This window comes from Rattus norvegicus, chromosome 9 (assembly GCF_036323735.1).
Source record: "Rattus norvegicus strain BN/NHsdMcwi chromosome 9, GRCr8, whole genome shotgun sequence".
NCBI classification, from domain to species: Eukaryota; Metazoa; Chordata; class Mammalia; order Rodentia; family Muridae; genus Rattus; species Rattus norvegicus.
The window spans coordinates 30,704,241-30,765,188 of NC_086027.1; the positions used below are offsets into that span (position 1 = coordinate 30,704,241).

General features: G+C 45.2%; 1 protein-coding gene, 1 long non-coding RNA gene, 1 other non-coding gene and 1 pseudogene across 3 annotated transcripts; 1 reads left to right on the top strand and 3 right to left on the bottom strand.

Annotated features, from left to right (window-relative positions):
- Positions 1 to 11,361: 11,361 nt before the first annotated feature.
- On the bottom strand, positions 11,362 to 29,506 carry Mcm3 (minichromosome maintenance complex component 3). Its single transcript, NM_001191805.2, has 17 exons — positions 29,338 to 29,506; positions 27,242 to 27,354; positions 26,639 to 26,847; positions 26,063 to 26,193; positions 23,619 to 23,857; positions 23,318 to 23,426; positions 21,829 to 21,982; positions 21,418 to 21,549; positions 20,769 to 20,977; positions 18,955 to 19,129; positions 18,496 to 18,622; positions 17,348 to 17,498; positions 14,890 to 15,030; positions 14,027 to 14,133; positions 13,507 to 13,583; positions 13,080 to 13,170; positions 11,362 to 11,959 (listed from the first exon to the last, which is right to left on the bottom strand). Exons 1-17 carry the CDS (start codon positions 29,413 to 29,415, stop codon positions 11,761 to 11,763), a joined length of 2,442 nt encoding a protein of 813 aa, NP_001178734.2. The 5' UTR covers positions 29,416 to 29,506; the 3' UTR covers positions 11,362 to 11,760.
- Positions 29,414 to 34,036, top strand: Cct7-ps4 (chaperonin containing TCP1 subunit 7, pseudogene 4; annotated as a pseudogene).
- A 15,794-nt stretch (positions 34,037 to 49,830) lies between these two features.
- LOC134480351 (uncharacterized) lies at positions 49,831 to 50,728 on the bottom strand. The gene is made up of 2 exons (XR_010054736.1): positions 50,447 to 50,728; positions 49,831 to 50,117 (listed from the first exon to the last, which is right to left on the bottom strand). It is a non-coding gene; the product is annotated as an uncharacterized LOC134480351 (long non-coding RNA).
- Positions 50,729 to 54,339: 3,611 nt separating this feature from the next.
- On the bottom strand, positions 54,340 to 54,473 carry LOC120094940 (small nucleolar RNA SNORA17). Its single transcript, XR_005489616.1, has one exon. It is a non-coding gene; the product is annotated as a small nucleolar RNA SNORA17 (small nucleolar RNA).
- Between the last annotated feature and the right edge of the window lie 6,475 nt (positions 54,474 to 60,948).

A 60,948-nucleotide genomic window follows, 5' to 3' on the forward strand; every position in this document is an offset into this window, starting at 1 on the left:
CACATGACACGGGTGCTAAATAAGTAGATGAATAAATGTGGCCAAATGTTAAAGGATATTATGATTAATTGTCCTGCAGTCAGTCAAGGAAGTGGGAGTGTGTCTGAGGACACAGTCCTGTGGGGAACAGGATATGGCTCAGTAGTTAAGAGCATTGACTGCTCCTCTACAGGTCCTGAGTTCAATTCCCAGCAACATGGTGGCTCACAACCATCTATAATGGGATTGGATGCCCTCTTCTGGTGTGTATAGACAGATACAGTGTACTCACACAAATTTAAATATATATATATATATATATATATATATATATCTTTAAAAAAAAAAGAGTCCTGCTCTTTCAGTTCACCCTTCCCATCTTTCTGTGGAAATAACAGGGTCATCTCCAAATGCTAGGAATTTTAACTGCCCTAGCTCTGTTTCCATAAAATGGGACTGGACAAGAGGAGGAAGTTCAGGAGGAGGTTCAAAATGAATCATGTCCCCTGGGGCATATATCACTTTCACCCTGCTTGGGTATGACTCAGGACAGTAGTCCCCGGAGCTCCTACTTTGGGTAGAAGAGCTGTTGAGGACAGGACGAAAGGGGTTTCCCGTGTCATGCCGTTGGTTTGTCTTTGCAGAGGTGAGGACTTGAGAGCTGGATGAAAGAGAAAGGATTAAGGAGGCATCTGAGGAGGAGACGTGGTACGCCTTCCCCTCTCTGTCTTCCAGGCTCACAAAACACAGAGCTGGGGCTCATCCCTCTCTTCCCGTGACACAGTGGGAGAGGAAAGCAGATAAAAAATAACTATGCTGGTGTCAATTATGAAGGTTGTATTGTAACCTAATGATCCTGCTGTTATCCTGCATCACACAGCACCGTACAGAGCCTGGTATCTGAGTTAGGTGAGCCTTACCACCCTCTCCATTATAGACATCAAAGGTGGTCCAGGATTCTAGAAATATTCTGGTCCAACCCTCATAGGCACCCAGAGACTATATACATGGCTTTCTTATAGCCATTCCTGAAGACTTGTGGCCTCTTAACTTACTCTAATCTATTTCTTTCTCTGTCTCCCATTCCTTCTGTCTCTCTCTACCTTCTCCTTCCCCATCCTTTTGTATGGAGGGAGAGGGTTGTTTTGTTTTTGAGACAGGATCTCACGTAGCACCGCCAAGAGCTCTGAGTAAGCAACGCTATCCCTGACCTCTTCAGGCTTCTGCTTCTACCACCTAAGTGTTGGGCGTGCAGGCTTGTTGATAGTAATCTACAGAGAAAGGGATCCGTCTCCAGAACTCTTCCAGGGTCCTTTTTCTCTGTGCCAGCAGCATCAGCTCTTTAACAAAATTATTATATTCATGATATGGCATGGTGTGTATGATATATATGGTATGTATGGTATGCATAGAATGTATGGTATGGTAAGATGTGGCATGGCTCGTTATGGTATGGTATGTACAGTATGTATGGTATATACGGTATGGTATATATGGTATGGTGTGTATGGTTTGTATGGTATATGTTGTAAAATTATAGTAAAGCTTTCTTTTACCCCGCACTAGGTGCCTTCACTGTAGTACCCCATGACATCTGTTAGATATCGTCATCTCAGTCAGCAAAGCGTCTCATCCACTTTGCTCCATCCCATATCACCGATGGCTACTCTCTGAGTTTGGCAACAATCTCTCTAACTGTCTAGTTCCCGAAGCAGGTTGCCACCATGACAGACATATATATCCCAATTCTGTGGTGGCCCAATGTCTCCAGCCACCATACACTCTCTTGAATTCAATTAAGTCGCCATATGAAAGACACACAACACAATAACCTATGATCCAGTTGATAAGATATAATTGTCCACCTAGACATACAAAGCCCTGTACACATCCATCCCTTAAGAATATTCATAACAACCCGTAGATGTGCAGAGAGAAATCTTGACATCTGCCTCCATGTTCTCTCGGCTGCTCTCCTCTCTCTCCACTCCAGTCTCCCCCTCCTCTCTAAAACTTTTCTCCTGTCCACCCTTCCTTCTGGTCCAATGATAGGCCTCGTTCTATCTTGTACCTGCCTTCACCTGCATAATGACATCATCCTACAGGTATATATGGTATGGTGTGTATGGTGTGTATGGTATGTATGGTATGGTATAATGTTTAGAATGCTACTCATGTCTGAGACTGGGAGACATCTGACCACCTCCGCCTGCTCTCTGAGGATAATGGGGGTTGAATTCACTCCTTGCTTTTCAATAACTAGGATTCCCCATTTAGCTGTTGCACATTATTTTCTGGGCATTCCCCCTCTGGACTAACAAGATAGATACAGGATCAGGCCAGGCCAATTCAAGAACTGGTCCTACTCTGCTAAACGTCACATCTAGTTCTCAAAAATAAACAGTGGGAAAGACATGTCTTTTCTACACTTGCTATATGTTTAAGGTAGGACATAGTGTCAAATTACTGACATACATCTGAATTTCCGGTACCTACCACTGAAGGTACGGTATGAGAAATATGGGCTGTATATGTATATTGCAGATCTCAACCATGCAAATGTGATTGTTTGAAACTGATGGAGGAGGGGGTGGTATTTATAGTGTCAGCAAGGGTACAGGACAAAACATATCCTACAGAGATGTGGAAACATATACTGGAAATGCAGTAAAACATCACATTTTGTGTAAAATCATATCTTGTGTATCTCTAGGAAATTGTCCTAAGGAATAAGTGTGTGCACCACAACGTATAGCAAAGCTGTTCTTCATAGCATTCTTTACAGTCATGAAACATTAACAATGTGCAGCTATGTGGGCATGTAAAAATATCCAGCACAGCACATATATTTAATATATATCGGAGTTGATAGATTATGGGTGTTTTTTAGTGGTCCACTAATGAAAAAGATTATAGGTTAGAAATAAAAACAAAAGTTTGAGTGTCTCATAATTTGAAAGACTAGCAGTTTTTAATTTAATAGCCCACATTTTAAATTGCTTAAAATTTTAATAGCCCAAAGGCTAGTAACTACCAAGCCCACCACAGCATCAACTTTAAGATATGAAAGAACAGGTTTAATCACTGCCACAGGCTTTGTTGCCCTTGGGGACATTCTTTTTTGTTGTTTTTAAAGATTTATTTATTTATTTATTTATTTATTTATTTTTATTTATTTATTTATTCAATGTATGTAAGTACACAGTAGCTGTCTTCAGATACATCAGAAGAGGGCATCAGATTTCATTACAGATGGTTGTGAGCCACCCTGTGGTTGCTGGGAATTGAACTCAGGACTTCTGGGAGAGCAGTCATTGCTCTTAACCACTGAGCCATCTCTCCAGTCCCCTTGGGGACGTTCTTGAGATTACTCAAAGAACATCACCTAGCTGTGGAAGGTCTTGTTTCATATCTGAACACTGGTAGTCACCCCACCATACTAGATCTGTGCGGTCCTGTCCATGAGATTCATCCACGGATAAAGCTCTCACCCCTCCAGCCCACAGAGAACTCCAAACCCTTTGAAGGGAACATCACAGTTCCCTAGGCAGAGAACTGTAATTATTAATCATGTCAGCCTTGAGTGTGGATCAATTCCACCATGTACTAACTCTGGACCCAGAGCAAACTCTCTGAGGAAGGCACTTGCAGCCAAGTCTGATGACGCGAGTTCTATCACTGGAGCCCAAGGGAGAGAGAGAGCATGCAGACTCCATGGACTTGGGTTACAATGTGTGTGTGGAGGTCAGAAAAGAAGAATATGGAGTTGGTTCACTCCGTCTACCTTGGGTTCCAGGGATAGAACCCAAGTCATCAGACTTGGCAGCAAGTGGCTTAACCTAATGACCCATCTTGCCTGCCTCCAAGCTGGCATTGAATGTCACCAAAATAAATTATGCAAGGTGCATTGGGGTGCTCTTCCTGTTTGCCTTTCTAATTTTAAAACTAAGAGCCAGAGTTATCCTGTAAGCTCCTTTTTGAAGGACAGATACTTTCTGAGATGCTGGAGGCTATTGTTTATAGGACATAACGAGACACTAAACAAATTTGTTTGACCCAACTGCACCGGATGTGCTTGATCACAAGTAATCGAGAAGTACGTGGACAGGAAATGTGTCAGGATGTATGCTTGCTCCTGATTGGACCTGATGGGAAATACAGTGGCCTTGTGGTCTTGCCTCTTTTTTTTAAAGATGTATTTATTAATTGTATATGAGTACACTGTCGCTATCATCAGACACACCAGAAGAGGGCATCAGATCTGATTACAGATGGTTGTGAGCCACCACGTGGTTGCTGGGATTTGAACTCAGGACCTCTGGAAGAGCAGTCAGTGCTCTTAACCACTGAGCTGTCTCTCCAGCCTGGTCTTACCTTTTTTAACCTTCTGCAAAAACGTGAACTCGTCACCGAGAATGGATTGGGTCAGAATCGATCATTCTGGCCAATAGTAAAGCTTGCTTCAAATTTGGATCAGAAATTGTGGTAGTGGTCTTATTCTCAACGAGCGGGATTAGCAAAAACTACACATGCCAATTCAAACTTTGGTTTTGCTTGGGTGTATGTATGCTTTGATTATGGCTTTGATTTCCATACACCTCCACTTCAATTGCTAGCCCAGCAGTCACACATACAAAAGGGCATAGGCTGACCTTCTACTGCAAGGTTACATGGTGGCCCTTAAAGCAGGAAGGCTTGGTTTACTTACTACAAAGGAGACCTGATTGGGCAGCTGTTCTTGGAATGGTACAACTCAGCAGAGGCTAATATCTTCCTACAGGCTGTGGGAGAATACTCAGGCCTTAACAGTAAAAATATTCAGGGAAAGAATTTAGATTCTTAATTCCCTCCCCTGAGGAAAGACTGGCAAGAATGAGCCAGGACCCCATGCTGCTCAATAACAAACCTGCTAGAACCCAAGACTCTTCACTGAGCTGTAAACTAGTTTCTATTTCAGCAAGTTAAAATGGCATTAGAATTCATTTTGTGATGAAATCTTCCTAGGAATTACATAAAGGCCCTAGAGATCATGGCAAATATCCTCTATGCTATTCACAGAATATGGAGACATAGAATCCACTGCAGTTGGGAAGCTCACGGTCACATAAGTGTACGGTTGTGTCTGCAGTCAACCAATTCAACTGAAAATACTCCCCAATTATGTTTCTAATTGACTTATTGTTGTTCCCTAAGCAATACACTATAACAACAATTTGCACAGCATTTATTTTGAATTGGGTATAATTTAGAAATGACTTAAAGTGTGTAGCACAAAATAAGCAGAGGATCTGCAAATAAGACACCATTTTACATGAGGAACTTAGGTTTCCTCAGATTTTGGTATCACTCACGGTTACTTTAGAATGATGGTGTAACCAGGTGATAAAATAGTGTTGTGCAGCAGTTTCCTCAAGATTGAAGCATCCCCTCCCTCTGGCAAGGAAGCTCTCGAAACAGGAGGTAAACAACTCAGAAGGTTCAGGATGTGCCTGAAACTGGCAAGATTCACTGGGCCCTCTTCTTTCAAGAATAGACAACCCAAATTTGAAAAGAAGAGTCTCAGACCAGCCAAGCTGCCTGGAAGAAGCAAAAAAGTTGAGCTGGTCAAGAAGTTTCGACCAACTGAGTCACTTGGAAATGGCATCTTCCAACCTGGTGAGCTTCCTACAGGCTGTGCTTTTCTAAGCTGTCACCTATGCTGGGGTGGGCTTTAATGATGCACCTGTCATTGAGTCATTTCTGCTCCTTTAAGTAACCCCTCATCTACATTCCTGTATACAACACCAATAAAAGTCATTAGTTTACTAAGTTTTTGTGTTGTTATCTATTCTTTGGTTTGCTGTGGACTCCCAGCCCACAGTGAGTAGATCTGTGTGTTGTGTCTCCCCAGGAAAAGTCTTGTCACACAACAGGTTCCCACTCTGACCTAACTGATCATGTTGGTAAACCCAGGTCAACTCCAGTGGAATAGGAGCTAATCCATGCTGTGAGCAGCGCAGACACTGTACAGGCATTACCGGGGACTGAGGTGATCATCTAGTTCAAACACTACTTTTGTTAAGAAAACATGCAGTTTCCTCTATGGATGTGGCCGACCTTGCTCAGGGTACAAGTCAGTGCCTGAGAAAGGAACCTGAGCACATTAGTGCAGAGTTCCCTGGGGCGGCTTGTAGCTCTCTAGTGGTATTTCCTGTGTAGTCAGTATGAAACATAGGAAGCCCAGTAAGCCCTCTGGTTTCCCAGGGTGAGTTTTGGTGGAATCATACTTTGATCTGTCCTAACGACCTTATTAGGAAAGTTTTTAGGTTTCCTGGGAAAAACTCTTCCAATAGTTGAGGTGGCTCAGTGGGTAAATGTTTGCTACAGAATGAGAGAACCTGAGTTCCCATCTACAGCATCTATGTAGGCAAGCTGGAGAGAGGGCTCAGCAGTTAAGAGCACTCATGGCTGCTCTTCCAGAGGACGCAGGTTTAATTCTCAGTAACCACACAGCAGCTCACAGTTGTCTCTAACTCCAGTTCTAGGGGATCCAACACCTGCGCGGAAACACATGCAGGCAAAACACTGATGCACATAAAATCAATCTAAAAATAAAAAAACTGGGGTATAACCCCAGCCCAATGAGGAGGCAGAGCGAGACATTCTAGGTGCCTCACTGGTCCACCAGTCAAGCTGAAAATACCTAGTTCCGGGTTCAGTGAGATATCTCAATAATAACAACAACCACAATAATATCAACAAAAATAAGTGACAGTTATAACAATCATGTTGATGGTGGTATGGAGAGTGGTAAGATACTTGATGTTGACCTTTGTGGGTCTCCATATGCACACGTGCATGGGCAAATGTGCCCATATATATATACATGCATATACCCACAAGCACCGTGATCACATACACTTTAAAAAAATCTCCAAGTCCAGAGCCATTAGTCGAGCTAGTGTAGACTGAACAGACATCAGGAAAAATGAGTGGGAATTAGCCAGCCCATTCTCTGGTTTCCAGTCTTTTCTGATCCTTTTCCACATTTCCCTGACCTACCTCATAGGGCTGCTAACACAAAGAACCTGTAGTCCATCGGAGAGAGCTAAAGACCTTATTGCAAGTGAGGGCTCTGGAGCCAGGCCCACACTAATGGTAGGAAGGAACTACCGAGGGACAGGAAAGGGGGTACGAATCGAGGGGATATTGGGGATTGAACGCAAGGCACATCATACAGGAAAAATAAGCACTCTCCAGAGTTAGGCCTCCCGCCTCTAATAATTTGATTTTTGTTGAAATAGTGTTCTCTAAAACACTTAACCGAACCAGTCACTTTGTTAGTGGGTCCTGGACATTGTATCAGTATCATTTCTGTAGAGTTCTATGCCAGACTGACATGTGACCACTGCTCACATGGTCCACTTGGCTCATAAGTAGCTTATAAAGCAGTCTGTGTCACCATTTTACAGCTAATTAACAAGCAGCACAAGTTTTCCCTCTAGTTCTGTGCTAAGTGGCCTAGACTAACTCCTGTGGCTGGATCTTTGATCACACTGTGATCCCCAATATTGTGTTATTTACTCGAAAAGCTGTTTCACTTGGCTGGCTCAGTCTTACACACACCTTTAACCCTCTGGCTGGGGTACAGACCTACCCTTAGTACAGACCTTTAATCCCAAGCAATGAAGGCAGTTTTAGAAGGAAGCACCGATATTTGAAAGTGATGCCTAACTGAGTGGCAGCCAAAGTGACGAAGCAGAGAAAGATTTGACAGAATAGGATAGGGCCAACTCTCTCGAGAAGAGAGGCTACATAAGAGCAGTGCAGAGAAGAGGAGGGCAGTTGTACAGAGACCGGCTATAGAGAGAAAACAAGCTGGACGACAGGAAAGACAGAATGAGCCGGAGAATGAGAAGGAGCGAGAAGGTAACAGATTGCCAGGGAGTTTGAGGTGAAGCAGAGGCCAGGAGAGAAGCTCGATTGAATCAGTCATCTTGGAGAGGAGTTTGGGGCCAGAACAGCTGAGTTAAACCAGCCAATCAGAGTTCAGAAGGAACTAAGAAGGAGTGAACTTGGTCAGCAGCTTGTCTCAGAGGCTCAAGACATTGTATGCCTAGATTAGACTGTGAGACCAGACAACTCCACCTAGGGTTCAGACTCCACCTTAGAGGACCAGACCTAAGGTTAAACTCGAGTTAACCAGCAAGCCTGCACCTAACGCCAGTTTCCAGGTTACTCTCTATCAAGCCCGCACCGGGCACTTCACTCCCTAACAACCACCAACCAGGAGGAAAGCAGAAGTCAAGTTTATGGTTCGGCTCCCAGCACCAGCCATTATGTTAAAGGGCAACAAAATCTTCATTAATAGCCCCCCAATCAGTCGAGTGCCAGGCTAGAACCCCCCCTTGCTTGTTTGCTTCCCTATATAAATGCTTGCCCAAAACTGGGCTTGGGCTTCACCCTCCTGTCCTGCTGCCTCGGGGTCAGCGGTGAGTCCAGGCTCAACCTTAAATAAAAAGACCCCAGTGAGACTGCATCGGAACTGACTCCTTGGTGGTCTTTTGGGGTTCTCCAGCAGGCACGACACTGTATGGAGGCTACAAGCTTCCAGGACTAGGCTTACCTAATAAACTAGCAGACAGAGGCTTGCTTATGTGGTGACAACTACATCAAGCAAATAAAAGATACTTTTACACAATCCTCACACCTTTCCCAGAGTAAACTTTGAAAGCCACATTCCTGTCTATATTTCATTCATCCGGGTACCCTATTTATGATGCCCCAAATTCTCAAGACAGAAAAACCTTACCCCTCTAAGCCCCAGAAAGAAACCTTAGCTCTTTTAGATAGCATCGTATGCAATTCTTACTGTTTTACTCTTAAATGTGTGTCTGCTCATCCCCTAAATACTGGAGTTAGAGGAGGTCATGGGTGCTCGGAACGGAACTCATGTCCTCTGCAAGAATAGTGTGTTCTCTTAGCCAGCTCTCCAGCCCCATAGCTTACTCAGTCTGAGTCAGTAGATCACAGTAGCATGTTTCAGGCATGAGTCTCAAGCTGAGCTCTCTCTGTGTGTATTCTTGTGAACACCCATACATACAAAGCACTCTGGAGGCAGAGGCAAGCGGATCTCTGAATTTTGAGGCCAGCCTGGTCTACATAGCTAGTTCCAGGACAACCAGAATTACATAGAGAAAACCCATCTCTTTTGTTTGAAAACAAACAAAAAGCTAGAGGACATTTTGCTTTGTGGCTTTAGGAAAAAGAATAACCCAAAAGCAACACGAAGTATCCCAACAGCCTATGGCTGAAAACAAGCACGACTCGGGTTTGTTACACCCCAAACACGTGCTTTGTGCTCTTTTAAGGGCATTCTGCAGGCAGGATGAACTGTAGGTGGAAGGTTTCGTGGCTGGGTTGGTGTGCTAATCCCTCCACCTGAGGCTTTGCCTGATTCCAGAAGATGGTGGGTTCAGGCTCCATGCTCCCCACTACGATGAGTCTTTGCTAGGGTTACTCTTGTAGATTCCAAAGAGACTTCACTTAGCAACCAATGGGAGCAGATGCAGAGTCCCACAGCCAAACATTAGGGAGAGCCCTGGGGAGTCTTGCTGAGGATGGGAAGGAAGGATGAGAGGAACCAGAGGGGTCAGGGACACACAAAAACATGGCCCACATAATCAACTGACTAGGATTAACGGGAACTTGAGAGATCAGGTCTATAGGGTTCCAACCTCCGCATGCTTTGACCAAGCAGCTTGGAATTGTGGGTATACTAACCCTGGGAGCAGAGCTGTCCCTGATGCTTGCCTACTTGTGGGACCCTTTTCCTCTTACTGGGTTGCCTTGTCCAGCCTTGATGCAATGGTATGTGCATGGTCTCATTGCAGCTTGTTGTGCCTTGTTTGATTGATATCCCTGGGTGGCCTGCTTTTTTCGGAGGGGAGTTGATCTGGGAAATGTAGGGGAAACTGCAGTCTGGATGTAATATATGAGAGAATTAAAAAAAGAATGGTTAAATGCCAAATAACTGCAAAGTTACCCTGCAAAAGGATCCCTCTATGAATAAGGACAGTATTTTGCTGGTTTCTGACATAAACTATCAGTTCTCTAAGGTGTGTGTGGTAGGGGGATCTGTTGAGCCAGTGAAGCCAGAGTCTGTTTCCCTGGACTTTCAGTGACTGCCCTTTGTTATGTATCTTTCCCAAATCAGCATGGCCTGGTTTGCACTGCACATTATCACTTTCAGCTGACAGTTTTCTGAGAACTACAGGACAGAGAGAAAATCCCCAAAGAGAGCACAGCTGTCTGCTGCCACCTAGTGATGACTTGACGTAAATGTAGAAGTTAAGCCTGCAAAAGAAATCCAGTATGCCTGTGTACAAGTACCAAAAGCACCAACACATTAACACACCATTTGGGAGATCAGTTTGGAGAGTTTCACAATATTTAAAACTACCATAAGACCTCGATGTTGTGTTTTTCTCTGTGTAGCCTGTCGTGAGACTCGCTTTGTAGATCGGCCTCCTGAAAGGCATGCGCCACAAACATTAGGCTCCTTCAAAATGAGGGTCTGCTGCTACCTCTGAGTGCTGGGGCCATAAGGACGAACCACCACAACCAGTTTATACGGTGCTGGGAGGCCGAACCCAGGGCTTGAGCCAGGCTGTTCCATCCTGGCTGTACCCCAGGCATGGGTGGATGGATATGGATGAATGGATGGTGAAAATCTGGCACATATAAAAACAGAATAGTATTCAGCTGTAATGAAGAAATAACAGTGCTGTAGGAATAGAAATGAACATATACTAAGTGAGGCCACAACCTCAGAAAGAAACAAACATGTTCTCCCTCACATGCAGGACCTAGCCAGTAATTTATTACATGTCGTACATGAGCGTACTGCAGAAAACAAGACCGGATCCCGGGACATGAGGAAGCACTAAGGGACGTGAGTTATGAAGAATATAAAGCCTCATCCTATTCTAACTTTGCCACCGAGTTTTCCCTTTTGGTGGTGGGTAAGTACACAAAAATATCTACGAGAGTTAAAAGTATAAAATCCGTGTGATACTGGCCTCCCTTCCCGGGGCTGCTCTGAAATCAGACAAGTCCATTGAGTTGTATAGATTTCGGGTCCGGTTCATCAGTGTGTGACTTTAACTGCAATGTTTTGTAATGAAGTTAGAAGTGTGCCTGGGGCTGAGAGGCAGCTCAGAGGGTGAAGGAGCCCACTGCCAAGCCTGACTACCTGAGTCGGATCCTGAAGACCCACATGGCAGTAGGGACAACTCCCACAAGATGTCTACTCACTTCTAAAACTATGTCCCAGCCTCAGCCCTCACATACAGACACATGCACAAGTAAATAAATTATTTTTTAAAAAAGCAGAGCACGAGGTCCACATGTACAAAATAGTTATATTTACTTAGTCTTGGATATTTAGGTCAATACATACTAGCCTAATTGCAAAGAAAGCTCTCTCCAATCCAACTCTGTGATCTGCCTGAGCCACCTTGGCACAGCAGACCCCAAGGTTTCCTGGACTAAAGTGCTTGGGGGTGGGGCTGGGGGTAAAAACACAAGTAACAAATGCAGAGAACAGCTGTGCCCAGAAACACGGCTCAAGTCATGGAGACTTCCCAACTTAGCACTGGGAGGTGTGTGACCCAGCGCTCCTCCAGCTCTTGCCCCACAGAAGTCATTCTCAAAGCTTCCAAAGGCCTGATAGTCTCGCCATCAGCTTCCATCACTGACAGTTACTGGAAAATGGAGACAAAGGCTGGGGTCAGGGCAGCCTCAGATAAGGAAGACGATGCCCTCAGACACCATGACCTGGTTATCGTCCTGCATCCGGCTCAGTGAGGCCTGGATTTCCTCTGAGGAGAAGGGTTCTTCTTTATTCCGATTGATGGATTCCGTGAGGTGGATCATGCCCACAGACTGCGCGTGAGCCTCCTGGAACACTTCTAAGAGAGCCGCCTTAAAAGCCTTCAGCCTGCCCAAGACAGGAAAACCGTGAGTAGAGGAGACGCCAGGCCTGGTGGAGCACACGTCTAATACCAGCACTGAGGAAGCCCCCGACCTCATCTTGTCTTAAACAAACAAAATGGCAGTAAACAAAGCTGCAGCAGGAAGACAGGACCGCTATGGGGAAAGTGTCCTTCCAATACTCTGAGCATCCTTCTTTAAAACTAACCTGCACTGCATGCAGAGCCCCCTGTATCAGGCACGAGGAGCCTCTGAAGCCTGGAGGCTGTTAAGAGACTGAATCCTACACACGGCACAGCAAACCGGTCAGCACATCTGGTGACAGTTTTCACACAGGACTTAGGAGCCCACACCTCTTCACCAGAGGACCTTTCTGTACCCTCATGATCATGCCATGTGACAAACCTATGAATGTCTCGCTTCGAATGGACGGCGTGACATGGAGCCACCTCAGTGCCATTCAAGAACTCGATTAGGAATCTACACTGGGTGAGGGGGCACATGGCCTTAATCGGAGCACTTGGGACGCGAGGGAAGGGGTAATCTCAGAGTCTGAGGCCAGGCTGTTTACACAGCGAGACCAAAGACTCTACACTGCACTCTGCGGAAAGACGGCACTGCAGAGAGCAAAGCTCAATGGCTACTTCCGGAGTAGAATTACAGTCGATTTTATGTTTTTCTTTAAGTATTTTTCCATGTTTGGCTGGATTGTAGTTTGTATCTTTAAAAATTAACCTTAGCTATGTTGTTTCTTTTCATGTCTGGTAAACATAAATTTCAGGGAAAAAGTATTTCTCTAGTAAAAATCTGTTTCAAAAAAAAAAAAAAGTGGCCACAATTTATGAGGGGGTGGGGGAGTAGATGTGCTCCACTGAGAAGAATACGAGGCGACAATAAGATACAAATCAAAAGTTGCCCTTGGTAAGTCAAGACAGTTCCTCCTGACTTAGAAGGAACAATTCAAATTTCCTCAAAGACAGAAGCAGTGCAGCAAACAGGCAGTTCTGTAAACACCACACTCGTTCATCCGGCATCATGAGGGTGGAGTGTTGTAAACCCCGAGTTCAGCTCTAAGCTCTCAGAAGTCCTGGAAGCTGGTCCCTCAGCAGCAGGAGAGATGCACTCACCTGGACTCACTCAGCTCCACTTTCTGGGACTCCTGGGTCTCCTGAGACTCATCTGTCTTCTCTTGAGAGTCGTCGGTCTTCGGGGTGTGCACTTCAGGGAAACAACGTTTGCAGGGTTAGGGGAGAGAGCAAGGTGAAGCCATTTCCACCAACAGTGGACAAGCTAAGCCTGTGAGCACTGCCTCCCAAGGCTCCTACGGGGTCAGGCAGGATAATACAGGGAGAGCTCGGATGCACAGGGGAACGGAGTTAGGCGGAGCCCCTCACTCAACACGTTATCTGGGGTACACAGGCATGACATAAGGTCACAACAGGAAGAGGCCAACGACATTTGCACTGCGGGTTTCCCAGGGTCTCGTGCAGGGGCAGCAGAGCCCAGGAGAACAGGCACTCAAATGACAAGGATCGGGAGGGAATGCTTGCTCACCTTGAGGCATTTCCCTCTCTGCTTCACTGAAGTCATAAGGGTCATAGGACTCCCCATCCTTGGCTTGAGTCTTCCTCCTGAAATACCCACAGCAGTCAAGAAACTGACATGGCTTTAGGGGGTCCTATGTAGGGGCTCAGACCACAGAGAAATGTACAACCAAAGTGAAACACCATCCTGCAGGTCCAGTCTTGATCATATGGGCCTTCGCATGGGCCATGGCTGGTCGAATAAGAGTTCCCAGGCTCAGGCCTGAACAAACCACTACCCTTTCTGAAAGACATTCTCCAGGCCCTGCTGCCCAGGGTTCCCTGTTCCTTCGATCAGTATGACCAGTGCATAGGCAGGAGGGGAATAACAGCCTCAAGAACACTGGGAGACCGACTGATGATGTCACTTCTGTTATAGGATTCACCACCACCTCCATCTACAAACCCCACAGGGCCCCAAAGGACCCAACACCAAAAGCAGGGCTCTCCCCGGCCATGGCAGAATCTAACTTCTCATGTCTCCGCAGTACCTCTTCCGAGTCTGCTCAGTGTCCTCCTCCTGGCTCTTCTCCTCTTCATCCTCCAGGTCTGATTCATCCTCACTTGGCTTCTTACGTTTCTTCTCCTTTTCCAGAACCTAGAACCAAGCCAGGGTACGTCACTGATGCCAAAACTGAGTAAGGAACCTAGAGCCGCTTCTGCATCATGGGTAGAGACGACTTCCATGTTTCTAAGACTTAGCTGGACCTTCCCTAGTCCCTGTGCCAGGACCAGCGACAGGGAGAGCCTATTAGTCATCTTTCACCAATGCTGTGAGGCTTTTCACATAGTAGGCACCTTATGTTTACTGAGTAAAGAATATTCTGGGAGGTGTCCAAACCATTATGGCTAAGGGGATGAGCCATTTGTTTCTTTATAGATCAGATGTTTAGTTGAAATTCAACACAGTCCCCCAATCTTGTAAAGAAAAAGAAGCAGGAAAAACATGGCAAACCTTCGTCTACAATTCTTCAGATGAGCCCAGGCACAAGGCTCACCTTCCTCCTGCCCTTTTATTAAACCTCCCCACCATCCCTCCCATCCCAATCTACTTGGTTTCTGTCTCTTATTCAAACATAATTACATCAAAGTTGGACAAAGCAAATCAACAGAGGGAAAAGAGCCCAAGAGAAGGCACAGGATCAGAGACCCACTCACTCACACACGCTCAGGAGTCCCATAAAAAGACTAAACTGAAATCTCTAATATGTACGCAGAGGACCTGGTGCAGACCTGTGAGTTCGTCTGAGCTTTGCTCAGTTGATTTAGAGGGCCTTGTACTCCTGGCCTCCTCCAACCCCTCTGGCTGTTAACACTCTGTCCCCTTCCCCTTCTGGGGTTCCCTGAAGCTCACCTTCTTGAAATAAGCATACTGCACCAGTTCCACAGCTTCCTCCGCATCTTGCAGGTCCACAGTCTTGCTCATACGGGCCTTCGCATGGGCCGTGGCCAGTCGAATCAGAGTTTCCAGTGTCCGTGCTGTAACCGGAGATGTCTAAGGAAGAACATGTGAGAGAATTACTTGTACAGAAACATTTGTCTCACTCTTATGGCACAGAAAAAATGAAGGTGATTCCAGAAATGCTCAGAAAGCCCACAATCTGTCTTCTCTATAGGCGGATGTCATCTAAAGTTCAAGTATCAGCCAGTGCTGAACTAATGCCACCCTCAAGCCTCATCAGAAGTCTCTCTCTCCAGTGAGCAGTGGAAGGTGATTCATGGCTGCACAAGGTGCTGAGAAGAAGTGGCAATGGAATGCTCAGCCCCAAAGATGACATTTATACCATCAGGTGCAGGGAACAAGTTGGAAGAGGGAAAAAGATAAAAGAACCAGGACAGGCAGAAGAGTTGTACAATGCCATCTTCTGGACACGATACAAGTATCACAAACTCCCAGCAGCTGGGATGCCTGCATTGAGTCTGCTCAAGGCCACTGACAGCAAGGCACAGATGGGGAAGGACTCCAGAGCCCTGCTACACTGTCTGCTACACTAGATCTGAGGAGAGAGGGAATCCCTGCTTCCATGTGTATACCCACTGGGACTGAGCAAGTGCTAAGGGATAGTTAATCACACAGATAACCCTGGTTAAACTATAGAGAAACCAGAAGTCATGGATCTGCAAGACACTGGCAGGGCAGAGGAGAGGGATGGTGAGTGAGGAGAGGCTAGGGATGCAGGGGAGAGGAGTCATCAGGATACATTCTATGCAATGTGACTATCAAGCACTAAATGAATTTTTTAAATCCACAGAGGTAAGAATAATGGACAAAACATAGGTGAGAGGAGCATCTGAGGAGGAGAAAAGCTGAGTGAGAAAGAGGTAGCCATCTCACGACTGCCCAGAACAGGTGAGAGCACCAAAGTGAGGGCGGGGAAAGCAGTTTCTCACTGCAGGCCCACAATGCATCAGAGAGCTGACCTGTCCGTGACTCCTTTTAACTACTTCACAGAGGAAGCCATGGGACGGGAGAGCTGAATCTGTCCAAAGCTACTTGTGTAAAAGTGGAGCTCTGAGGACAGCCATCTATCTCACAGAGCAAGGGGGAGGCTGACACAATCCTGCCAAGTGGCTCACAGGGAGGCTGTAAATCAAACAGGGGGCCTGTGTCTTTTTAAAGTGCTCTTATGTGTTAGGATCCTTGGCCTTCTGAGTCACACCGTGCTTACTTAAGTTTGAGGGAGTTCAAATGGCCCTGCTACTGGCCGACACTCTCACGGGTAAGGAAACGGGGCCGGGCAGTGAGAGCCGTGTTCCAGGCTGCACGCCAGCTGCAGAGCTCTGACCAGGCACACGGCTCACCCTTTCTATCATGGTTTCTTGTCTCCCGTTACACGAACCTCCAGTGCCACATGCAGTTCACTTCTATCTTATTTATAGCCACACCAATCTTCAAAAGCAAATCTCCAAGTACATGTACGCACATACGATGTGGAACACCATCGACTTCAGACACTCCAGTACAAGCTCAGATTTCTGCATCACCTAAGAATTTTGTGAAATCTTCACGTGCACTAACAGAACCAGACAATCCTAACTGAGGGACCAACCAGGACCACATCCACAATGGCCGTCCAGTGAGCAGGTCCCACTGGAACAGTTCATGTACAGGGAGGAGCAATGATACAGGGAGCGTTCAATATAAACAAGTGATGCTCTGCGCATTCTATCGTGGGTGGGGGGAGTAACGTGCTCTCAGAACACCCGGAGACAGATCAAGTGTGAGGCGACAGCAGATGGCCCAGAAGCCTGTCATGTAAGCTGGGCTTTGACTTTGGGTCCTACATGAGCTACACCATTCCTGGAAGAATGTAAGTGTGTAAGTGGGGTCAACTCTATTAAGTCACACCAGAATTGCTCTGGATCACAATCACTCCACTTCTAGTTATTTTCCTCAAATATTACTGATACTCACACCCATGTAGGGACTCCTACTGGCAAACTCGCCTCTCTTCACATCTGTTCTCTAAATAGCCCATCACATCAATTCTCTTCCAAGAGCCACACTGAGTCCGTGATAAATGTATGATCCTTCCATTCTATCTACCTTCCTGCCTCCTCCTCTCCAGTCTGAACCCTGAGTTCTGTTCTCACATGTGTGAACAGAGACAAGGTCAGGTCCCAGAAGAACGCCTGGTTCCCGGGGGCCATTCTTACTGTGTTCTTTCAGAAAAGGGATAAATAAATGTCTCTCTACAGAAAGTAGTTCAGACCAGGAAGAGCGGTCAAGTTAAAACCCCAGGTTACCAGAGAGCAGGAGCTCCTGCCCTCGTGTTCTGGCTAGGGGACCCTGGGGCCGACAGCATGCTCACCCGGGCAGTGTCTGAGCTCATGCTGTCCTGGCTGCGCAGGCGAGAGTATTCTTCTGCAATGTAGGCTGCGGACTCCTGCGTCAGGGTCGGTTTAATAATTTTGGCCACGTGGATGTACTTCTTCATGAAAGCTGCGCTCACCATCTTCTCCCTAGATCCAAGAGAACGAATGCATTTTTCCTGAGCCACCCGGGGCAGTGCTTCACCTCTTAGAGACGGAAACACACGGGGCAACTGCAGTATTCTCTGTTTAGCCTCAGGTGTTATGCCCGGTCAGGAAGTCTAGGGAAGGAGCACTGGAATTACAAGTTTTTGGGTCGTTTTTCCAAGACAGGGTTTCTCTGTGTGGCTCTAGCTGTCCTGGAACTCACTCTGTGGACCAGGCTGGAGTTACAGACTATTATGAGATCGTCTGCAACGACACAGATGCGGGGAACTGAACTCAGGTCCTCAGGAACTGCTTTTAACTGCTACGCCATCTTTCCAGCCCCCTGACCCCATAATTGAAAACAGGGCCTCCCTATCTATCACTGGCTGGCCTGGAACTCGTTGTGTAGAGCAGGTTGGCCTAAAACTCATACAAACCCACCAGTCTCTACCTCCCGAGTGCTGGGATTAAAGATATGTTCCACCAGACCTGGTACCTGCCCTATTTTATATGTGGGAACGCAGGTTCAAAGAAGTCAATTCAAATTCAGTGCAATGATACTTTCTATACTACGGCAGGACAGTCTACACCTCATCAAGTCTCCTCTACTCAAATTCATCCTCAAAGCCTCTACTGCCTACCACCAACTAATCGTCCCAAATCTCCACAAAGGACCACCAGACAGTAAGGACAGATTACACACCCACTGGCACTTGGCCATACTATCAAAATAAAATAAAGTAAGATAAAAAAATTTGAGACCGGTTGTAGTCCAGACCAGCTGCAGACTCCTAATCTTCCCGCCTCAGCCTTCCGAGTGCTGAGATTGCGAGTGTCAGCCATGCCTGGCTGTCTTGGGAAAGATTCAGTCGGAGCTGAATCAAGCAGAGACGTGCATAAGGCAATTGGCTAGGTCAAGGCTTTATCTGTAGACCCACAAAAGAAGAGCTACTGTAACAGGATCTCAGGTCTCTCTGGAAAGAAGAAAGAGGAGGCTCACCTTTTCTTCTTGGACCCATGTAGAAGGTTGTCATGCTTCTCATAAATCCGGGTATCTTGCTGGTCATCCTGGGTAAAGTCGGGATCGTCTGTGGCCAGGATATCCACTGAACTACCCAACGGCAAAGCTGGTAAACACAAGTTGAGACGAAGGACATTAGGAGTTTAAGCCAAGAGAAACTGCCTTTTCCACCGCAGAAAGAGATGAACCCAGGAGTTAGAAAGCAGGAACCCAGGAGGAAAGAGACACACGGACTTTACAAATGGAAAGTCTACAACTGCCCAAAAGAAACTAAGAGATACAGCAAACCCCAAACCTCCAGTGAGCAGTGAAGAAAGGGGAGGACAGGAAGGTGAGGCCACCCGCAACATTAACAGTCATAGCCCTGGGGCTGGGCCAATGACAGTGGCATCCCTTAGGATCCCTCCAGCAGCCACCCTTGCTAATCTCTGTACTCACCGTCACCGTCCTGCTCCCCCGGGGCCCTGTATTGGTGCATCCTAAGGACGTGGTCTGAGATCTCCCGGTCCTGTTCAGGATCCATCTGATCCAGCATGATGAAGAGCAGGTCAAACCGAGACAGCAGTGAGTCCTGCAGCCCAATGTTCTCCATAGGTGTCTTATACTGGTCATACTGGAGAACAAGAGGACAACCAAGTAGAAGCGACATCAGTAGGAAGGACAGACATCAAAGCCAAATCAATCCTGGGTGAGGATGTAAGGCTGGACCACACAAAATACAACAGGCAAGCCGAAAACTCGGACCAGGATATAGCTCAGTGGTAGAGTGCTCCTCAAGCATACATGAGGGCCTCAGTATTACCGTGCATCAACATGGTAGGAAAGAAAGGGCCTCTCCTAAGTTGTCTCTGATCTTCATATGCATGCTGCACTCACATACATGCACATAAAATTGGCTGCTGTTGTTTTCAGAAGTCTCTCTGACTGACCTGGCCATCCTGAAACTACAGAATGGATGGCCTAGAATGCACAGAACTCTGCTTGCCTCTGCCTCCCGAGTGCCGGGATTAAAAGCATGCTGCCACCACACCCAGCACAAAATCAATCGTTCTCAAAAGGAATAGCAATACATATTGGTAGTGTTAACCTATAGAACCTGAAAGTATGCCATATACAGAAAGGAGTAAGGAGTGCAGCCTTGGTCCTAGCAGAAGGCAAACAATTACTGTTTAGTTCACTAGCATCACCATGTAAGTTCATACAACGAAACACTGGAAAACTGTTTAAACTGGTAAACTCATGATAGTTTGGTTTCCGGCTTTATCAAGAAGCCCCCATAGTGGCATACCAAAAATACTTCATGTTTATTACAGCATGGCTCACTACAGCCAAATATGGAATTGTTTTACAGGTTCAGCAGATGAATGGATAAGAAAATGTCAGATAAAATATTTAAAAGTAAACAAACACATCAGATGCCTTTAATCCCAGCACTAAGGAGGCAAAGGTAGGCAGATCTCTAAGTTTAAGGTCAGCCTGACCTACATAGTGAGTTCTAGAACAAACAGAGCAATATAGTGAAACCCTGTCTCAAACACACACACACACACACACACACACACACCCCACAACTCCTTACTATGGACTGAAAACCCAGTATTAGGGAAGTCACAGAAAACTGGCACTAGGAGCAGGTTTCTGGACATGCAATGACCATAAATGAACTCAAAATCAACCCTATAACGAATCCGAGAGGTTCCCAACAGTGCTAGCTTCTGCTGCCCCATGTGACGTCAATAAAGCCTTGTTCTGAACACATATGTGGCCCTTATGATGTACACTGCACAACTCCCAACATCAATAGTGCCTGGAAGGCCAAGGCTCAGGGCTGAGATCACCTGAGCCCCAGTGCACATATAAAGTCTCCAAGGAGCAGAGAAGCATAATGGGCCAATTACAGAAATGACTTGATGGTCCTAACATCAACTGCTGGGCTAGCCAGCAGCAAAACAGCAAAATCCAGGTTCACTCACAGACCCTGCCTCAAAATGTAAAGATGGGAATGACAGGAAGACACCCAACATTGACCTCTGGACCCACCACACTCGCGCACATAAAGTGTACCTGCATACACACTCACACACATGATTTACTTGGTTATATACGAACTATGAAGAATACCTGCTGTGATCCAAAAACAGTAACGAGATGAGCTGACTACTATTCTCTCTAAGAAGCCTCTCGGTCCAGCCATTAAGCAAAACCAAATTGATCCAAGAATAACGGTTGGTTATGGGCCCAATTCCACTCACCCTGCCATAGACTGGATTGGCAGCTGCCAAAACACTGCAACGGGCATTGAGCCGGGCATGGATGCCAGCCTTCGCGATCGTCACTCTACCCTGCTCCATCACCTCATGGATGGCTGTGCGGTCCATGTCCGACATCTTGTCGAACTCATCGATGCAAACCACTCCTCGGTCAGCCAGGACCATGGCACCAGCTTCCAGGCGGCGCTCCCCTAGGGAGAGAAGAGATTAATGCCGTGCCATGGTCTAGGTGAAGGGACAGAGAAGGATCCTGGTGGCTTTCTCAGGCACCTGTCCTCAGAGCATGAGAACACAGTAAGAGACTTCACATCACAGCAGCCTCTCACATCCTCAACTGACTTCCAACTAGAGTTCCCTTCCTGCTCTTCCAATCTTTCCCAATGTCATTTCCCCCTTTCTCGTCAGTTGCTGTTTTCCTCTTTGCCATCATTTAAATCATCTTCTAGAACAGTTTTAGCCACAGAGACCTAAAGCCTTCGATAATTTACCCAGTTCTCCAGAGCATTCAGTCTTATAACCCACTCCGCTAATCTTTCAAGTGTCCCAAACGCAAGTCAGCTCCCACAGGCTTGGAGAACCTAATGTGCTCCAATTCATGCTAGGCCTCTGACAGGGAGCCCCACGCCCTTACCGGTTTCCTGGTCTGTGGTGACGGCTGCTGTGAGACCCACTCCAGACGAGCCCCGACCCGTGGTGGGAATGGCCCTGGGTGCGGTGCAAAGCACATACCGCAGAAGCTGGGACTTGGCGACTGATGGGTCACCTGCGGGACAAGGTGGTTACGATTCTGTAAGAAAACTCCACGAATCCCAGCAAATTCTGCTTCCACGCAGAATTTGATGTTAACTGCTACCTCTTTCTTCCCCTTTTCCCATTTGCAGAATACAGTCTAGATAATATAAATCCGAATTTCAGGAATGATTTAAAGAAAAATCAATTTTTGCCTTCTGTACTTTGATGGGGTTAAAATATGACCAGATACAGAGGTACGATTTTATATATACACTTTTACAAGCCCCTACCCCCCCCCCCAGCACCATACCTATTAGGAGAATATTGATATCTCCACGGATGTGGCTGCCGTTTTCAAGTTCCCGTTCCACCCCTCCCAGGAGCAAGCAGAGGATTGCTTTCTTGACATAGTCATGCCCATGGATGCTAGGGGCTAACGATCGGGCCAACTGCTCAAAGACATCCTGGAGGAGGAAGAACCAAGAGTGAAAAGCCTCGTGACACCCAGGAGGGTTCTGGAACCCACAGAGAAGATAAACTCGGGTTCTAAAACCAAAAGCTTTGCTCCAAGTCAACCCCATCCAGACAACTAGTGGAGCAGGTAAAGAATCTACAGCATAGCACTAAACCTTTAATCTTCAGGAATATACACCTGTCATCTAGTACTTGGTATCTGAGACAGGGGGATTGTAATTTAAGGCCAGCTTGTGCTAACTAGGGAGACCCCAGAACAGTGTGGGCTATATAGTCAGATTCTGTCTCAAAAACAATGGTGGGGGACAGGGTAGTCCCTTAGGCTACCATGTGGTTGTTGGGACTGCATAGCTAAGTCAGAACTTTCCCTTTTCTTTTGTCTCTTTCAGGCCAGAAGTTTAGCATACTTTGGCTGACAGCCCCAGCTGCCTTATTTCCTCAGTCCTCCCTCCCCACTGTGTGTCTGCCTCTTTATCATGCCTAACTCACACAGCACGGCATGCTCTCCCCCATCTATGAATTTATAACAAACTCTCCAAACCTAAAAGAACAAACATTCCAAAAACCAGCAGGCTGGGGATACACCCTGGTGGTACAGAATTTAGCTAACACATACAAGGCAAGGCCCCTGGGTTTAATCTCCACACAATGAGCACATTCCCAGTGCAAACAAACATACATACACACCAACTGGGTTTGCTAATCTCATGGTTTGGCATTAACTTTTCTCACACATACTACTGTGCTCGATTCTAAATGTGGACAGCTTGTCTTTATAATGCAACCATCCGGCCAGTAAGATGGGTAAAGGTATGTGTGGCCAACTTTACCACCCAAGTTTAAGCCCTAGGGTCCATAAGGCGTGAGATAATCAACTTCTGCAAGCTGTTCCCTCACCTCCACATGTAGGTACATGCACACACATAAACAGTGAAAAGGAAGTAAATACAGTTTAAAAAGTAAAGATGTAGATGGCAGTACACACAGGAGAGGACCAGGAGTTCAGGGACAGCCTGGGCTACATGAGACTGTCTCAACAGAACTAAACCAGTTATAAATAAAGCTCAAGTGGTATACCAATATTCTAACTCCTACATTCTTAATTTGCATTAGGTTCAACTGAGCAGCCCAGAAAACACAACATGTACCACCCATAAAATGGCAAAAATACCCTGAACTTGCCAGCTGGAACAAAACTGGAAGCTGCAACAAACACTTCAGGGAAACAAAGAAAGAAAGAAAACAACTTCCACTAGATCCGGTGCAAAGATGGCCACAGGCAGGACACGACCGTTCCAAACCAAACCCATCCCCACTCAGCTGACCTTGGAACGGGTTTTGCTGAACTTCTTGATCTTTGCTATATCGTCTGCAGAGAACGCAGGCTGAATGTCCTTGCTCATCTGCTTCACGTTGCAGGCGATCAGGACGGTCCTGCAACACAGCGAAGCCAGGTGAGCCTCCAGAAGCTAAGTGTTCTTGGTCTATTACACGGAGCCAGAAAATGGGAGCAGAGCACCCAGCTGAGCTCTCTGTCCACGAGCCACAGTGAGGATGGAATGCCTAACAAATCCATGTGGGAAGGTGGGAATCCTAGGCTAGGCCGCCCCACAGCAGACCCTTTACCTGAAGGTCCCCGAGGTGTAGCCACCCTTCTTTCCTGGAAGGCAGCGGTAGGTCCCAACCACCTGGATTCTGTCACCAGGTTTCACTTTATCTACCAGATCATCATCTAGAATGACATCCACAGATCGAGGAAGCTGACCGGCTGGGGCCTTCTCCGGCATCTCCTGGATGGTGATGGTCTGGTGGTCCTTGTAGACAGACAAGCCATACTCTGTCTCCAGGGGGTTGTTCTCCTCATCCTACCAAAAACAAGTCGTTTGAGTCTTTCTTTAAAACATAGCATTCATCCAATGTGAAAAACATCTTTTAGCAATCTGGAAACTTTACTCAAACCATAATAAATGTATGCATCTCTTTCAGTCTCCCTAACCTGATCCTTGAATTACTAACACATCAACCAATGGAAGGGTCAGTATTCACTGACGGGACCATGGCTGTACTAACACCTAAATTAAAGTCCTGATTCCCACATTGATGCTGAATCTATGATTATAATCTGATCCAGGTTTTCTTTTCCTTTGGCTTTCTTTTCTATTTTGAGACAGGCTTTCCCTGTGTATCCCTAGCTGTCCTGGAACTCTAAGATCCACCTGCCTCTGCCTCCAGAGTGCTGGGATTAAAGACGTGCTCCACCGTGCCCAGCCCTGATAGCTTTTCTACTCCAGGAAATCACCAATGGAAACATGCACCCAAAGCTACAAACTGGTCACATCGGCACTGTTTCTAGCAGGCGAAATGTGAAGAATGTTCACATCTATCAACAGAATAGGTAAACAATGTGGTGCCGTCTTCACACAAATAAGACACTCCTGTGAGGATACACAATGTTACACAACAGCTGCTCAGCATAAGAGCATGTATGTCCGAAAGAGCCAAAAGCTGCAGTTCTCAACCTGTGGGCCATGACCCCTTTTGGGAGTTGAATGACCTCACAGGGGTCACCTAAGACCATTGAAAACCACAGATATTTACATTATAATGCATAATAGCAAAATTGAAGTTATAAAGAAGCAATGAAAATTATTTTACAAGTGGAGGTCCTTGCATGAGAAACTGTATTAAAGGGTCACAGCATTAGGAAGGCTACAAGCCACTTTACAAAGGCAACCCCTACTGTTAAGACACTAGGGTTGCCAGATGTGGCATCACATGCCTTTGATCCCAACACTCAGAAGACAGAGGCAGGTGACGCTGTGAGTTCAAGGCCAGTCAGGTCTACACAATAAGCTCCAGGAGGGTCAAGGGTATGTAGAGAGACCCTTTCTCCAAAAAAGGACATTAGGATAGCGTGGCCTTCAATAGGAATCTGTAAGCTCTGGCTGTTTTCCACTTCAGATGCTGGTTATGAGTATATTTTGCTTGTAAAAACTCAAATTATATACTATATATATATGATATATATGAAAGTGTTTTCAAATATATAATGGATATATATGTGATATATATGAAAGTGTTTTCAAATATATAATGGATATATATGTGATATATATGAAAGTGTTTTCAAATATATAATGGGTATATATGTGTATATATATATGTATCTTCCATAAAAACATTAAGATGTGCTTCCATCACTGTGAATTTCCTAAAACCACAAAAGCCACTCTCTGCTTACTGAGTGCTCACGATGTAATTATCATAACCTTATAAAGTCGAGTATCTTCTTCACAGGCAAGATCAATTTCATGAGAAAGGTATCCTTGACTAAATGAGTATAGACTTCAAGTAATCAATAATAACGATGACCTCTTGTCTCACTAAGAAAGTTATCTTCAACTTTCCTCACCCAGAGCAGCATGAAGAAAGCTTTTTACTGTCTTTCCCCAAATCCACTGAAGCGTCTGCGACGGTTAAATATACCACAGCATCGCGTAACAAGCATCTTCCATCGTTTAGAAAGCTCATTACATCACTGTGATTGGAACTCTGCCCTCCAGTGAAGTTTTTCCTTTTTTGGGCTTTCTGTATCCCACCTTTTCTAAACGTTATTTTGTGTGTGCACATACGTGTTGTAGGTGCACACACTCACTCAAGTGAAGGTCAGAACCTGACAGTAGATTTCGTCTTCATTTCAGCTGGGCTGGCCAGACGGACAGACAGTAAACTTTTGGGCTCACTCTTCTCTCCAAAGACAGCCAGGGTTAGAAGGCACATGTAGTATGCCCAGACTTTTACTTGGGTCCTGGAGATTCAAACCCAAAGTCCTCCTGCTTCCAGAACACTAAGCCAACTCCCTAACCTCTAACCATAATCTTAAAAAAAAAAAAAGTAGGATTTCTACACTAAACTTTCTCTCATCTTTTTTCCCATCTCTTTTCTGAATGAACCTGTATCTCGCATATCTACTTTCAGAATAAGGAGTACAGATACCGTGGAACTGCTTGAATTTAAACAGTCACCCTTGGTTCCCAGCCCCGAAGACACCCATCGATTCATGCCCTCACCTTTGTGGGATAAACAGAACTGGATGGGAAAGCCACCAGGGTGGTGAGGTCAGAGTAGCGCCGCTCTATGGTCTTCTTAGTAGCAGGACAGTAGTGAACGCTGCGAACGACCTTGGGGCGAACCAGAGAGCCTAGGGACACAAAGGCGTGTACAAAGTCACCCCTCGACACACTGACAAAGGAAGGAACTAAACTCAAGCCAAGGCCTGTAAATACTGCATTCTTCCGGTTGGGTTAGTAACCTGTTTCAGTGACATAGGGTACCACTGCGTCCACGTGTAATTTTAGGTACCACTGATGTCAAGGAAAGGACAGTTCAGGGTTGCAGTAAGAAAGGAAGAGTAGGACTCTCCCAGCTTTGAGAACTCACTATTCTGCCACCACTGCTGGTTACTCCCAGTCCCCCTAAGTGCCGTGGACCCTGAGCTGCTGCACATTTTACTTCTTAATTTCAATGTTTCACTTCTCTAAAACTATAAGCTTCCCGCACCCACTACAGCTCTCCTGGTTTCCGGACCTCTTAAATCTATCCCACCATTTTCTTAGGGCCCTAGCGACCATCTTCGATCCGCTCACATTTGGTAACGATGCCTTCCACGCAGACCACACAGCTAAGGAAGCAGGAAGTGAGAGTCCGGGGAGAGACGTGCTTTGAGCCGAAGCTGCCCTCTAGGCCTATGTAGAACTCCTCGTACTGCTTGGCATAGGTAGCGTCAATGGAGGCCACGAAATCCTTCAAGGCCCGCTGGAAGGCAACCAGCTCCTCGAAAGCATTGTTCAGGAGGCTGCACGGGGTCAAGACAAAGACCCATTAGACAGAGCTCAGGAAACTGACCCTCAATACAAGAAGGAACCACCTTGGGTCATTATGATCGGTGAAGAAAACCCACGTCTGCTTTGTCCTACCACTGTGAAAGACTTGGTAAAATACGTCAGAACCGAAGTTGACATCAGTTCATCAAAGATATAAGAAATGATGCTCAGCAAAACACTGGGAGACGGGAGCACCTGGGATCGAAACGCTACCACCTCCTCTCTGGGAGAGGATAGCCTCCATGTGTGGACGTCAGGTCCATGCAGTCTAGGTCTTTCCCAGGAAAGCCTGTCCCAATCTAAACATGATGCCTTCCTTTGTCCCTCACAGGCAGTGGAACCCCTGGAAACCCGGTCACGGCTCACCGGTTAGCCCTCTTTTCATTTTTCCTGCGCAGGTCATTCACATTGACAATCAGCCGATACTGGTTGTCACTGATCAGCTCCCGAACTTTATTCTGGTAAATTCCTTGGTCTTCCTGTGAAGCGGGAGTAAGACAGATCAAATCATACTGTTTGACATATTAAATCAATTAAGACATATCAAAACAGCTTTACAACTCAAAAGTGTTTCAGACCGGAAGCAACCCTGGAAAGGAGCCCTCTAGACCCCAGATGAACACAAAGTCTGTTCTTCAGTCCCTCCCTTTCATTTTCTCTGGCCTCAGATTTCACCCACAAGCTATCAGGAGACTCTAAGAATCATAAAGTCAATGTCACCTACGACACCCAGGGACCCCTTTCTACAGGTTCTTGGTTGTACTGATAGCAAGCTTGGATCTCCAAAGCTGCCGGGAGGGAGAGACACAAAGAGGAAAAGCTGTTTAGAACTCACGGAGCTTCGCTACAATTCCAACACTCAGGCATCTGAGGCAGGAGGATCACCACTGAATCTAAAGCTAGGCTACAGAGTAAGACTGCTTTAAGAGCAACAACCAAAAGAGCAAACGAGCAGATAGGTTCACAGTGAGACCCTGTAAACACTGGTAGAAAGAGGGGTCTTCAAGTGAGAGCAAGCCTTTCCTGAAGGTAGCCGGAGACAAGTGTCATTCAGAAGACAGGTAAACACAACAGCGGGGTCTGCAGCTGTATCAAGAACTTGAGGTACTTAAGGACGGATAACATGAAGGCAGGACAGTCATTTCTGTGTTCTTTATCTTGTCCTCTGGTACGACATGCTTCTGTCTGAAAGATGATCTTCCCTACGTTATAAAGCAGGCTTCCCTTATCATGGGGTAAGGTCTAGGCCTTTCTGGACAAGGAAAGCATACCTGTTGTCTTTATCACGAGAGCATTGGGGACCGGTTAGCATTCAATGTATAATGGGGTTCATGATGGGGGGATGTGGAGGGGAAGTCAACATGAAGGTATTCAAAAGTCCAAAGCTGGAACTTGGGAGCTACTTAAAGCCTACACCAACGAAAATGACACTGGATACTAATTATGTCACTTACACACAAGAATGCCAGCATGTCGATACACATCTCAAATGGTGCCCAGGGAGTAGATGGCTGCAGACAACCTTTCCTCCTGCCCAGCATCCCCTATCACATGCTACTACAATCGACAGTTGTCCTATAGGCTTACATTTTAGCTGGGACTTAGAATGACCTAAATCTTAAAGACTAGTAAATAAATAAATACTCTTAAAATTCAAACTGCTTTTCATCAACAAACTTACAGGGCTCAACATCCTTTAAAATTTAGGTTACACTTAAACCCCATCTTACCTGCATAGAAAACACTTTGAATTCTCAAAAAGAAAGCCTAAGTTGTTAGTCCCGCCCCCACCCCATCAGTCATTAAATCTGAGGGCTGGGAGCCAGTTGCATTAGCCCTTCCAAGGAAGGGTTAAGACGGCCTTTCATCTGTTTACACCTGACCAGTCTCCTTTCAAGTTTAGGGGTGGGGGTGGAGGTGGGGGTGACTGCAAGCACAAGGCCTGGGTACCATCTACAACACGGCAAACAAACAAAAAACAAGAGAAAACCCATTGACTCATTTAAAAAAAAAAAAAAAGACAGTAATTAGGCGTGGGTGATCAGTAGCAGCAATGAAAAGGAGTGGTGAGAAAGAAAGAAATATGACCAGAATACATTATATGTTTATGAAGTTTTCATAATGAAACTAGTACGTATAATTAACATGAAAGGAAAGTAGCTTTTAAAATCTTGAGGTCTGTCTGAAGAAGGAAAAAGAAAAAAAAGATAACAGGACGTATCAGCGGCCTGGGCCCTCCGCGGAAACCCCATCAGCCGTGTCTCATCACCCGGGCCAAGTCACCCGCGGGGACCCCATGAACCGTGCCCGGTCACCCGGGTCAGGTCACCCGCGGGGACCCCTTTAGCTGTGCTCCGGCACCCGCGGAACCCCAGCACCGTGCCCGGTCACCAACAGAGACCCCATCAGCCACTCCGTCACCCGCGGGAACCCCAGCACCCGGCTCGCAGCCCGAATTTCACCTCGTCGTCCAGGAAGTCCAAGTAGTCTCTCTGCGCTTCGCGCAGCTCCACGTCGTCCAGCACTACGGTACCCGCCATGCCGCTGCCCCGAAATCGCCGGCCACCAAAGAGTCCCGCAAAAAATAAAAACGTGTGTGACTCCTCCCTGGCGCGAAAACTTCCCAAGTTTTCCCGCCACGGAAGTTTATGGTGGAGGAAGCAGGGAGCACAGACGCGTTCTAATTGGCTGACTTCTTCAATAGCCTTTTATTCGGTTCTTGGATTGGAGAGAAATGGTCGCTTTCTCCGCCCTAATAGGAAGGCTGGCCAATGACACAGAAAAGAGGCTCAAAACCCACCCCCTAGCCATTGAGCAACAAGGAAGACTAGGAAGCACTGCATTCTGGGAGTTGTGGTCCTCCCCACCTTTTGTTTCTTTTTCTTTTTTCTTTTCTTTTCTTTTCTTTTTTTAAAATCTGTAGGTAGTTTTGTCAAATGGGAAGTTAGGATTTACTGAGGAGTCCAAGTCTGTAACCCATAAGCACGCGTACATATGAAGACAGAGGTTGACATCCGGTGTCTTCCTCAATCTTTCTTCACCTTGTATTTTTGAAAGAGGAAATCGAAACCCACGGATCCATCTCTTTAGCCTCCATATTATTAAGTTTAAAACACTTGTTTTTCTAGCCTTCATTTCCTCATATACAAAATGTGAAGTCTGGTTGGGGATTTAGCTCAGCGGTAGAGCACTTGCCTAGCAAGCGGAAGGCCCTGGGTTCGGTCCCCAGCTCCGAAAAATAAAAAAAAAAAGAAAAAGAAAAAGAAAAAAATGTGAAGTCTGAATTCAAAACTCTCCAGTAAGCCATCACCAGTATTCCAAGAGTCGATGGCACATTAGAAATGGTATAAAGACAAATTTTATTCACTGAATCAATCGTGCTATTGCCTTTAGTACCGCCTTGATTGGCTGTGTCTTGATCCGCAACCTTGAAGACACGGAGATATGTGATTGGCATTTCTTCCTGCATTCATAAGGACATGAGATAGATAAGCAGGAAATCAGATGGTTCCTTAAAAATAAAAAAGAAGACAAGGAATGCAGCTCAGCAGGAGCCTGATGGGTGACATATAGAGCCCTAGGTTTAGCCACCAAAACAAATGAAGGAAAAACAATTAGGTACATGCGTGCACCTGCCTTTCATAAGTCCAGATGAGTTTTGTCAATGGCTCCCCTATGGTCTGACTCAAAATGAAGACACACATACATATGTTAGCATTCTGTCTAAGTTCCACCCCCACAGTTACCTGGCGACAGCCATGTATGCCTGACACTATAAAAGGGGCTGCTTGCCCCGTCCTCACGCTCTTGCTCCCTCTTGCCCCTCTCTTGCTCTCTTGCTCTTACCCTCTTTTTTCTTTGTCACTTCTCTCCCCATTCCCTCCCCCCCCTTCTCTCCATGTGCTCATGGCCGGCCTCTACTCTCCTCCTCTCCTTTTCTACTTCTCTCTCTCTCTCTCTCTCTCTCTCTCTCTCTCTCTCTCTCTCTCTCTCTTTCTCTGACTTTCTCTGCCCTTCTACCCTCTTAACTCCCCTCCCCATGATTTGAATAAACTCTATTCTATACTATACTGTCATCATGTGTGGCTGGTCCCTTAGGGGGAAGGGATGTCTCAGCATGGGCCTGCTGAGAAACCCCCTTTCCCCAGACCTCCATAGAACATATCCCCCCTCTATCTTTTTACTAGCACAACAGCTCGTGAGCTTGACAATGCTTGCCGAGTGTTGCTGAGGCTGTAAGAGTCACCCTGGATCCTCCCGGCAACTTGTTGTGGATGGCCAAGGCAAAGCAAATTCTAATGATTGGGCCGCAATTCTGAAACTCTGAAATTCTGAAACGGTGTCCATCCTGCAGCAAAGACTTTAGTGGACATTGCCAGATCCCAAGACACTGAAGTTGGGCACCACCTTGGTGACCCTGCTGGCTGAGGAGTTTCTGAAACAGTGAAGTCCTATGTGGAGGGAGGTTTACACCCTCAGATCATCATCCGAGCTTTCTGTACGGCCTCCTAGTTGGCTGTTAACAAAATCAAAGAGATTGCTATGACCGTGAAGAAGCAAGATAAAGTGGAGCAGAGGAAGATGCTAGAGAAGTCTGCAGTGACAGCCCCGAGCTCCGAGCTGATCTCCCAACAGAAGGTCTGCTTTGCCAAGGTGGTGTCTGATGCAGTGATGATGCTTGATGAGTTTGCTGCAGCTTGAAATGACTGGCACCAAGAAGATTCAGGGACGAGCCCTAGAGGAGTCTTGGCTGGTGCCTGGTGTCGTGTTCAAGAACACTTTCTCTTGGGCTGGGTTTGAAAGGAAGCCCAAGAAGTATAAGAACCCTCTTAAATGTTGAGCTCAAGCTGAAAGCACAGAAAGATAATGTTGAGACTACAGTCCACACGGCAGATGAATACAAGGAAATTGTTGATGACAAGCAGAACATTCTCGACGGCAAGTTAGTCATAGTCTGGAGCCAAAGTCATCTTCTCTAAATTCCCTATTGTTAATCTGGCCACCCGGTACTTTGTTGATAGGGATCCTCCTCCTGTTGCAGGCTGGAGGAGGATCTGAAGAGACTAATGAATGTGAAGGCTCTGATTCCAGATGTGCTGGGCCACAGCCAGGTGTCTGAAGAGACCCAAATTGGAGGAGAGAGGTGTAATTTCTTCATCCTAAGGCCAAGACATGTAGCATCATCCTCTGTGGTGGCGCTGAGCAGTTTATCCCTGCATGGTGCCATCATGTTTGTGAGGAGTGTCATCAAGTATGACTCTGTGGGGCTGGAGAGATGGCTCAGTTGTTAAGAGCACTGACTGCTCTTCCAGAGGTCCTGAGTTCAATTCCCAGCAACCACATGGTGGCTCACAACCATCTGTAATGGGATCTGATGCCCTCCTCTGGTGTGTCTGAAGACAGCTACAGTGTACTCAAAGAAAGAAAGAGAAAGGCTCTGTGGTGGCTGGTGGCTGAACCATTGGCACAGAGCTTTCAAAATATCTGAGAGATTGCTCAAGGACCATTCCAGGGACACAGCAGCTGTTGATTGGGGCATATGCCAAGGACCTGCAGATTGTTCCAAGATAGCTATGTGACAATGCTGGCTTTCATGCCACAAACATTCTCAACAAACTGTGGGCTTGACATACACAGGGGGATGATGTTGTAGGGGGTGGACATCAACAATGAAGATGTCACTGACATCTTTCAGGCCTTTGTGTGGGAGTCATGGTGCACCTCAATGCTCTGACAGCAATCTGCCTTATTGTATTTGTGGATGAGACTATCAAGAACCCCTGCTCTACTGTGGATGCTTTAGCTCCAGCAGCTGGCTGGGCCAAGGCCAAGGCCACCTCCATTGAGAGGTATTCTGTGCAACTCCCTGTGAGGTGAATGGGTCGGGGGATGCGGGAAATGGTTGATTTGTCTGCTGTGTTCTCACTGGAGGTTAAGTAAATAAAAGTTAAGGTTGTTCAGTTGAAGAAAGAGGAGGAGGAGGAGAAGGAGAAAATACTTGAAGACAAAATACAAACTCGCAATAAATGAATACTTCCCTCAAACAACATGTGTCCTTCCATTCATTAAACAACATTATATATTGCAAAAATATCTCAAATAGTGCCTTTTAATTTGCTTTATGCTCCTGGGAAAACTGACATCAGACACTGTCACAAAGGCCACATAAATGTGGAGAGCAGGGGGCTGGGGATTTAGCTCAGTGGTAGAGCGCTTACCTAGGAAGCGCAAGGCCCTGGGTTCGGTCCCCAGCTCCGAAAAAAAGAACCAAAAAAAAAAAAATGTGGAGAGCAGACAGTCTGTGCTTCAGGTATGTGAGGGTTTGTACAGGCTTGGCTAAGGGAGTGGCAATATTAGGAGGTGAGGCCTTGTTGAAGTGGGTGTGTCACTGTGGGCGTGGACTTTAAGACCCTCATCCTAGGTTCCTGGGAGCCATTCTCCTCCTAGCAGCTTTCAGATGAAGATGTAGAACTCTCTGCTCCTTCTGCACTATGCCTGCCTGCGTGCTTCCATTCTCCCACCTTCATGATAACGTACTGAACTTCTGAACCTGTAAGTCATCCTCTGTGAAATGTGAACCTTGTAAGAGTTGCCCTGGTCATGGTATCTGTTCACAGCAGTAAAACCATCATAACTAAGACAAGGTATTAGATAAGATTAAGAAATAATCCACACATGCAGACTTGCCCACCCAAGCAACTCTGTTCTGTGTGGTGTGGCTCAGTCAGAAACGTCATATGCAGAAGAGTGCGAAGATAGTCAATGTTGATTGCTATGTTTGAATTCTATGCTTACATCAGTGTAACTATGGGCAATTTGTTTATCCCTTCTGTACCTTAGTATCCTAGCCTTTCAAATGAAGTTAGACATAATACCCAGCTCAAAGAAGAGTTTAAATACTCAATGAAGTAACAACAGATGTAGACGATTGAGAAAAACTTGGAAATATAGCAAATATTAAATAAATGTTGTTGTTGTTGTTGTTGTTGTTGGTGGTGGTGGTGGTGGTGGTGGTGGTGGTGGTGGTGGTGGTGGTGGTGGTGGTATTGTAGTTGAAGATGGATTCAAGGGATGACAAAAGTGTGATAAAACATTCTGGTGCATTTCTAAAGAATCACTCCATACAATCCCCCTCCGGCCGTCAAGTTAAAACAGAATTAGTCAAACCTCTCCCTTGAGTTTGACCTTGGCTAAATAACCGGCACTCTCACAGGCATATTTCCTCCATATACAAGGCGTATTAAAATCCCAGTGGTTCCTCAAATGCGTCACTGTGCCTTCCAAAAGAGCCTGGCTGCCCTTCCTTGATCTTTCTTAACCCCCACATCATCAATTTCTAGAGTCCTGTAGGTAAGTAATGCTAAAAGCACGGGAAAATTCAGGACTCAGACAATACGAGTGATCCTACTTTTGAAATCAAGTCTGGCAGAACAGTTTTGTATTATCAATATTTTGTAATTCATTGTCATTGTCAAGATTAATGTTAAAAATCTCTTCTAGTCCCCAGAAAAGCCAACCCCTTCTTCTTTTTTATTATTTTTCATAAAATAACTTTTCCCAGGTTTTGCCCCTCCTTTATACCTCACTACACCCCCCCCATCTCTCTCTCTCACTCTTTCTCTCCCTAGCACCCCCACTTATGAGACTGAGGCATGAGGACCACAATTTTGAAGAAAGCCTGTTTGGACAACATAGTGAGTTTGAGGCTAGCTTGGGCTATATTAAGATACTCTGTCTCACAAACCAGAAAAACAGGGCCAGGGAGAGGTCTTTTGTCATAAAGGTGCTTGCAGCCAGCTGTAACAACCCAAGTTTGATCCCCGGAAGTCTCACGGTAGAGCTGGAGAGCCAATTCTCAAAAGCCGTCCTCTGATCTCCCCATGCACACCATAGCGCACACACACACACATACACACACACACACACACACACACACACACACACACAGAGTGAATAAATAAATGTTTTCAAAACACAGAAACACAGTAGCAATAATAGCTCATTAGGCTCAGTTGACCTTATTTAAACAGGTAATTTTTAATTTTTAAATAAAACGTAATTTTAAAAATATTTCTTTCCATTAAGTACTTAGAATTGAACCTAGGACTCTAAGAGCGTTCTATTAGTAAGCTGAATCCCCAGTTTACCTTCTACTTTTTATTTCGAGGCGGATTTTACTGGCCTACTCTGGCCTCGAACTCTTAATTCTCATTCTAGCTTCCAGAGTAGAGTAGGAAGAATTATAGACCTGTGCTACCAGCTTTAGCTAATGTCAAATATTTTCATTGAGTTCAAAACTCTGTACCCATGAATGGAATAAAATCATTTGCATTTAAAATTGGTAGCTAATGAGTCTATCCAGAATGATTGCAAAAACCCATGAAAGGACTACAGTCGGCCTTCTACATTTTTGCATTCTATATATATTAAGCCAACCTCAAAAACAGTCTTCAATTCCATCTGGGAGGGCTGGGGATGTAGTTCAGGGGCAGGGCATTTGCCCAAAGTGTGAGTCTCTGGGTTCAGTCTCCAGAACAAGAAAATAAATCATGCTTGTGCTTCACAGGCTTCCCCCCTGGCCATTTTCCTCTAAATGGCCTGGCATACCTTTGAGCACTGTATGATATTGCACTGGGTATTATAAGAAATCTAGAGAGAATTTAAAATACACAGGAGGATGGATATGTATTACATGCAAATAGCACGTCAGTTTCCTATACAGACGCTAAACATCTGAAGGCTTGGGAGTCTGTAACTAGAACCAATTCACCAGAGTGTGATGCAGAGGGACAACTGTATTTGAATTGTGTATTGAAAGATGAGCAATGTGACAGTCATGGTCAATTCCGTGGGGGACGCCATTGTGGCGAGAATGGAGGTCTGGCGGGAGAGAGGTCTGGGTTGCGCTGGGCTGGGGCTGATCAAATGTACTGGGTACAATTAAAAGACACTGATCACTAGAGTAAGGGAAGCATAGAAGGCTTTCAAGTGAGGGAGAAATGGTACCAAAATTGTGCTTCAGGGAGACCAATTTGGCCAAAGTATTTATAGAATGATTCCTTTTAAATTAATTTGTTTGCTTATTCTTCTTTCATAGATTATATCTTGACCATAGTTTACCCTCCTTTCCCCACAGTAGTTCTTTCTCACCTATGTCCACTCCTCCATTTCCCTTTAGAAGAGGGCAGGCATCCCAGGGTTGTCAACCAAACATGGCATGTCAAGTTGCATCAAGACTAAGCAACCCCTCTCATATCGAAGCTGGACCAGGCAACCGAGTAGGAGGAAAAGGGTCCCAAGGGCAGGCAAAAGAGTCAGAGACAGCCCCCGCTCTCACTCTTAGGGGTCCCACTGGAAGACCAAGCTACACAACCATAACCTATGTGCAAAGGGGCTAGGTCAGACCCACGCAGGTTCCCGGATTGTCAGTTCAGTCTCTGTGAGTAAAATGGATTCCTTTAATGAACCAAACCAAAAAAGAGGCCAGGGAAAGGATATTCAAAAAGACGTCAGAAGGAAAGAAAGACAGATGGTTGTGGGGGATGTTGTTGTAAAAATATAAAAATAAAAAAGGTATAGTTGTCTTTTACCCTGCTAGGTCCGGCACCTCAGTGCCCCAAGATATCTGCTGGATATCTTGGCGGAAACACATCTCAGCAACTCGGCGGCCCAGAGTCTCCTGCCGCCACACACTTTCCTACACTCCAACGGTCACATAAAAGAACACACAACACAATAATCTTTAACCCAATTGATAAGATATAATTGCCCACCTAAACATACAAAGCCCAGTACCATCCATCCCTTAAGAACATTTGTAACAACCTGTAAGGGTACAGCGTAGAATCTTAACGTCACCCGCCATATTGTCCTGCCATGGCTTCTCTCTCTCTCTCTCTCTCTCTCTCTCTCTCTCTCTCTCTCTCTCTCTCTTCTCCTCCTGCCTCTACCTTTCTGTCCTAGTCTCCTCCTCTTTCTTCAAACTTCTCTCCCGCCCATCCTTCCTTCTCATCCAATGACAGGCCTCCTTCTACCTTGTGCCTGCCTCACCTGTGACATCATCCTACAGGGGTTTACATTCTTAATCCCAGAATGCTGGGAAGCAGAGGAAGGAGTCTGGAGTTCAAGACGGCCTGTGCTGCATTGTAAGACCCTGTCATGGAGAGAAAAGGGAGATTGATTTTTCTCAGAGGAAAAACTGGCAGCTATGAAACTGTGTATGTATATGTGAATGTGTTAAAGTGTGAAATATTCATGTATCTAGGAGGCCTCTTGCCAGAATTAGAACACAATTAGAATACTAAACAAAAGTTATGTATCTGTACGTACATGGGAATGTGAGCGAGGGAGAGGCAAAACCTATGTGTATGTGGCTGAAATTGGACATTGTGCCCCAAAGGTAACAAATGAAGTAAATATAAATGAACTTTAGGCTTTCAAATAGCAATTAAGAGCTGGGCAGTGATAGCTCATGACTTTAATCCCAGCACTTGGGAGGCAGAAACAGGGGAGATCTCTGTGAGTTCGAGACCAGCCTAGGCTACAGGGTGAATTCCAGGACATCCAGGGCTACACAGAGAAGCCCTGTCTTGGGAGGAGGGGAGGCAATTAAGTCTTCTACAGAGAAAAATGATATTTAAGAGACATCAAGTCTCCAAACCCTCCAACACCTCCCCAAACTACAACCACTGTTGTGGTCCGGAAAAGCACTGACAATCAGTTTCAAAACTTTATCTGGGACATTGGAAAAAGAAGGGAGGTAATTTTTGTTGAGTTGCAAAAATAATGAATCTGAGAGCTTTGTGTATTTATGAGCTCCAGCACAGAACATGTCACCAAACAAGATCAGAATCTGAAAAAGAATGCTTCAAGACCTTGTGAGCTCTGATTTGCAGCATGGTCATATCGATCATTCGCTTTTGCCCTTTAGCAAAATACAATAAATCATCGCCCCCCCCTCCTCCCTGCACCTCATTCTGCACCTCCCTTCCAGCATGCCATTCTATCAACTCAGCTGTGGAAACCCTTACACGAAAAGAAACTAGGCTTTTGTTATCCTTTCTGCCCTCCGACGGGTCAGTTTTAGAAAGGGTAAAAGGGCTATTGGCACTCTTAATTTTATATTTCATGTACCACAAGGATCAAATCGGAAGTCTCTAAGAAGTCGAGAGGTCCAACATGCCCTGTTCTCTCCCACCACCCCCGCCCCCAGCTTTTCACTAGATTCTTTGATGAGTTTCCAAAAATAAGTCTCTGATGAGAAACCAAACTCAATGGGAAAATTCCCTGGCCTTTGTCCACACAACTGGCCACCTGTTCTTTGCTGTGCTAATTTAGGATAAGGCTATGAGAACCCCAAATATACTGGCTGGGAGCCTTTAGAGTTCTGGGAAGGTGGCTTGGAAATAATCATTCTTTATCATATCCATCATCAGGCCTCTGTGCCACCCTCATTAGTTGGAAATTCAAAGGACTACCATGAGATTAATTTAAAGACGAGGAAGCTGGGCTTGGTAGCCAGGCACCACTGCCACCCAGGGAAGCCAAGCCTTTTCAGAATTGAAAAATGCAGTTATGAAAACAGTAAATGAGTGGACTGGTTCAAAGCAATGTTGACACCTTTGAAGGAATTAAACTGGAAATCCAGACGAGGAAAATGCTCGTAATGAAGCTCAGTCAGGCAGGGAGGCTATAACCTGAAAATTAATTAAATGTTTGGTGAATTAACACTGAATGCCTACTGTGATGATTTGGATGAAAATGGTCTCCACAGGCTTATAGGTTTGAATGATGATCCCGAGTTGATGCATTGTTTGGAAAGAATTAGAAGACATGTCCTTGTTGGAGGAGCTGCAGGGGATGGGGGAGCTTTGAGTTTTCAAAAGCCCATACCAGGCCCAGTGTCTGTCTCCCCATCTACCTGTCTGTCTGTCCATCCGTCTGTCCATCCATCTGTCCATCCATCCATCTGTCCATCCATCCATCCATCTGTCCATCCATCCACCCACCTACCTACCTACCCACCTTCTACCTACCTATCTATCTGCCTGCTACCTATGAGTCAGACTGCAAAGCTCTCAGCTCCTGCCCCAGTGCTATGTTTCTCTGCTTCCCACCTTGACAATGATGGATTAACCCTCTGAAACTGTAAGCAAGCCTTCAACTAACTGCTTTCTTCTCTAAGAGTTGCCTTGGTCATGGTGTCTTTACACAGCACTAGAGCAGTGACTGAGGACTTCATATTTTGATGTCTTAGCCTTTCATTCTCATTTGTATAGCTTCGTTCTGACCTGTTTGACTTCCAAGCTTTTGCTTGACTCACAGCCTGTGAGGTCCCTTGTTTAGGATGGCAAATTTTGAAACTTTTAAGGTTTTTCATGGTCTCTACACTGAGATATTCAAACCTGTTTCCAGGTAGCCCTTGTGTCTTGTCAGGAAGACAGACTCTGGAAATAGGAGCTTTCTTGGCTCCCCAGAGTGTCATGGATAGCTGAGCCTTCCTTTTCCACTTCATAAGAACTGTGACAGGATGCCATAGTGGGGACAGCAGAGGCCAGGACTGTGACACCTCTTGACATCTCCTTTATATACCCTTCTGTTTGTACCCTTGTCTTACCGTGTGTGTGCTGTCATAATAGCAATAGCATGGACAGCAACAACAAACATGGGAATTTATGAAGAACAGAAATGTGTTAGTATGCATATAGAAGCTGAAGTCCAAGATCAAGGCACACAATAGCAGGTCTAGTGTCTGGTGAGAGCCCTGTCTTTATTTTCAAAATGGCATCTTTAATAATGCATTTCTACTTGGAAAAGACAGAAAAGTAGAAAAAGATGGCCTCTAGTATCCTCTGGCCCTTGTGTAGGGATACCAAGTTCATTTATAAACATCTGCCTTCTTGATTTCACTGTTTCCTAAGGGCCCACAATCTCCTGTTTTTGAATATTTAGTCCCCAGCTGGTGGGTGCTGTTACCGAACATGGAAGAACTCTTTAGGATTGGGACATAGCTAGAAGAAGAGAGTCACTGGGGTGGACCTTGAGGAAGTACGTTGATAACCTGAGCTTCCAGATCTGCCAAGCTGTGCCCAAGCTCCACTCCAAGTTTCACCAACACCCACAGACCTTGTGGCTTCAGCTGCCTTGCCTTCCAGCCATGTTGGACTGTGCCTTGTAAAACTGTGGGTAGACCAGATGGATGCAAGACTGTATGCGCTAGAAGATTAACAGAAGGCAGAATTCTATGATGTTCTTCATGATGAGATGGGACTTGATGTTGATGCAAGTGCTTGGAGTTACCCACACTCCTATAAGTAACCCCACACCCTCCCCCTAAAAAAACCCTCATTGGCTCACCAAGCTAAATTTGTGCAGCCTTATTAATTTTATCCAATTTATTCTGTGGTAAAAATAACATTTGCCAATGTCTTTCAGGAAAAATTATGAAACAATTGTAGATGACATATAGACTATATATATATAAATATATGTATGTATAGTAGAACATCAGTCACCAGAGGCTAGAGTTGGGGTGGGGACAAAGGGGAGTTTTCATTTCACTGTGCTACAGTGGTCTACAAGAATTCATGTGTTGAAATCTAACCCCTAAAATGGTTGTCTAATAGTATAGAATCCTTAACAGGTAATTAAGCTACACATGCAGAATGCTCATGAATGGATTAACACCTACTTTAGGCTACTTTCTCTTACTATAACAAAATAGCTAGGAAAGGTAAGTTGTGAGGAAAACAGGTCTATCCAAGGTTAAGTGACTATTATTTTGTCAGGTCCTGGTGAGGGTCTTATGAGGTATTCTATCAATACAGGAAACAGAAGAATGAAATATGTATAGGTAATGCAATATAAATCAAGACTCATTAACAGCTCATATTTATGAGGACTAATTCTGTGAGAGGCTAGTCTCTTTACTAAAACATCAATCCACTTATGAAGGCCATGCCTTCATGACCTAATGACTTTCCAAAAGCCCCTGACACTGTGCCTTATAAGGCATTAAGCCTCCAAGTAAATTTGGATGGGGAACACCATATTCAGATCCTAGCAATGCCTTTATAAAGAGGTCTCTGAGAGCTTCCTTGGCCCTTGTGGATGAAACAAGAAGGCAGCTATGAGAAGTAGCCCTCATCAGACATCAAATCTGCTGACACTTTGGTCTTGGACTTCCTCACTACTGGAAATATAAGAAACAAATGTTTAGAGTCCATCAGTCTATGGTATGTCATCCTAGTGGTTCGAAAATACATCATTAGTGTTATACAGCAAACAGGTGTGACCTTTTGAGAGAAGCAATCCAATGGATTAATGCAATTTCCAGTCTTCTGTGGTTCTGGATCAAATTAGGTATCTGTAGGTTTCTCAGAGAAAGCCATCCTCTCCAGTTCTTTCTCCAAATTGTCTCTATGATCGCTGGGAGCAAAGAAATAATGGATGTGTGCTTCCTCATTCTGTGACTCTTTTTATCCCTCTATTCTCTAAAGCACAGAATAGGTGGAGGGTGACAACTGTCTAAGCCTGGCTTATGGAACTTTTCCCCCCATCTTTATTAAATTGGGTATTTCTTATTTACATTTCAATTGTTATTCCCTTTCCCGGTTTCCATGCCAACATCCCCTAACCCCTCCCCCTCCCATTGTATATGGGTGTTCTCCTCCCAATCCTCCCCCCATTACCACCCTCCCCACAAGAATCCCATTCACTGGGGGTCCAGCCTTGGCAGGACCAAGGGCTTCCCCTTCCACTGGTGCTCTTACTAGGCTATTCATTGCTACCTATGCAGTTGGAACCCAGGGTCAGTCCATGTATAGTCTTTGGGTAGTGGCTTAGTCCCTGGAAGCTCTGGTTGGTTGGTATTGTTGTTCATATGGGGTCTCAAGACCCTTCAAGCTCTTCCAGTCCTTTCTCTGATTCCTTCAATGGGGGTCCCGTTCTCAGTTCATTGGTTTGCTGCTGACATTCGCCTATGTATTTGCTGTATTCTGGCTGTGTCTCTCAGGAGCGATCTACATCCGGTTCCTGTCAGCCTGCACTTCTTTGCTTCATCCATCTTATCTAGTTTGGTGGCTGTATATGTATGGGCCACATGTGGAGCAGGCTGTGAATGGGCGCTCCTTCAGTCTCTGTTCTAAACTTTGCCTCCCTATTCCCTGCCAAGAATATTCTTGTTCCCCTTTTAAAGAAGGAGTGAAGCATTCACATTTTGGTCATCCTTCTTGAGTTTCATGTGTTCTGTGCATTTAGGGTAATTTGAGCATTTGGGCTAATATCCACTTATCAATGAGTGCATACCATATGAATTTTTCTGTGATTGGGTTAACTCACTTAGGATGATATTTTCCAGTTCCATCCACTTGCCTATGAATTTCATAAAGTCATTGTTTTTGATAGCTGAGTAAAATTCCATTGTGTAGATGTACCACATTGTTTGTATCTACTCCTCTGTTGAAGGGCATCTGGGTTCTTTCTTGAAACTTCTTTAGTATTGGCATATGCACCTTCTTGAAACTTTTTGTTGTTGCTTTGATCAAAAGAATAGGCATTGTTTTTATTTTTTCAAAAATATTGTATTTATTATTTATTTTCTGTATACATGTGTTTGTGTACTATGTGCATGCCTGTTGACTGCAGAGGCCAGAAGAATATGTTGGATTCCCCTGGAATTGGAGTTATAGATGGTTATGAGCCACCATTAAACCTCGGTCCTCTGGAAGAGGAGCCAATCATCTTAACTGCTGAGCCATCTCTCCAGCTGACAAGACCTATTTTAGACCTTTGAATCTCAAAGTGTCTTTGGGGACTCATTTAGGGTCATATTGAAGAGTAAAGAACCTGGGGCACACCTTAGTTGTGCATACATGCTTAGAACTTGACTTCAATTCCTTTTTTAAAAATACTGTATCTCTTTAATGAAAGGTTTGTATACATACATGTGCATGTGTGCTGAGGCATAACTATCGCTATCAGAGAACAATTGGTGTGAATAGATTCTCCCCTTCTACCACGTAGACCCCACATGCTAAACTCCTATCATCTGGCTTGGTGGCAGGCACCCTTGCCCACTGAGACACCCCACCACCCCTTGGGTTCAATTTCCAGCATCATAAAAAGAAAACAGAGAAAGAGTTGAAGTACACACTTAGCCCATTAAAACCCCACTTCTAACTGATGTTTGAGGCTAGAAACTTTAAGTGGTTATCTCAAGAGATGTGTTCTTTATGAGGTGAGGAGGCTCTCTGACTGCCATTGGCCGATCCTGATCTCTGTGCACCTTTGTCTTTCTCAACCTCTACTAGACTGCTCAACTCCCTTCTTAAGCCAGGGCTTTGCTCTCTGTCCATGACCCAGGCCTATGAGTAGTTTTCTACTCTGAGTTCCAGACAATTAAGAATGTCAAGGGACAGGAGAGCCAGGGCTTCATCCCACATTTCTTCAACTGCCACACAGCTGATGAGTCCCTATCCAAGATCTTTCGTTAAAACCTTCTGAAGCCTCAGAGAGTATCCATGGCTCTTTACTGAGAAAATATATAATACCATTTTCATATCATGCATGATATGAACTCTTCCAGGTTTTACCCTCTTCCTACACACCTCACTACATGTGTTCTCTCTCTCTCTCTCTCTCTCTCTCTCTCTCTCTCTCTCTCTCTCTCTCTCTCTCTGTGTGTGTGTTTGTGTGTGTGTGTGTGTAAAGTTCCTGTCCTCAACATACCCCAGGTGTTCAATAACTCCTAAAACAGACAAAGAATATAGAGACACATTAATTAGATAAAATATTTTTATTTTATGTGTCCATGTGTGTTTGTATGAATGCATTTCATGTGTGAGAGTGTGAGAGTGCCTGTCAAGACTAGAAAGAGCATTGGATTCCCTGGACCTGGAATTATGTACAGGCAATTGTGAGCATTCTAATGTGGGTACTGGGAACCACAGTTTTCTGGAACTACTGAAAGCGCTCTTAACCACTGAGCCATCTCTATAGTGCCTCAAATGGGTTTAAAAGTTAGCTGCTTTTAGTTAGAGCACTCTAATTTGGTTATGGTCATTCACCCTAAAATCCTCTCTAGTACCTCCCACTTATAGGAAATCATGTGAGAGATGGAGAATAAACTAGAGTGAGGGGAAGCCCATAGTTAATACAAGCAGTATTACAGCTGGAGATCAGGGAGTCAGTCTACATTTCCAAAGACAGAAGGCCTGTGTAAGGAAGTCAGCGCTGCAGAATTTCCCCCCATAATCTCCCTTGTTCATTTGGAAACTCTCAGTCTGTGAGGACCACTGAAGCCCAACCTCAGTTGATAAGAAAGGATGTGCTAAAGAAGAGGATCCAGGGGAGGCAAGGAAAACTTCTCATGTTCACTGAACTTCAGGGCAGAACAGGGAGGCTGCAGAACCTAAACTTCTTGTGGAATAGACAGCTCTGTTTCCCAATAAACTCCTGGGCTCCAGTCCACGAGTAGCCAATCACAGAGAAGGCGTGAATATGGTAGAATTTTCTGGGTATGTTTCTGATATCATATACATATTCTCTCACCTCCTGCCCATATATGTGTATGCAAACATGAGCATACATACACGTGCATACACACATGATCATACATGTGCATACATACTTGCACATGCTCAGCAAGACTGTTAATTCTCTAGTTTTTATATATTCTTACTGACCACCAAGCCAAGGGCTTCTGTCCCCTCCACTCCTCCACTCATCCATCTTTATTATGCTGGCTTTCCTTTTGAAGAGGGCAGCATGAACATGCCACCTTGTTTAGATTCCATCAGTGATCTGCTTTCGATCTTGGAAAGTGTATCTTCTTTAGCTTGACACTCTGGCCTTCATGACTCTCTCTCTATGGCCTCATGCTTACCCTATCATTCAGTCTCTGCCTTACAGACCTCTCTCTCTCAGTACCACATTGCTCACATCTCTGCCTGATGCAGACCCCGCTGTATGGGGGTGATTGTATTATACTTATCAGCAAGAGTAACTTTTGTGTCTCCTAGTAGACTGCCTCTCTCTTTTCTCACTTACAATAGCTCTCTTGGCTCAGCAGTCAAGAGAGCACTGACTGCTCTTCCAGAGGTCCTGAGTTCAATTCCCAGCAACCACACGGTGGCTCACAATAGCTCTCTTAACTGTGGTTTAGTCGACTTAGTCAGCTTGTTTTCTCCTGTGGAGCTCCTGAACACAAAAATTATGCTTTCATTTTTGCATACCCACTGCTTAATACACCGGAGGCACCTTAAATGTTCAGTGAAAGGATAATGTCGAGAACCTGTGCTCAGGAAGGAAAAGTTGAGAGATGGCTTCATGTCCTGAAGGATTCTGGGGCAGCTTTAAGATGTCTACATCCAATCTGGAGAGATGGCTCAATGGTTAAGAGCACTGATTGCTTTTCCAGAGGTCCTGAGTTCAATTCCCAGAAACCACATGGTGGCTCACAACCATCTGTAATGATATCCAACGCCCTCTTCTGGTGTGTCTGAAGACAGTGACAGTGTGTGTGTGTGTGTGTGTGTGTGTGTTATCTACATCCACTCCCAATTAAGACCTTGACCTTAGCTTGACAATAAAACATCATTGACGGTCAGGACCACGAACAGCTTCACAACTTGACACAAGCAGTATGTAATAGAAAGAGATATGGCCACAGAAATAGAGGTTACAGAAGCATAAAGATACTGTGCATCCTTGAAGGTGAAAAGACCGTGAACCAAGCAATAAAGGCAATGGCCAACATCTAGAAAAGACGAGGAACAGAAGGCTACAGGGTGCCCACATCTTTCATTAAACATTATGTCTGGTTCTGTCTGCAAAATGCTATGGTCTAAAGGTTTATTCCCCACCCCACCCCAAAGCCACGTGATGAAGCCTAATGCCCAAGGTGATGCTGCTGTTATCTGGGACCTGTGGGGAGGTGATGTGAGGAGTTTGAGGGTAGAGTCCTCGTGAATGAGAGATAAGAGTGCCTGATGAAGGTGTGAGAAAGCTGTGTTGTATTTACAGATGTGCTCTGCCTGGCATGATGCCCTTTGTCTGCAGACATTGCTGCCTAATTCTTGGCTATCTAAAGCTTATTTTTGCCCCCAGACAGCCAAGAGTCACACAGCCAATTGGGAGAGAGAGGTAGGAGTCTTCCATTGGTTGAAGCTGTCCAAGTTTGGTTCCTATTGCTTCGATAAGGACCATGATCAAAAAACAGCAACAGTCCATCATGAAGGGAAGTCAGGGAAGAAACTCAAGCCAGGAACCTGGAATCAGGAACTGATACAGAGACCAGGAAGGAATCCTGCTTACTGGCTTCTTCTCCATGGCTTGTTCAGCCTGATTTCTCACACCTCCCAGAATCAACTGCTGAGGGATTGTACCATCTGTTAGGAATTGGTTCTAATGTTTTGTCTTATTTCAGCTCCCAAAAGCCACACTTCCAGACCTGAGGGTAACCTGCCCCCAGCTGGCTTCAACTGATAATAAAGAATTGCCACACAGCCACTGGCTGGGCAACGAGACAGGGTGGGACTTTTAGAGTGCTTGGTCAAGGGACCAAAAGAAGGAGAGAGAAGAGGAAAAGGAGAATTGCTATGGGAGATTTAAGAGCTACCGAAGAAAAATCATCCAGCAATGTAGGTGGAACAGGAAGTAGCCCTATAGCCGGCCTAGAAGGTAACAGGGCAACAAAGATGAAACGTAGATTTAGAAGGTGTTAAGCCAGGAATACCAGAGGGAAATTTATACTAGACAAAGGAAGGTTTAAAAATGCTCAGCCATTGATATTTGATATGCTAGTTAAGGCATATCAAAATTAGCTGGTGTGTGTATCTGTCTCTTAGTCTCCAATCCACAGAGCTCTTGGGTAGGTGCAGAGAGCGTGCGACTGGCCAGGAGTCAAAGTGATTTAACTAATTCACCAGTACAACCACCCACAGTGATCTGTGTCTACCCACACCAATCATTAACTAAGAGAATGCCCTACAGGCTAACCTACATACAGACCAGTCTGATGGAGACGATTTTTCAACTGCAGTCCGCACCCACCCAGATGACCCTAGTTTATGTCAAGGTGACAAAGAATTGACCATCACAGAAGGTGTTCTCCATCACCTGCAAGAACAGGTCCTATGGTCTTTTATATAATGGAAGGGTGGGGACTACATCATTTCTATAACAAAGTTGACTGGCTGGCTTTTCAACACATGAGCATTCTGACTGGGTCCAAGGCAACAAGCAGACTCTTGGCTGAGACAAAAGTCAAGACCAGCTGTAGATGGAAGAATTACTAGATGTAAGTTCTAGTTATTTTTATTCTGATATTCTTGGCTGGATATTCCAGTATATAGTCCTCCAGGATTCACAGCCTATACCAGAAGCCATATTTAAAGCAGAACCTCCAAGACCCTCTGGGTGGGAGGTTGACTTTTCAGGAAATATTGAGGGATACCAAATAGAATGCCCAAGACAGGATGCTTGACTTCATAGAAAACACATTAGGAATTCTGACCTCTCTGGTGGGTCTAGCTACTGCTCAAGGTTTGTGACACCAGAGAAGCCAGCTGATACATCCAAAAGCCACTTTCTCAGGCACAAAAAGAATCCTCATAAGGGTGGCTTTATGACGTAATTTAAGATACAGGGCTAGCTTTTCAAAGATAGACTAAAATGTCTCCTAAGACATGCAAAAGGCTTGTCTCCAGACTGTCACAGTAATCTGCCTGTCAGTGGTCCTGCCAAGGATTAGGAGATATAGGGACAGACCTGGTCTTTTGGGTTCTTTGTCAAAACACCAGGCATCAATAGCTCTATGAGCAGAGAGCAGGAGAATTACTTGGTTCTTCCCACAATGGTGAAAGGCTTGATTTTGGCTGCCCAGTGGGATCTGGGCTGGAAAAACTACCTTCTCAACCTCCTAATGTCAGCTTCCCATAGCAATTGACTCCCATTTGTAAAATGAATTTTGAATGTGAAACGAACTATATCTTCACTGAGTTTGACTCAAAGCACTCTTCATGGATGGGCAAGTTGAGTTGGGTCAAGTGTTATGTGCCTATGTGTTTCAAATTATGTTCTTCACTCGGATGACTGTGGGTACCAGGAAGCTCAGGGTTGAGTTAACTGATGAATATCAAGCTTTCCATCTAGAACTGGCCCTGGATATAATTATACTCGTGTCACCAGACATCTGTGTTTTCTGTCAATTTGCTTTCAGATCCAGCTGTCTGCTAAAACATACCTGAGCAAACTAGACTGTTCTCAGTATGAATGGCAATTGTGTCCTCTTCTTCTCTAGCAGACAATCTTTCCTGAGTGATAACTTTTGAAAAGACTTCCCACTTTCCTAGTCCTCTCACTCTTCACCAAACCAACGCTTGGGCAAAACGAACATGGTGATACACTTCTGCAATGCCCGCACACCAGAGACTGAAGGAAGGATTACTGTAGGTTCAATCCCAGCCTGGGCTACACAGTGAGACCATATCCCCAAAGCAAACAAAGACCCTCAGAAATTTCCTCTGACACACCAAAATCACATCTTAGAAAGATTAAGCTAGTTCATCAGATGGACCTCACCACCCAGTGCTGTGGTAGTTATCTTGGCTGTCAAATTGATTTGATGGAAATGCCTAGAAAATTGTTAAGTAATAGTGTCTGCTTGTGTCTAGTAGGATATGTGGCTCGGTGGACTAAATGAGGAAGATCTGCCAGAATGGGGGCAACAGCATCAACATGCTGGGGACTCCAGAAAACAATGAAGAAGATGGAGGAGGAGGAGAAGGAGGAGGAGAAGGAGAAAGAGAAGAAGAAAGAAGAGGGAGAGGGAGAAGGAGAGAGGGGGAGACAGAAGGAGAGGGAGAAGGAGACAGAGAGGGAGAAGAAGGGGGAGGGGGAGGGGAATGAGAAAGCACTTCCTTTTGTAAAACAGGATGAGCCTCTCCCGTGAGCCAAGTTGAGGAGCCTGGACTCACACTCAGAAAAGGGCTTGGAGACATGGGACTCCAGCTTAAGAACTCCATTTTTTTTTGTCTTGGTTTTGCTTGTCTGGCCTTGCTGGGCTGAGGATAGCACCTAGGGCCTTGCAGTGCTAGGCAGGGCAGGCAATCTACCACGGAGCAAACCTCCCTTACTACTTGCTACAGGTTGGTTTACCCCAATCCAGCTCATGGCTGGAGCTCAATCTAAACCGCAGGTCTCTTCCACATTTTATTTAATAGAATTGAAGAGTGCATTCCACACATACTGATCGAGTCTTCTGTGAGTCAGGAGTTATGACAGGCTCAAGAGACAGTAAGGTAGCCATTACAGCCAATAACTTACCTCTGGGTTACTGTGTCCATTTGGAGAGAGGACACACAGTACTTACCCTTCTTTTCCAGGAAGCCATTTAGTGCCTGCTATGGAGGCAGGTTCCTTCCATCCCAGATCTGTCTCTATATTCCGGCACCCAGGCCCTTTATGACTTAGCTGAGCCATTGCATGTAGTATATAAAAGTATTGGTTAGTCACTGCCATAGCCTGGGGCTGACTGTAGCCCCAAGGTCCACAAAGCGACTCCACCAATGTTTGGGCTCCTCTTTCACCTCACCACACGCCACTGCCATGATACAGAGGTCACACGCAGGCTTTTGCTCCACCTTCTTGGAGATCTTCTGGTTCAGCCTTTATCAATACCGTCTCCTAACCACATTCATGACTTTGACAAGGGAACTCACTGCTTCTTTAAAGACTTTCTTCTTCTTAGGACCAGAGAGATGGCTCTGAGCTTAAGAGTTTGGACCTCAGTACAGTTCCTAGCTTCCTCATCAGGTCGGTGACAACCAACCCTTGCGTCACCTCCCCGAGGAATTTGACACCTTTGGCTTCCTTTGAACACTTGTCTTCATGTGAGTATACTCATATACAGACACATTCACACACACATTAAAATTAAGAAGACATCTTTAAAATGTTTTAAATTACACTTCTTTTACTTACGGTAGGGGTACTACGTATGCACGTGTGTGTGCCAAAACACGTGTGGGAGTGAGAAGACACCTCAGCGAAGTCAGACCTCTCCTTCCTGCCATGCGGGTTGCTGGGAATCCAACTCAGGCTGTCAGGCAGGCAGCAGACTTGTTTACTAGCTGTGCATTTGATGGCTCAAATTAGTTGCTTCTACTCCTCTGGTCGTTACTCAAGCTGCCATCTTAGCAAGAAGTCTTTCCAAAAACTCTAAAGTCGATCACATTGGGAGCTATATGAAGGGGAAGAAGCAGTGGGTATTTCCAGCTGAGTGTCTCAATCAATCCCCGTTGATGTTCTACCTCTGAGAAAATCCTTCTGCTCACAAGGTCTTTCTACTTAATTGTTTGTGACCAGAGAAAGAAAAAACATGGGCGGGCTGCAAATGTGGCTTTGGGAAATGGGAGGTGGGGATGGGGGAGGGGTTGGGAGGGAGGAGGGAAGAGAGGGGTGAGGAGGGGAGGAAAGGAGACGGAACTAGATAGGTGAGAACCGCTTTTTCCCATCTACATTCACAGCTTTGCACACAAAAGGTGGTCCACAGTTCTCCATTATACTCACCGCTGCAACTTGTCCCTTCTCCAGAAAGTTGGATCCACTGCGGCGCATGTCACCCCTACTCCTACAGCTTCGAAAGGAAAGAAGCATGAACACTTAACACTTGGTTTCTTAAGATCCGCACTACATGTCACAGGGCCCAAATGAACTTCCCGGTTCACCCTAAGAACCTGCTTCTGGTCACTGAACTTGAACTTCCGGGTCATGGTCCAAGCTTTAAATCTCTCCGGCTTTCCAGTCCCACCCCAGCCCCAGCTTCTGCGAGGCTCTCACGGGCAGCATCTTACAGCCTTGGATGTAGGCAGCCAGACTCCGGGACTACACCTCATCCACAGGAGATGCCCTTGAATCCCGGGGTATCCCCCACAGCTGCCCTCACAACCCTTGTAATCTCCACGCCTCCACCCACTTTCATCCCTCGGTCTAAACTTCCTTTGGTTACTTTTTGCGGTAACTTTAAAACTTATTTTATTTGATTTGATTTTGTTTGTTGGTTGAGGCAAGTTCTCATGTCGAACTGCCTGGCCTGGGATTCACTGTGTAACAGCGTGACCTTGAACTCTTGGGTCCTCCTGCTTCCAAACGCTGGGATTAAGGTAACTTTAATCAAGATTTTTAGTTTAGGAAAGTATCAAAGAGTTCCAGGAACTGCAGATTCCTTTTTATGCAAGCTCAAAAATAGTTACAAATAGTAACCCCAGAAGTTCTTTCTCACTGTCTCACTCAGAAGGGACCTAAAAGCCTTCACTGTTGGCTTAGTCTAGGCTCCGCCCCACAGTTATAAAAGGGGCTGCTTGCCCCCTCTCCTCCCTCTCCCCCTCCCTTCCCCCTCTCCCACCCCCTCCCTCTCTCTCCTCTTCTTGGTCTATATTACCCACTCAACTCTCCTCCCCATGCCCCGAATAGACTGTATTCTATACTATGGTGTGGTTGGAATCTCAGAGGGGGAAGGGATGCTTCAACATGGGCCTGCAGAGGTGCCTCCTTACTGGGCCTCCCCCAAACATATTCCTTCCTTCTTTCTTTTTATAAAACACAACATTCACCTCCAGGGTTCCAGTCTCTTAGGTGTGACTGCATAAATTACCTTTAAAACTCAGATATCTTGCTGCCCTGAACACTGGAAAATGAATGAGTTTATCGCTTCACTCCAAGTATCCTGGTAACACAGGGAAGTTGATCTGAAGGGACAACACTTGGATGAAGGGTGTCATGTGGCAGGAGGCACTTGAGCTGGTTCAGGGAAAGTGACTCTCAGCGGGAGAAGTGAAAGAGAAAAAGAAACGGGGGTGGGGGAGGGGGTGGAAAGGTGGGCGGTTGGGGGAGTGTTTAAAAAGGAGAGAGTGGGGGAGGAGGAAGTTAAAGTTTACAAAAACAAAATTCCCCCAAATCTGTAAGCGCTTCTCACTTCCTCCAAGTAAGGTTTTCTTTCTTTCCGTTTTTAAAACGAAAACATCGTGTGCCGTGGTTGTTGGTTTTGCTTTCGAGACAGTGTCTCTCTCTGTAGCCCTAGCTCATCTCGGTGTCTCTGGGTAGACCAAGCTGGCCCCAAATTCAGAGTTGTATGCATGCCTCAGTCTCCTGTTGCTAGTATTAAAGGGGTGTACCATCAAGACTCTTAGGGTTTGGGTGTTGATTTTGGTTTTGTATTTTAAATTGTGTGTGTGTGAGTGTGTGTGTGTGTGTGTGTGTGTGTGTGTGTGTGTGTGTGTGTGTGTGTCTGCCATCTCTCCAGCATCTGAAGCAAAGATTGCTCCAAGTGAATGATCCCAAGGCAGAGTTTAGAGCTATTAGAATCCTTTGGGTGAGCATTGGCTGCTCTACGGCTTTGAAATAATTGCTAGATCAAAAACCTTGGGGCGTGCAAAGAAGATTCTCCTTGTCCCAATGTGGCAGTTTTCAAATCCTAGCAAACTAATGGTCTTTCCTTCCAACCTGATCTCCCATAACTCACTACCCCACCCAGAACAGCCTTGAATTCCTGACCTTCCTGCTCCCCCTCCTGCTTAATTGTGTATTGTGGCACACACCACCATCCACATCTTTCTTCAGCTCTCTGTTCTCTGTCTTCCCTGCTGTGTAGACTATCACCTGCGTTTGCTCTCAGACCCCTTTGACCCTCTGGAGACAAAAGAGACCGGCTTTTTCTTGTTCCCCCTGGGAATATTTGATGTTCACCTTCATAAAGTATGAGCCCTGCTCATCCTTCCCTGCTCCAAACTTTAAAAAGAAAGCGTTGGGTGCTTTAAAACTTCTTAGTACTTCAAATGGCTGCTGTAGTTTCTGCTGTGAGCAACGTCTGCTTCCTGCATCCAAATTAGGCTCAGAGTCACAGCATCTTCCTCTTGAGGCCTTAGGAGCTGCAGCTGATGGGCAGACAAATTGGCAGGTTCCCAGGCACAGCATATGGGGCTTCCTGCCCCTGCAGAGAACTCTTTACCTGAATGCCCCTAACAGTTATTATTCTCTCAATTGAGCTTCAGACTTCAGGACCTTATATCTATTAGGGCAAAGTGTTCAGGGCCTTCAGTTATTTCTAGAGACTCTACAAACATTTGAGACCTGGAAAATTTGGATGGGAAATAAATTTGCTGTATAGGTGGTTGGTCTGGTTCTGCTTGTATTTAAATGTTAAATACTGGCTCCCAAGATCTGGTTGTCCCCAACGAGCAGATCCTCACGTACCAGTTTATCTCAGTTCCCCAATTTATCTGGTCAGTAAAAGACTAGAGCCTGTGATCCGGCAGTGGAGGGACAGAGGCAGGACTTGAAGATTGACTGAGGGGTCTCAAGAGAGAGGACAAGAGAGTAGAGCAAGGGAGAATGAAGATGCGATGAGAGGAGGCAGACCATGAGCACATGGCCAGGAAAAATAGCAAGTAACAAGGGACATTATGGCTGGGAAAGAAGTTACAGTCGCTCCAAATCTGCCCAATCTAGGCTTATGGCTTGTAAATCAAATACCTGGGTTGTATCTTTTCTATGGGCTTGCAAGAATTTATAATTCCTGTTGCATGTCAAATCAAACTTCATGAGCTGGGGAGATAGTTCAGCTGGTGAATTGCTGATCATGCAAACATGGGGACCTGAATTCAATTCCCAGGAACTCAAGGCAAGAACCTGGAGTCAGAAACCATGGAAGAATATTACCTCCTTTCGTTTTGTCTGGTTCACTCACTCTAAGGCTCATGCTCAATGAGCTTTCTTATATAGCCCAGAACCACCTGCCTAGGGATGATGCCACCCATAGTGGGCTAGGCCTTTCTATATCAATGGAAAATCAAGAAAATGGCCTCCTAGTCATGCCCACAGTCAATCTCTTAGAGGTAATGCCTCAATCAAGGCTTTCTGCTCAGATGAGTGTAATCTGTGTCAAGGTGATAATTGAACATAGCTAGGACAAGGACTATCTATGGACCAGATTTTCAAACACTTGAGCCTATGGTGAACATTTCAGATTCAGAGGTGTCTTAGCTTGGGTTTCAATGCTGTGAAGAGATACCATGACCATAGCAATTCTTATAAAGGAATACATTTAATTGGGGCTGGCTTACAGTTTCAGAAGATCAGTCCAGTATTATCATGATAGCATGCAGGCAGACATGGTGCTGAAGAAGGAGCTGAAATTTCTACATCTTGATCCACAGGCAACATAAGGAGACTGTCTATCGCATTTATAGCTTGAGCATATATGACCTCAGAGCCCGCCTCCACAGTGACACACTTCCTCCAACAAGGCCATACCTCCTAAAAGTGCCACTCCCTGTGGGCCAAGCATTCAAACAGTTGAGTCTATGGGGGCCATTCCTATTCAAACTACCACAAAAGGCAATCAGAAATTACATGTAGACAGCAGGAGACCCGTAGAAAGGAAAGTGGTATACCTGGTAAAGGATACAGACAGAGTTCTGGAGGACCAACTAATAGCACCTTGAGGCCATCACTGAGCGTGGACGTAGCCTTTCTCCTCTCTGCCACCTACTGACACACACGTAGCAGTGGCCAAACCTGCAATGCCTCTTGAGCCTTGTTACATTGAGCGTTTTTACCTTTCATTGTTACATTTTATTTACTCACTCTCCCTGCATATGAATGTGTACACACATGGAGGTCAGAGGACAACTTGTGGGACCCACTCTACCCAAGTGTGGCAGAGACCAAAGTCAGGCCATCCAGCCCAGTGGCAGGTACCTTCACCCCATTGCCAGCCCTAAATTTCCTTTGGAACAATTTGAACCATGAACTTATTTTGTTTTATTATTAAATATCCGAGGGGATTAAAACATGAGTTTATATTTTTCTTATTAGAAAAAAGAGCATTTCAACCATGTGGGTTAAATAGAAAGCAGGGCCTTGGGAGTAAAGTCAATATCGGGTTACGCTTGCTTTAGCTTTGCTGCTGTTTCCCATGTGCTGCCTGGCACAACCTCATCTACCAGATAAGCACTGAGCTTTGATTATGGAGGCCACATGGTTCACCACTGTCCCTGAAGCCGGGTGAGTTTCTTGCATTGCATGCTAGACATTGAGGGCCTTATATTGCTTGTGAAACTGAAGTTCTTTCTAATGAATGCTAGCACAGTAGTTTTCAACCTGTGGGTCTTGACCCCCTTGGGGGTCATACAAGCCCTCCATAGAGGTCACGTGTTAGATATACTGTGTATTGGTTACATTATGATTCATAACAGTAGCAAAATTACAGTTATGAAGTAGCAACAAGAATAAGTTTATGGTTGGGGTATTAGAGGGTCACAGCATTAGGAAGGTGGAGAACCACTTCCTAGCAACTTCTTGGAATCGCGAGATGGTGAGAAGACAGAGAGGAAACCATGCTCTTTGAGTTAGGGTCCAAGAAGAAAAAGGAAAGGTCGGCGGTGGAGTTTGGCAAACAGCTCCGCGGTGGAAGGAGTTGGGGATTCAGAGAACATTACAAAAGTCACAAAGCATCTGGGAGAGCATGCTGGTTGGGCCAGTGTCTGAAAAAGAGAGAGGAAAGTAGGTGAGCTGCAGGTAGAGGCTCCATGGCGTTGTCTGAAGAAGCTGTGTACGTGCCACATGGGAGAAGGATTTCAGGGAAGGAAAGGGACGCAGTTTCATTAAAAGAATTGTTATTCCCCCCCGTCCTCTTAGCAGGCTCAAATAGACTACCTCTTAAGGGAATGAACAAGAGTTTGTGGTGCTGTCATATTTGAAGCCGATCAGATGGTCTCCTTCCTCCCTGGACAAAGCGAAGAGTCATCCTTTAGAGCAGGAGGAAATAGCCTCCTTTCCTTAGTAGGCCTCAATAGAGCCTTGACATCCATCTTCAATGGATTCTTACGATACTGTAACATCCCCTTCTCCAACATGGGGGATATAAAATAATTTAGGAGATGGGCTGAAACTGGAAATCGACATAACCCATTTCCACCATGAAAATCCAGAACCCCAGTCCCCAAAGATGTTCACCAGAAAGAATTAATGTCTCAACTAGAATTTCAGTCACACCCTCTCCTATGGCCTCCAGACAAGGTACGTATTTAGGACAGACAAGAAGAAGAAATAAGAGTTCCCTATGACATTCCTGGCCTCTGGCCAGGACAGAGCCAGGGTTTTTCCTGCTTCAGGCCACGGACAAAAATTAGATTTGTTTGCTGTCAGGGCTCTCACCCCTAAATATAATCTAGGAGTTTCTCTCCTATTAGCTTTATCTTGGAGCATTTCCTCCTCTCCCTTGGTTTCTTAGAAGTTCCCCTTTGAAAGAGAGATCTGAGTAGTGTGAAAAACACTCACTTTGTGTGAACTACAAAGCCAGTACCAAAATATCCCAGAGGGTTAGGGATATAGCCCTGTGTGGTAGAGTGCTTATCTAGTGTGCAGGTACTCTGGATTCAACACCCACAACACAGAAAATAGGTATGGGGACAAAGGCCTGTAATCTTAGCTCTCAGGAGGTGGGGCTAGGAAGATCAAGAGTCAAAGGTCATCTATTAGGGATCCCTAGTGAGCTCAAGGCCAGCCTGAGATAACAAAAGACTGTCTCAGAACATGCCCACTTATCTAATAAAATTAAGTATGGGCAATGGATGAGATGGCCAACTACATAAAATTGCCTGCCGCCAAGCCTAGGGTCAATTCCTTGGACCCAAGGATGGACCCAACTTCCAACACTATTCAATATTATTCATCTTCCACGCCCCCTGTAAATAATTAAAATTTAATTTAGATAAAGTGACCTTCAATTAAAGAGGAATATAAGGTACAAATGTTACACATTTAAGAACTGTGATATTGGCTGGGTGGTGTAATAGTAACTTTTATTATTCTCCTGAAGTTAAATTAATGTCTCTGAAGTTTACTGCCTCAGTCTGCTAACCTAGATGTAGGCCTGGAAGGTTCTAGCCTCTGTATAGTATGATCTAGGCCTAGAATGTTTTCAATCTCTGAGACTTTCTTAGTTCTTTCTGATCTCTCACTGGCTGGTTCAACTCAGTTGTTCTGACTCAAAAGCCTCTCCATGCTAACAGATTCAATCTGGCTTCTCTGGGCTTCTCCTGAATTTCTCTGCTTGACCTGAAACTATCTCTGTCAATCTGCACTAATCTTCTGGCTCCTTCTCATCATCTGGCTTGTTCTGTTCTCACCTGTGTCTAGCTTGTTCTTTCTCTGCAATCAGTCTCTGTATCCTGGCCCAGTAAAACTGCCTCCTTCTTTCTCTCTCTGTGCTCTCTTTAATAGCTTCCCCTTCCTTTCTCTCTTCCTGTGAGAATGGGCAGATCCTATTCTATCAAATCTTTCTCTGATTTGTCACTTTCTTTGCCACTCAATTAGACATCACTTTCAAACACCATCTACAAACTAACTTTACCTTCATTGCTTGGAATTAAAAGTGTGTGCTAAGGGCATGTCTGTATTCCAGCCAGAGGGATCAAAGGTATCTTCTAAGGGTTAGGCCACACTACAGCTAGTAACAGTGTTTTTTTTCCAGTAAATAACACAATCTTGGGGTTCATAGGATGATCAAATATGCTACAACAGTGTGGTTGTGGAATTCAACTTTAATCACAATACTCTGGAGGCAGAGGCAGTAGGATCTCCATGAGTTCAAGGTCAGCCTGATATACAGAGTTAGTTATAGGACATCCAAGGATATACAGGGAAACTCTGTCTTGAAAAGCAGCCCCCACCCATAAAAGAATGGCAATACTGCTGATATTTTTTTGATATACAAAACAAACAAACAAACACAAAACCCATGTGAGAGCAAACCCCATGCCTACTTTCTGCTTAACCCATAAAACAATACAAAATTGATTTAAAAAAAAAAAAGCACAAGAGAGTGACTCTACACAATGAAGGGGTTAATTGAGGAACAAACCCTGCAAAGGGTAGATCTTTAGTCCTAAAGGAACAGTTAGTCATCTGCTTACAGCAGCAGTTCTCAACCCCAACCAATGGGTCACCACTCCTTTGGTGGTTGAATGACCCTTTCATAGGGGTCACATATCATAGAGCCTGCACAGCAGATATTTAACAGTAGCAAAATTACAGTTATGAAAAAGCAACAATTTTTTTGTTTTGCTTTTCGAGACAGGCTTTCTCTGTGTAGCCCTGGCTGTCCTGGAACTAATTCTGTAGGCCAGCCTGTCTTCTAACTCAAGTGTATGCCTGCCTAGAATGCCTGCCTCTGTCTCCTGAGCACTGGGACTAGAGGCATCCGCCACCACTTTCCGGTGAAGCAAAAATAATTTTATGGATGGGGTGACTACAACATGAGGAGCTACATTAAAGAGTCACAGCATCACCAAAAAAAAAAAAAAAAAAAAAAAAAGAGTCACAGAATGAGGGAGGTAGAAAACCACTGCCTTACAGACCAGGGTAACTAACTAACTATAGAGAAACGTGGGGGAAAGTGGAAAGTGACTTAAAAGTTTCCCTTAGGGGCCTAAGGGTAACGAGAGTAAGAATATCAGGGATGAAGAAACATCTTTTTGACTGGCCATTACCAGAGGTAGGGAAGCCACGAATATAGAAAAATTATTTGGTTTACTTCCGGAAACCAAATTAGTTTGATTTTGGGAATTGTCATTGTTTAGCCAAAATGGGGTGGGGGTCAGAGTGGGGGTGAGGAGCTTTGCAAAATAGCAAGGTACTGGCTGAGGAATAGAAACCCCACTGGCAAGCTGGTAGGAGGGTCTCTGGAATAGATTTCCTTTCCTGCCATCTCTTACAGCTAGATACGGATATGAGTCAAAGCGTATGACAATGATGATACAAATTTCTTATATTTTATATTTTCTTAGAAGGTCAAGACCTTGCATGTTTTCAGAAGAAAAAAATACCTCTTTCATTGAAGTAAAATCCCAATATCCATTGTGTTCACGGTACTATAATAAATTTGCCTCCAAAACTAACCATTGTACCCAGTTTCACAAAGCTCAGTGGTAGATCATTTGCTTAGCACACAAAAAGGCCTGGATTAATCCATGGCCAGAGACAGACAGATGGACAGATGGACAGACAGGGCCTTACAATCACCTCAAGGGAATTACTTCTTATGTACTGCAATATTTGAAAATTTCTTTGACAGAGAGCAGAACAATGAGGGGGCGGGGGGGAAGCCAATATTGTAACTTCATGTTTAAATGTGAAGTCAGGCCTGTGGTCATTCTTCTCAGGAAAGGCATTTAGCCACTGATTTAATGTTTTGACACTCCACTCAGGATGTATAGAAACAGTAAACAGTTCCACATCTTACAGACACAGCTGGTACCTAACGAGTTTTTATCAGTCAGGTTCTGTAACACCAACCAGACAATGACGCCAGCTAACTCAGTCACAAAGGGACAAACCCTAAAATATTCCTAGAGTCTTAGAGCTGGGCTTAGTTTCCACATTGTAGTGCTGAGGAATTTTAAGCTCTGTCCTTACAAGTAGAACTACCTAGAAAAACAAAATGCTCCAGCTGACCAGGGGACAGTTTAGTGCCCCCGGTGTGCCCTTAAGGGACAAAGTACAGTTGCCTGTGAAAAAACAGGACATTGTGGCCACGGTGGCTATAAGGGTTAAATAAAGTTTATGTGATAGATCATTCAAATCTAACTCAAAACCAGTCTTTCACCTTTAATTCAAGTGCAAACACATCTCCCATCTCATAAGTCCTAACAAGGTTGAAACCACAGGACATTTGAAACAATGCATACATTGTATAACCTTGTATATATACCTTGTATAACAAACACAAGTTAACATGCCCAGTGATACATAGGCACTTAATTTATTTGTGCATATCCGCAGTTCAAAGAGTTGACCTCCCCCACAGCATCATCCATCACTGAAGCTTCTATGAGGAATACTAAAGCGACTAAAATGGGTTATTGGCAATGCTTAAGGCACAGAGGCAAGGAGCCAGCCCTGGCGTTCTGATCGAGAACTTTGCAGCAAAAGAGGCATGTCCATTCATCTTAGACAGAGTAGACCACCTCTGTCCCCTCTGCAGAGGACTGCTGTGGGCACCGGGATGCTTTCATTCTGCCTGGCGTCAGTGTGAGAGGCAGACTGAAAAAATACTGAGTCTTTGTGCGAGTGGACTCCATGTTCTTTCAGCACACAGGCCAAAGGCAGAGAAATAACTGAATCCCTAAGTAGTGCTTTACAGAGAGGTGAGAAAGGAGCAGGCTAACAGGTTTTGAAAAAGCCGCCCCATATCTCATCCCAAGCCAGTATGCTTTCTAGGGGACAGACAGGGGAAGTTAAAAGTGGTCAATCACCCTGTTCCTCTGGCCAGACGGTCAGTCACGTTTGTGTGACTTGTGGAGTCTCTATTTTTTTTTTCCCTTTATGTTCTTCTTACCTTCTATAGATGTCTAGATTTTTTTAAAAAAAATTTAAACTGTTTAAAATTTTTGTTTTGTGTGTATGAGTGTTTGCCTGCATGTGTACTTTGTGTGTGTGTGTGTGTCTGTGTGTGTGTCTGTGTGTGTGTCTGTGTGTGTCTGTGTGTGTGTGTATGTGTGTGTGTATGTGTCTGTGTGTCTGTGTGTGTGTATGTGTGTGTCTGTGTGTGTATGTGTGTGTCTGTGTGTGTATGTGTGTGTGTCTGTGTGTGTGTGTGTCTGTGTGTGTGTATGTGTCTGTGCGTCTGTGTGTGTGTGTGTGTGTGTGTATGTATGTGTGTGTCTGTGTGTGTAGGGTGGTACTGGTAGAGGCCAGGCGAGGAGTTGTGAGTCACTAGGTGGGCACCTGGAACCAAACCTGAGTTCTCTGTAAGAGCAGTGAGTGCCCTTGACCATTTGGCTGTCTCTTCAGCCCATTGAGCACTTTTTAAAAGTAAATCTGATTAGTGTCTGTTATCAACCTGTGCTCACCTGTGCTGAAGGAGAGAACGTTAGCTCAGCAAAGCTAATCACGTGCTAAACTACCAGAGCACGCACTCGCACAGTGCTTTCTTCAACATGGAGTACAAATGTGTTATTACATATAGAGTATTAAAAATGCCTCCACTCTTCCTCTCTGTCCCCTATCAT

What these genes read in the sequence shown, in the direction of transcription:
- Mcm3 (NM_001191805.2), bottom strand. Translation starts at nt 29,415, where the DNA reads ATGGCGGGTACCGTAGTGCTGGACGACGTGGAGCTGCGCGAAGCGCAG. An exon ending in AGTATGCTTATTTCAAGAAG is followed by an intron (nt 14,134 to 14,889) that starts GTGAGCTTCAGG and finishes GCTTGGTTCTAG; the next exon opens with GTTCTGGAAAAGGAGAAGAA. An exon ending in GTGGAGCTGAGTGAGTCCAG is followed by an intron (nt 11,960 to 13,079) that starts GTGAGTGCATCT and finishes TGTCTTGGGCAG; the next exon opens with GCTGAAGGCTTTTAAGGCGG.